This window comes from Bacillus rossius, chromosome 3 (assembly GCF_032445375.1).
Source record: "Bacillus rossius redtenbacheri isolate Brsri chromosome 3, Brsri_v3, whole genome shotgun sequence".
Classification (NCBI taxonomy): Eukaryota; Metazoa; Arthropoda; class Insecta; order Phasmatodea; family Bacillidae; genus Bacillus; species Bacillus rossius.
Genome location: NC_086332.1, coordinates 73,962,650 through 74,024,822, shown reverse-complemented (window position 1 = coordinate 74,024,822; position 62,173 = coordinate 73,962,650). Strand labels below are relative to the sequence as shown.

General features: G+C 39.6%; 1 protein-coding gene across 5 annotated transcripts; it reads left to right on the top strand.

The window, feature by feature from the left end:
* The first annotated feature begins 2,820 nt into the window (after window positions 1-2,820).
* LOC134530895 (alpha-L-iduronidase) lies at window positions 2,821-60,001 on the top strand. Of its 5 annotated transcripts, none has more exons than XM_063366183.1 (13): window positions 2,821-2,844; window positions 4,629-5,016; window positions 8,215-8,355; window positions 11,379-11,575; window positions 11,843-11,938; window positions 22,170-22,455; window positions 26,055-26,258; window positions 30,890-31,033; window positions 41,488-41,624; window positions 42,890-43,008; window positions 48,127-48,246; window positions 57,348-57,481; window positions 59,313-60,001. In XM_063366183.1, the coding sequence occupies exons 2-13, from the start codon at window positions 4,652-4,654 to the stop codon at window positions 59,566-59,568; spliced, it is 2,199 nt and encodes a 732-aa protein (XP_063222253.1). In that variant the 5' UTR covers window positions 2,821-2,844; window positions 4,629-4,651; the 3' UTR covers window positions 59,569-60,001. The 5 variants fall into 5 exon arrangements, with proteins under 5 accessions (XP_063222253.1, XP_063222252.1, XP_063222251.1 ...); XM_063366182.1 differs by having other exon boundaries at window positions 4,533-5,016; XM_063366181.1 differs by lacking the exon at window positions 2,821-2,844 and adding an exon at window positions 56,104-56,180 and having other exon boundaries at window positions 4,097-5,016; window positions 59,313-59,529.
* Window positions 60,002-62,173: the final 2,172 nt, after the last annotated feature.

Genomic DNA, 62,173 nt, shown 5'->3' with positions numbered 1-62,173 from the left:
ACACTTAGGTACACACTGTGACATCTTCGTAGACACTGTGTTTCGCTTTTTCATATGACTGTACCTTCACCTTATCACAACATTTCTTACTGCACGACTGCGCTTCATGGCCATAGTTTCATCCAGGTAATCATGCTTACATGTTGCGTACACTTATGAACGCATGTGTATACTCCTTGCTTCCACAGCTAACGGTATTCACCTACTGCCAACCCCTCCTCATTCCCCACCCCTCTCTCACTGCGACATTAGCGCTCCCGTCACTCCCCTCCTCGGGACCACAGTTGGCTTGGGCGTGTGTACTCGCCTCCGCTAATAGTTACGTAGCATTATGTGTTTCACGTGAATAATTCACATTGGTTCTACCCATATCTCGTTTTTTGAACCGCAAACCGCAAAATATTCATATTTAAAAAAAATAATCCTCAAGCAATTGCCATACTAAAAAATAAGAAAAATGAAAATCAGGACAGAATCACGTAAAATTTTTCCAAGATAACGTCACATTAGTCACATTAGTTTATTCTTGACAACAATTAGTGTAAAACACATACAAGCGTGTCGTTTATATAACTTCTAAAACCGAGAATTTTCATTACGTCACGTGCTCCAATCTAAATACCAGAAGAACTTACAAAGCCAGGGGGGGGGGGGATAGTTAGGTATGTGGTGGGGGAACCGGTATTGGAGGGGAATATTTAGGTACATGTTGGGGGAACAGGGATAGGAGGGGAATAGTTATGTACGTGGTGGGTGAACCGATAGAGGAGGAGAGTGCGTCAACTTCAACACAGTGGGATAGGCACTTAGCGTAGCATGCTATATGCTAGTTGTAATTGCCGGATGGAGAGACGGCAGGGGAGAGGTAGGAATGACGCAGCAGTGATGCTACGGATTTCTCGTAACGCTGCTTGTGTTTGTCTACTTCTTAGTTTTCGTAAGGCTAACGAGTTACTGATTGGTGCAATTAACTTGATAAGTATGATACATTTTTATATGAATAGTGCCATTGAAAATGTAAATAATTAATCTGTATTTATACATAATAAGCAAGAACTGTCGCTTCTGTCGCACATGGACTCCACGCACACAATTTTTTTCTCTCTATTTCTGTCTACAAAAATTAGCAATCGGTGAGAAAAGGGAGAATTTAATTGGAATTAGCATATAACATGAACTCCACGCACACACGTTTTTCTCTATTTCTGTCTACAAAAAAAAAATGGAAATCGGTGAGGAAAGGGAGAATTTAATTAGAATCAGCATATAACGAAAAGGCTGATCAATCCCCTTACATATATATATATTTTTTGGTTTCATATAAGGAGATTTTTCACCAGATTTAGACCGTAAGAATTAATAAAAATCGAATATAATTATTAGGAATTATCAACTTTTCGTAAGGACACTATCGAAAACAAATTTAAGTTCCATATTGTTTTAAAAATGTTTTTTTTGGAAAGTTAATTTTTATATTTTTCCAGCGGGAAGTCTTCAACTATGCTTTCTTTGGGTGTTATTCGATTACCCTTCCTCCTTCATGGCCAAAGGCCACACGGTAGGCCCCTCTCCAAATTATTAGGTTATTGGCCTAGGGTCCCGCAAAGTCTAGTTCTGCCACTGAGAACTACAATGGTCGCCATGCCGTGGCAGCAAATACCTTAGAGACTTATACCGGACAGCTCCGAGATTTTTTTGTGAAAACCTGGCATTGTTTCCATGTCAGTCCGTTAGATGTCAGACGGTATGTCCAGTATGAACACTATAGCTGTTTAATACATATGGTACCAACATTATGACAACAAAAATAACTTTCTCGTCTCTTAAAAAAACTTATTTAAAAAGTATACAGATTAATGGGGGTGTGGCGGTACATCGTCGCCACATCTGCCATGCTGAGTCTACAGTGATGCGATCAGCAGGAGCTGCCTAGTCTGCGAAGAAGGCAGCACACCCTTCAGGAGTTCCGTTAGCCCCACTGCCGAGGGGATTATACCCCCTTTATCAAGCTGGTGGTGTTTTCCAGGCCTGCGAAGAGAAAAACGCCAGTTCCCATCTGCAGGTCGAGTCGCTCCTATCGTCATTGCCTGCGACAGCGTTATTATAAATGTTATGTTTGTTCACGCACTCTGCGATGTCAATAAATAGTTCTTACCAGCAGGGGCGTAGCCAGGGGTTTTTTTAGGGGTTCAAACCCCCCTTCCCCCTTAGCACCAAATATTTAATTAAATTTCTTATTCATCACTCAAACAAATTTCATATCGAAAATTAATAAAATTTATACCATTACAATATTTAAATTTAAGTACCGAAAAATGCTAAAATAGCACTATTTTACACCTTAAAATCCAAATTTTCCCGGGGGAGGACCCCCGGACCCCCCGCTTTAATACGGGTGGGGGGGTGGGGGGGGGGGGGGCGCATGCTTCTTAAAACCCCCCATACACAAATCCTAGTAGCCTAATGGCTACAGGGGCATCAATTTCCTTTCAAATAAGTTTATTGTTTTACACCGGATAATACAATACAGAATGTAACGATTTATCTACAAAATATTTTTGTATTCACACCTCTTGCCGCTAGGTTATTTTTTCACACTCTCGCCTGTATTGTTAGTATAGAGCTGTCTGGTGTTTGTCTCTATAGAGTGCTTGGTGGCAGGAAGTACTGGGTCGTTCCTTATCAGCGCCAGGCCTGCAGAGAAGTGGACTCCCCCCTCCCCCCCACTATTCAGCACTCGTCCAACCATCAAGAGCTAATGACGAGTGCGTCACCGCGCTGCTGCGCACAGCACACAGCTGGCAGTGTGCTGGCCGACGGACTGGGAGGCACAGCTGGAGCGAGGTAGGTAGGCGCACTCTCGTGTCGTGCGTTGGTGTGCACTCCCTGCCACCATAACCGATACCAGGCGATTTCGCAGATTCATTTAGCCACAGGGGGAGAATGCAAACATCTATACAATTGCATTTCTCTGATTTATTATCTTTCCAACACTCCCCTCTACGATCGCGGGCCAGTCACCTAGCAGTAGAGTGGCCGAATCACGCCGGCCCACTCAAAAGAAGGAAATGGCGCGATGCGGCATTGTTCCCCCTCCTCGTGACACCCCTTCTCCCGCAGGCTTCAACAGGCCGCGTCCGGAGCGGACGCCGGGTTCTGTGGGGAGTCATAATTTTTGTTGTCCTGGTACAAGTAATTCTGGTTACTATTATTTCTTCGACCTAAAACTTCTTTCTTAGCGCTCCTCGCGTGTTCCCGGACTGTTTACGGTGCAGGGCGTAACCCGGCCGTCACTAACTGCGCTGCTGCGGAACCCTCCCGCCGCGTGGTTCCTGCTTACGGCACTGGCAGACTCCAGACCCCAGAGTTTCTCCAGCCAGCTTAACGTAGACTCACTGTGTCGCAGAGCCAAGATCTACACGTGTGAGCTAAAAGGCATAACGGGTTAGCTGCACCCACTCCACATCACCCTTTCGTACAGAGACTGCCGCTGGAACTAATTTAGCGAGTTTTCACCACCAGTGTAGCATGCAACGTGTTCTATGCTTTCAAGGATTTTCATATTCTGTCCATGCACTATTCATACATGTCTGACCAGTGCCTCGTGTGAAGTAAAAGCGCCATTCTCCTCAAGACGTTCTAACATTATTTACTGTTTACTTGAAAGCATTCTAGCTAGGCTGCGGAGCACAATGCTGAGCAGGGCGTGCACACAGTGTATCAGCTAGTAAGGCAACAGTGCAGTCGCAGCCACCGAGCTCAGTGGGCCACACTGGGACCAACGATCCACCCCGCGACAGGCTGGCCTGGCGCCTCCCGGATAAAACACTACTCGGACTCTCCCCAGCAACCACTAAGCTCCTCGGCTTCGAACCCGAGACCGCAGGTGACGGCAAATATTAATATTAAAATGTGTACCTATAAAATTAATTAATTTAGTAAAATTATTGAGATAAATTTTTATTTATAATGAAAATAAATAAATAAATATTCTAAATGATTATTTTAATTATTTTATTTTTAAATAATGTAATTATTTATAATACATACACGAACATAAATTCACATATATGCACTTGAAAAGTTACAAAACATAATGGCTATCACTAACATTCACAATAAATAAATGTTTTTAATGTTATTGACCAGCATTCAATATCAATTACTTAAATGCACATATAATTATTATTTGCATATAGGCTTTTTTTCATCCTGTGAAAATTTCGTTGCATGGTGAGCGCGGATCGTAAAAATTCACTCTCACTATTTTTTTATAACGCGCCTAAAGAGGTAAAACCTCAAAATATTTACAATTTTTAGTTAACAACCTATATTTTCTATCACGATAACTTCGTGCGTGAATTTTGGGACACAACATAAATGGGCCCGTGACCACGCCAAATGTAAAACCACCGATAACTCAAAGTCGTGTTCCCGACAAGGCGTGCGGCAGGCCTTGATGCTGCGCGCTACGTGGTTCTCGCTACTGGCGCCAAGGGCGCTGGCGATGTGGTTCTCTCTGCTGGCGGCAGGGGCGCTGGCGGCGGGCGCCACGATGCTGCGCGTGACGTGGTTCTCGCTACTGGCGCCAAGGGCGCTGGCGATGTGGTTCTCTCTGCTGGCGGCAGGAGCGCTGGCGGCGGGCGCCACGATGCTGCGCGCGACGTGGTTCTCGCTGCTGGCACCAGGGTCGCTGGCGGCGGGCGCCACAATGCTGCGCGCGACGTGGTTCTCGCTGCTGGCACCAGGGTCGCTGGCGATGTGGTTCTCGCTGCTGGCGGCAGGGGCGCTGGCGATATGGTTCTCGCTGCTGGCACCAGGGTCGCTGGCGGCGGGCGCCACGATGCTGCGCGCGACGTGGTTCTCGCTGCTGGCACCAGGGTCGCTGGCGATGTGGTTCTCGCTGCTGGCGGCAGGGGCGCTGGCGGCGGGCGCCTCCCCGCTGTCCCTGGAGGTGGATGCAGGTGGTCCCCCGGCGGCCGAGCTGCGGCGGTTCTGGACCAGCACCGGTCTCAGGTCAGCTGCCAGTGGCGCACACTGCCTCGAAACACAGGGCAGGGCTTAGGACCTGAGAGTTTTGTGGCGTGTGGACTATGCAACTCCCAGGTAAAAGTTTGAGTCAGTTTTTTGGAAAATAGAAGCACCTCTAAATAAATAAAAAACTTAAAGAATTTCTAACTTCTTCAAATTTTATCATTAAAACTTTGGTGTTATTTATTACAAATTAATGCCCGGCATGCGTTGCAATGCCTCAATCAATTCTTTTTGTAATTTGTTTGAAGTAGGTACACACATACAAAGTTTATCTATATCTATCTCCTCTATATATAAATATATACATATCTCTATATATTTCACACTATAGAAATGAAAATATTAAAAATCTATGTTTTACCTATCTATTTTGTTACATATCTTTTTACCACAGGTGTGACATAAATATATACAAATAACGCGCGTATTCGAATGATACGTTGTGTCAAAGTTTCGAAGCAATCGTTTAAGAACTTTCTGAGAATTAAGATTTTTGAACGAGCGAAAATTAACATAAATTTAATGTATATAGATATTTTAACATTACTTATGTTTAACAAATTTACACACTTTAGAGTAGCACTAAAAATACATAATACTGCTCATACAAACAAAATTGACACTGTCGGAGTTTTTTTTTTGTTATACCTCCAGTTACTTTTGAAATTTATTTCTACACTGTCAGCTAGTCCCTGTCTTCGGTATGGGACCCCGGGTCAAACCCCTGAGTTATACGTGTTCGTGCATCTTCGGATTTTGTTTTTGTAGTAAGGTTATTATTTTTAGGGTTTTAACTTGAATAATACGTAAAATAGTTATTAAAGTATTCAAACAGTTGCATAAAAGATACAATTTTTTTTTCTCCGGTAGGATCTGTTTTATCACGTCTATATGGTTAGGTTATGACAATGATAACTTAAATACTCTAAAATAGTAAATTTTTATTAACTATAGCAATTTTTATTTTATATTTCTTTCCGACTGCGAGGTTGCACGAGCGAACGACGAACCTTGGATATGTTCTGGACTGATAGGAGTTTAGCGAAACGTGGGCTTCGTCTTCAGTCCGTCGCGTTCTGCGCGGAGTAATTCAAGATGTTTAAGATAAAATTCAGGTTTGACTATATTGTGAAAGTTAGGTATTTTACTGTCCATTCAGGCTTAAATTACCATTTTTTAAACCTTTCTTTGAAAAATAATTACTGTTTGTAACTGCTTATAATCCAGAACAAACATAAATTTACAGTGTGTAAATTTGGTTTAAAATCAAGTAAACTTGTCCACGAATATAAGCTTTACACGGATAAATGAGCTGTTTATTATCTGGTTACAGTTACGTGTGAAAGTTTTATCAGACAAAGAAAAAAGGCCTAGAAGTGCAGTCACTTGTAGTTTCTTATGAACTGTAAGTCTTCATAAAAATGTGTGCCAGACTTTACTATAACTTATTACTAGAGACCTACAAAATTCGCGGATTCATTGACCTCTAGGATAGACTCCACAGTCCTTTAAATAATCGCGGAAATGACACCTGTTCATTGGCTACTGACGCGTGAGACGTCTCAACTAGACTGTCCGTAATTCGGCACTTTCTTGGTTTAGTGTTTCCCATTGGCTCACAGTTCCCCGGATAAAATGTGGGCCAATAGTAGAAGCGGTACGAAGGTATAGTTGTTTTGATGTTAGCCTATCGCGAAATGAATCCGCGAATTTTGCATGTCTCTACTTATTACCATGTGATGGACATTTCTTCTAGTCCTGTATGCGTGATAGGCACCGCCTGTGAGTACTGCAGTATGCATTCCTCAACACTGTACTGTTATGCTTGTAGCTTTATGCCAAGAATCCGGGAGCTTTGCTAAACAAAACCAAACAAATTTGTTACGAGCAAACAAACAAACTGAAAAGAAAGAAATTTAATATTGTTATTGTCCTCTAGTTTCGAGCAGTGTTCAAAGTTTAAAGTCTTTAGCTCATCGGTAAGTTAAAATCGATTGCAAAATTTGTACCGTACAGACAAACAGACAAAGCGAGTCAATAAAAACGTTTTAATATAAACATTAAGGTTTCTTAGCTTCGAGACATACTCAAGCGTAATATTAAGACATCTGTCATGTACTTACAATACGTTTACGACTCAAAGTATGAAAACAAAATTTATTCTTCATACTACCTACCACATGTTTCTTCACAATATTGGTCTGATTAGTTAAAGCATAAGCGTAAGTTAAAAACTTTTCATTCACGTGATGCATTTTACCTCATTAAATTACTTTAAATTTCACAGTACTCTATATGAGTGAAATAAAAAATTGGCGAGGTTTGACTTATAACTAGTGAAGAAAAACAACATATATTTAACAATAACGACAGTGTTTGTGCTGTATGGTAGGACAAGTTTATTCCCTTTATTTGAATCACCTGTTACAAGCATCCTGTAAAACAGTATGTTAAAAGAACTGCTTCCTTAGCTAATTGGTTTCCATGATGTGATTTTTTTAAATTTAGGTTGATATCCTAAACATAAATATATTTACAAATGAGGCTACACACAAACGGTTAATACATTACTGTATACTACACGATTTAGTGCTCACAATTCGTTCTAAGATTGAAATATAAATTCTTGCGAATATTTATCAAAACCATTCAATGAACATTTATTAAATTGGTAAAAATATTTTTAATTAATTTACTTAAGTCCTGTTATGATTTATTTAAAATTTTAAGTGCATCCCGCATAGTTAGAAAAAAAAATTCATGAAACCTTAATTTTATATTTATATCATTTTACATATCTGTACCTTGGAGGCATAAGACCTTATGTCAACTTTAGGGGAAAATGCACTATTAACCATGAACTTGGCCACTGTTTAAGGTTATTTCTATTGGCACGTCACTAAGATCTACGATATGTCAAAAATTCATATATTTCGGGTATAAAATGGTTGAGCATACAAGTGAGCCACTATTTAAAATTCTCTGAATTGCTGTTTTTAAAAAATATATGGTTTTTGTGGCATAGTGTGTTATGGCTGCGAGGGACAGATATAATGAAATAAAAGTTCTGCTCCAAGGTGCAGCTTCGTTCCCGGGTCAGTTTGGTTGTAAGGAGCCGTCGGCCCTGGAGGATCGACGGCGAAGCGAAGCTGGCTGACGCGGCGGTCTGTGTCCGTGCAGTCCGACGAGCGGTCGCCGGGCAGCCGCGGAGTTCCTGCTCTCGCGCGACGAGCAGCTCAACCTGGCGCTGATTGGCTCGCTGCCCAACGCGGCCATCACGCACGTGCGCATACACTGGCTGCTGGACCTCGTGTCCGTCGCGTAAGCATCTCGCCGCGGGCGCTCCTCTGCTCGTGCTCCGGACTTCAGTGTGGAACTACATACTGCGAACGACATGTACATTTGATAGCGAGCTACCAAAATTTCCTCCGGTGCAGTAGCTCAAATGTGATGTTTATTTGTCAGAAAACTCACCTTATTCATCAACGGAACATATAAAATATAACTGTGTCTAGGATCCTGTGTTAAGCGTCCTTGGCACTTTTTTTAGTCGCCTCCAAACACCTTCATTTTAACCAATCTCATCCAGGAGCGTACAAAGAATTTCTTTTCGGTGTTTTTTAATTTTTTTTTTTGGGGGGGGGGGGGGGGGTGGGTGGGAGATAGAAACTTTTTGTCTGCTGTTTGCTTTCTAATTCTCTACTTTTGTTAGTGGGAATGATAGTTTTTTTTTTTTAATTATTTCCGTACGCCGCTGATCTCATCCATACGTCTGCCTCTCAATGGCACCTTTCCTCTCATCTTCCATCAAGTTGTTAAACAATTGTAAAGAAACTGTGTTATATTCATGTTCACTTTCAGTTACGAATGCAGCATCATCTGTGCTGTTACTAAAATCCAAAGCCTTCTTGAAACAAGAGTGAAGTCTCATATTCTAATCACTAAAGCTGAAAGAAAGAGGATTCAAAAAATTTTCGCTCACCATTTCGCATTCTTCACTACAAGCTTTTTTAGAATTATAAACACTTACTTTACATGTATGATTAAATTTAATGTTTACATAAATACCTTATTTTTACAACTGAAGTTTTCTTATTTTGAGGGAACGATTTAAATGGAATCTTTCTAAAATTATAATGGCATCGAATTCTTCGCGTTGGGTTTTTTTAAGCTTTAAATACTAAAGTAAAACAGACTTGAACCCACGAAATTTTTTTGTAACATCTTATAGGAGCTGATTTTAAATAATTTATGTTTCTTCCAGCTTCAGAAGTTTATTCAAACAAGATATCAAAGAAATTATTTGAACCCGAATTATGATTAAAATAATCTGACGATGGAACTTAGCGGAACCCCAATTTACGATTCATTGGGGAGACATATTTTTTTTTTATGCGGGACAAATGGACAGTCACGCGATTTGTTGCCTGTGACGTCAGAAACTTGTTTACAAGTAAGGTATAACCATTTAAGCTAGTTATTTACCCAGTAATCAGCAACTTTAAATTCACTAGAATTATAGTTGCAACCGGCTGACATTGTTACTAAGGGAAGTAACAACTTAGTGACGTGGAGTTGTGGTAACACACTGGACTCTCATATCCGAGGACCGAGGCACGAGTGCCGACCAAGTCGTGCTGATCTCGGTTCACGGAGGTTTCCCGATACAGACTTGACGGTTCTCCGCAAGAAGCCACGACCGACCCCTCCTTAAGACCGTCGTTACACCTGATTTGTCATGAGCTCGCTGTTGGCGAAGATATTGCGCAAAATCAAAACCCCGGCATTACGAAAATACTGTTTTTCGTATGGTTAGTGATAATTAAGCTCATTACAGTTAGATCGTGTGAGATTAGAACAAATTTTACTAATGTTTTTGCGTATCACAAAACCATACATTACTACTTATAACAACAGATATATTTAAAAGTTTTACATTTATTTTGAAGTATCACTCAGGACTTAAAACATTTGACATAATATTCTAAGGTGACTAAACTGCAATCGTTATTATTTTTATTTTCTTACATTGAAGTATCTGATAATTTGTGATAATCATGGTAGATTTCTTTCCGCTGGCATCTGAATAGAACCTGATTGAAACGTATCTAAAGAGAGACTAATTTTTTTTTTATGCGGGAAAAATGGACAGTCACGAGATTTGTTGCCTGTGACGTTAGAAACTTGTATATAAGTAGGTTCTAACCATTTAAGATAGTTATTTACCCAGTAATCATTTCGTTCTACAATATTGTAAATCCTTATACGATGTTTGCCATAACATGCGTAAGTGATAGGGTCACATTTTTTAAAACATATTTTTAAAGAGCCTAAATTCCAGAAACAGCTAAACGAAAAGTGAGCTCCTGGTAATCCTATACTTAGCAGTTGCACACTCGCTGCTGGTTTCTACATTTATAGCTATATATCATCACATGCTTTGCTAGTTTTAAGTAGTGTTATGAATATTTAAATTTATATTACGGACAAAATATATGTTCCTTGCATTTTTAACGTACTTAATCTAACTCAGTGTTTCACGAATATTTTACTATAACATGACTGAAACTCTTAAGTATAAAAAATATGTACTTACACATTATAAATAAAATAAATAACGGATGAATTTTAATAGCATTATATTGAGACTTACAAAAAGAACAAACAAGTTTATAGTAGCCTACAAAAATGTTTTGTTACGCAAAAAAATGTGTGCTTAAGAATCTAAATATGTAATGCTATTTAAAATATGACCCACTACCCGACATTTATTTACAATAAGTTTATTACGAAATTGGGCTTTCAAATTTACTATTCACAGACAATCAGTTTTTACTGCTTGTAAAAGATTGCTGTGAGTATATTTATCACGCTAATATAATACAAAAATTAAAGTTCTATTTAATCACTTACTCACAACCAGAATAGATAACAATGTTTTGTGGCAAAGTATGAAAGTTACAAATATTTTTAAAAGGCAATAAAAATTTAAGTGCATGTGGAACTTAAATTTTTATTTTCATGGTGGTATTACACAAATGAAGTTATTTAAGCGATTTTAGCTACAACCAAATATATTTTCTAGGAAGCACTCCTAATAATGTAGAAAAAAAATTGGCATTTTTTTTCGAATGAAGTAGATTTAAAATAATTGTTTAACGTGTTTAAGTAACTAATATAATTTAATGTATTTTTTTTGTTTTACTCTAAAAATAATTTCTAAAAAAATTCGAAGAACTGAAAATTAAACTGATTAAAAAATTCTTTCTGAAACTTTATACTGAACTCTGTGCTGGTGGTATAAGGTTAACGTGATGGTAAACTAATTGAGTTCATTTTTCCAGAGGAAACGCAGATAATGGCGACCTGCGGTTCGACTTCACCTTCCTAGACCGCCTGCTGGACTTTCTGCACTTATTTGGGCTTTCTCCAGGATTCGAGATCATGGGAAACCCTTCTGAACACTTCTCTAACTTCAACAACGAAACTACATCGCTTGAATGGCAGAAAATGGTCCAGACCTTAGCTGAGAGATACATAGGTATGGTGTTAAATGTAAGCGCGTCACCATTACAAAGACAGCTAGGACTAAAAGGATTTATAACCACAATTCATGCCAGAGACTCTATAGAATGAAACGTACTAAGATTTGATAATGATATTTAAGATGAAGGATACTTAAATCGTAACATTTTTACTAACTAAGATAGTATTTCAGAGCCATCATGTCGATTTAGGTATTTTCATTACAGTGAAGCTTAATTAATTTTTTTAAGGATTTTAATGACCTGACAATGTTTAATTTCAGATAGGTATGGAATTGAGAATGTGTCAAAATGGAGGTTTGAACTGTGGAACGAACCGGATCTTGCCATGTACAACATTTTAAATTTCACACTACAAGGTACGTTATGTTGATTGCAAAAAATTGTTTGTAATATTAAATTATATCTGTATAAATATCTATCAAATAATCTTAAATTTATATGGTATTCTTTATCATGTTAAAAAGAATCTACAGTTAAAATTTAAAAATATTTATATTCTAATTATTATTGATAAGATATTTCAATATCTTAATACTAAAATGATGTTTTAAATATAATAACAGTAATGATAAAGTATCAATAAATAATATGGTCAAAATTTGTGTGACTGTAAAAAAAAGTAATTATAACATTCCTTTAAATAGGTTTTGATTTGTATCATTATTTAAAAAATTATATAGTTCTGGTATGAAATACTATCGTCACCAATTTCTCTGGTTTAAGTAATTTATTGCTTACATTACGTTTTAAATATTTATTAGTTACTGAACATGAGATACAATTAAAATATAAAAAGATTAAAGTCTGTATTTTTTTACAAAGCTCTTTATTCATTTGTGTTTTGTATAAATTAATTCGCATTAATTACCTAAATAAATGGTGTATTGGTGCAACACATGAGACAGCACAGTTATTGAATAACCTCCAATACGTGAAAGATACATCGTGACACTTCATGTCAGTCATATCTATAATAATAATAAAAATAAAAAAATAAAAATTAAAATAATAACTACAAAACACAAACTGCAGGGCTTGTGTGGTAAAATTTCAGTATAAATATCCTGGGTAAAAACTAATAAAATTAAATTGCAATAAAACAAATTATATAGCTAATGGGTGATATCTTTACGCTATATTAGAATTTATAAATTAATCGCAGCTAGTGCTATTTTTTACTATTTAATTTTTTGCTTGAAAAAACATTGAAACTATATAGGAATATTATTTTTAACCCAACAGTAGTGAATAGTGTAAATATTATATCAGCTGCAAGTTCACATTTATGTATAACAAGTTAATTACTGTTGACGGTTTTAGTAAGGAGTCTGTTAATTAATATTGTGTTTGAACAACTTAAACAAGATAAGAAATAAATTATTAATGCTTCTTCGTGTCAATATTAATTATAAATAAAACATAAAATAAATTTAAAGCAAAACATTTTAAAATACAAGATGGTGGTGCGTTATTTCTGAGGGGACCTATTGTAATTGAAAAACACATAATACGGATATTTCTATGTTATGCCTGAACCAAACTGTGCTTGTGATATTTCTTAGTTACGTGGTTCGGCGTTATGTGTTTACTTTTACTGTTTCTAAGTTATTTCTGTTCTATTTTATATGATTACTAAGTGTGATAGATCTTAGTTTCAACTTTCTACGATATGATGTTTCTAAGTTTTGTGTTTAAACTCCATGTGTTTTAATTTGAGTTATGTGATTGTGAGTAATAAGAGTAATAAGTTTAATGTCACTAATTAACAACAGTTCTTAATTGTTTGTTTATTAATTGCAATATTCTATGTTCTATGGATCGACATTGTGTGTTTCAAAGTAACTTGTTTCTAAATTGAGTGTAGACCTGACCACTGTTGCAATCCTTGCAATCTGACGTTTTTGGCTCCAAACGTTGCCTGCATGCTACCTTAGCTATTGCTGGACATGTCTTGCCTTCAAGATACATAAATCGCAGTTAAACCTTTCTTGCTTGCAGTTTAATTGAATTACTGCTGCACCTCAGTCTTGCCTACAGAATAACAAAACTGTCATTTAGACCGTGTTGCTTGCAGGCTACCTGAGCTACTGCTAGACCTCTGTCTGTCTTGGAGGCTTCCCTAAAGCTACTGCTGGAACTCTTGTCATTCCTGGAAGCATCCCAAAAGCTACAGCTGAACCTCTGTCTCACCGGCAGGCTACCTGAGCTACTGCTAGACCTCTGTCTTTCCTGGAAGCATCCCTAAAGCTACTGATGGACCTCTGTCTCACCGGCAGGCTACCTGAGCTACTGCTAGACCTCTGTCTTTCCTGGAAGCATCCCTAAAGCTACTGATGGACCTCTGTCTCACCGGAAGGCTACCTGAGCTACTGATGGACCTCTGTCTTTCCTGGAAGCATCCCTAAAGCTACTGATGGACCTCTGTCTCACCGGCAGGCTACCTGAGCTACTGCTAGACCTCTGTCTTTCCTGGAAGCATCCCTAAAGCTACTGATGGACCTCTGTCTCACCGGCAGGCTACCTGAGCTACTGCTAGACCTCTGTCTTTCCTGGAAGCATCCCTAAAGCTACTGATGGACCTCTGTCTCACCGGCAGGCTACCTGAGCTACTGCTAGACCTCTGTCTTTCCTGGAAGCATCCCTAAAGCTACAGCTGAACCTCTGTCTCACCGGCAGGCTACCTGAGCTACTGCTAGACCTCTGTCTTTCCTGGAAGCATCCCTAAAGCTACTGATGGACCTCTGTCTCACCGGCAGGCTACCTGAGCTACTGCTAGACCTCTGTCTTTCCTGGAAGCATCCCTAAAGCTACTGATGGACCTCTGTCTCACCGGCAGGCTACCTGAGCTACTGATGGACCTCTGTCTTTCCTGGAAGCATCCCTAAAGCTACTGATGGACCTCTGTCTCACCGGCAGGCTACCTGAGCTACTGCTAGACCTCTGTCTTTCCTGGAAGCATCCCTAAAGCTACTGATGGACCTCTGTCTCACCGGCAGGCTACCTGAGCTACTGCTAGACCTCTGTCTTTCCTGGAAGCATCCCTAAAGCTACAGCTGAACCTCTGTCTCACCGGCAGGCTACCTGAGCTACTGCTAGACCTCTGTCTTTCCTGGAAGCATCCCTAAAGCTACTGCTGGACCTCTGTCTCACCGGCAGGCTACCTGAGCTACTGCTAGACCTCTGTCTTTCCTGGAAGCATCCCTAAAGCTACTGATGGACCTCTGTCTCACCGGCAGGCTACCTGAGCTACTGCTAGACCTCTGTCTTTCCTGGAAGCATCCCTAAAGCTACTGATGGACCTCTGTCTCACCGGCAGGCTACCTGAGCTACTGCTAGACCTCTGTCTTTCCTGGAAGCATCCCTAAAGCTACTGATGGACCTCTGTCTCACCGGCAGGCTACCTGAGCTACTGATGGACCTCTGTCTTTCCTGGGAGCATCCCTAAAGCTACTGCTGGACCTCTGTCTCACCGGCAGGCTACCTAAGCTACTGCTAGACCTCTGTCTTTCCTGGAAGCATCCCTAAAGCTACTGATGGACCTCTGTCTCACCGGCAGGCTACCTGAGCTACTGCTAGACCTCTGTCTTTCCTGGAAGCATCCCTAAAGCTACTGATGGACCTCTGTCTCACCGGCAGGCTACCTGAGCTACTGCTAGACCTCTGTCTTTCCTGGAAGCATCCCTAAAGCTACAGCTGGACCTCTGTCTCACCGGCAGGCTACCTGAGCTACTGCTAGACCTCTGTCTTTCCTGGAAGCATCCCTAAAGCTACTGATGGACCTCTGTCTCACCGGCAGGCTACCTGAGCTACTGCTAGACCTCTGTCTTTCCTGGAAGCATCCCTAAAGCTACAGCTGGACCTCTGTCTCACCGGCAGGCTACCTGAGCTACTGCTAGACCTCTGTCTTTCCTGGAAGCATCCCTAAAGCTACAGCTGGACCTCTGTCTCACCGGCAGGCTACCTGAGCTACTGCTAGACCTCTGTCTTTCCTGGAAGCATCCCTAAAGCTACTGATGGACCTCTGTCTCACCGGCAGGCTACCTGAGCTACTGCTAGACCTCTGTCTTTCCTGGAAGCATCCCTAAAGCTACTGATGGACCTCTGTCTCACCGGCAGGCTACCTGAGTTACTGCTAGACCTCTGTCTTTCCTGGAAGCATCCCTAAAGCTACTGATGGACCTCTGTCTCACCGGCAGGCTACCTGAGCTACTGCTAGACCTCTGTCTTTCCTGGAAGCATCCCTAAAGCTACTGATGGACCTCTGTCTCACCGGCAGGCTACCTGAGCTACTGCTAGACCTCTGTCTTTCCTGGAAGCATCCCTAAAGCTACAGCTGGACCACTGTCTCACCGGCAGGCTACCTGAGCTACTGCTAGACCTCTGACTTTCCTGGAAGCATCCCTAAAGCTACTGATGGACCTCTGTCTCACCGGCAGGCTACCTGAGCTACTGATGGACCTCTGTCTTTCCTGGAAGCATCCCTAAAGCTACTGCTGGACCTCTGTCTCACCGGCAGGCTACCTGAGCTACTGCTAGACCTCTGTCTTTCCTGGAAGCATCCCTAAAGCTACAGCTGGACCTCTGTCTCACCGGCAGGCTACCTGAGCTACTGCTAGACCTCTGTCTTTCCTGGAAGCATCCCTAAAGCTACTGATGGACCTCTGTCTCACCGGCAGGCTACCTGAGCTACTGCTAGACCTCTGTCTTTCCTGGAAGCATCCCTAAAGCTACTGATGGACCTCTGTCTCACCGGCAGGCTACCTGAGCTACTGCTAGACCTCTGTCTTTCCTGGAAGCATCCCTAAAGCTACAGCTGGACCTCTGTCTCACCGGCAGGCTACCTGAGCTACTGCTAGACCTCTGTCTTTCCTGGAAGCATCCCTAAAGCTACTGATGGACCTCTGTCTCACCGGCAGGCTACCTGAGCTACTGCTAGACCTCTGTCTTTCCTGGAAGCATCCCTAAAGCTACAGCTGGACCTCTGTCTCACCGGAAGGCTACCTGAGCTACTGCTAGACCTCTGTCTTTCCTGGAAGCATCCCTAAAGCTACAGATGGACCTCTGTCTCACCGGTAGGCTACCTGAGCTACTGCTAGACCTCTGTCTTTCCTGGAAGCATTCCTAAAGCTACTGATGGACCTCTGTCTCACCGGCAGGCTACCTGAGCTACTGCTAGACCTCTGTCTTTCCTGGAAGCATCCCTAAAGCTACTGATGGACCTCTGTCTCACCGGCAGGCTACCTGAGCTACTGCTAGACCTCTGTCTTTCCTGGAAGCATCCCTAAAGCTACTGATGGACCTCTGTCTCACCGGCAGGCTACCTGAGCTACTGCTAGACCTCTGTCTTTCCTGGAAGCATCCCTAAAGCTACTGATGGACCTCTGTCTCACCGGCAGGCTACCTGAGCTACTGCTAGACCTCTGTCTTTCCTGGAAGCATCCCTAAAGCTACTGATGGCCCTCTGTCTCACCGGCAGGCTACCTGAGCTACTGCTAGACCTCTGTCTTTCCTGGAAGCATCCCTAAAGCTACTGATGGACCTCTGTCTCACCGGCAGGCTACCTGAGCTACTGCTAGACCTCTGTCTTTCCTGGAAGCATCCCTAAAGCTACTGATGGACCTCTGTCTCACCGGCAGGCTACCTGAGCTACTGATGGACCTCTGTCTCGCCGGCAGGCTACCTGAGCTACTGCTAGACCTCTGTCTTTCCTGGAAGCATTCCTAAAGCTACTGATGGACCTCTGTCTCACCGGCAGGCTACCTGAGCTACTGCTAGACCTCTGTCTTTCCTGGAAGCATCCCTAAAGCTACTGATGGACCTCTGTCTCACCGGCAGGCTACCTGAGCTACTGCTAGACCTTTGTCTTTCCTGGAAGCATCCCTAAAGCTACTGATGGACCTCTGTCTCACCGGCAGGCTACCTGAGCTACTGCTAGACCTCTGTCTTTCCTGTAAGCATCCCTAAAGCTACTGATGGACCTCTGTCTCACCGGCAGGCTACCTGAGCTACTGATGGACCTCTGTCTCGCCGGCAGGCTACCTGAGCTACTGCTAGACCTCTGTCTTTCCTGTAAGCATCCCTAAAGCTACTGATGGACCTCTGTCTCACCGGCAGGCTACCTGAGCTACTGATGGACCTCTGTCTCGCCGGCAGGCTACCTGAGCTACTGCTAGACCTCTGTCTTTCCTGGAAGCATCCCTAAAGCTTTTGATGGACCTCTGTCTCACCGGCAGGCTACCTGAGCTACTGCTAGACCTCTGTCTTTCCTGGAAGCATCCCTAAAGCTACTGCTGGAATTATTATTGATAAGATATTTCAATATCTTAATACTAAAATGATGTTTTAAATATAATAACAGTAATGATAAAGTATCAATAAATAATATGGTCAAAATTTGTGTGACTGTAAAAAAAAGTAATTATAACATTCCTTTAAATAGGTTTTGATTTGTATCATTATTTAAAAAATTATATAGTTCTGGGATGAAATACTATCGTCACCAATTTCTCTGGTTTAAGTAATTTATTGCTTACATTACGTTTTAAATATTTATTAGTTACTGAACATGAGATACAATTAAAATATAAAAAGATTAAAGTCTGTATTTTTTTACAAAGCTCTTTATTCATTTGTGTTTTGTATAAATTAATTCGCATTAATTACCTAAATAAATGGTGTATTGGTGCAACACATGAGACAGCACAGTTATTGAATAACCTCCAATACGTGAAAGATACATCGTGACACTTCATGTCAGTCATATCTATAATAATAATAAAAATAAAAAATAAAAATTAAAATAATAACTACAAAACACAAACTGCAGGGCTTGTGTGGTAAAATTTCAGTATAAATATCCTGGGTAAAAACTAATAAAATTAAATTGCAATAAAACAAATTATATAGCTAATGGGTGATATCTTTACGCTATATTAGAATTTATAAATTAATCGCAGCTAGTGCTATTTTTTACTATTTAATTTTTTGCTTGAAAAAACATTGAAACTATATAGGAATATTATTTTTAACCCAACAGTAGTGAATAGTGTAAATATTATATCAGCTGTAAGTTCACATTTATGTATAACAAGTTAATTACTGTTGACGGTTTTAGTAAGGAGTCTGTTAATTAATATTGTGTTTGAACAACTTAAACAAGATAAGAAATAAATTATTAATGCTTCTTCGTGTCAATATTAATTATAAATAAAACATAAAATAAATTTAAAGCAAAACATTTTATAATACAAGATGGTGGTGCGTTATTTCTGAGGGGACCTATTGTAATTGAAAAACACATAATACGGATATTTCTATGTTATGCCTGAACCAAACTGTGCTTGTGATATTTCTTAGTTACGTGGTTCGGCGTTATGTGTTTACTTTTACTGTTTCTAAGTTATTTCTGTTCTATTTTATATGATTCTTAAGTGTGATAGATCTTAGTTTCAACTTTCTACGATATGATGTTTCTAAGTTTTGTGTTTAAACTCCATGTGTTTTAATTTGAGTTATGTGATTGTGAGTAATAAGAGTATTAAGTTTTATGTCACTAATTAACAACAGTTCTTAATTGTTTGTTTATTAATTGCAATATTCTATGTTCTATGGATCGACATTGTGTGTTTCAAAGTAACTTGTTTCTAAATTGAGTGTAGACCTGACCACTGTTGCAATCCTTGCAATCTGACGTTTTTGGCTCCAAACGTTGCCTGCATGCTACCTTAGCTATTGCTGGACATGTCTTGCCTTCAAGATACATAAATCGCAGTTAAACCTTTCTTGCTTGCAGTTTAATTGAATTACTGCTGCACCTCAGTCTTGCCTACAGAATAACAAAACTGTCTTTTAGACCGTGTTGCTTGCAGGCTACCTGAGCTACTGCTAGACCTCTGTCTGTCTTGGAGGCTTCCCTAAAGCTACTGCTGGAACTCTTGTCATTCCTGGAAGCATCCCAAAAGCTACAGCTGAACCTCTGTCTCACCGGCAGGCTACCTGAGCTACTGCTAGACCTCTGTCTTTCCTGGAAGCATCCCTAAAGCTACTGATGGACCTCTGTCTCACCGGCAGGCTACCTGAGCTACTGCTAGACCTCTGTCTTTCCTGGAAGCATCCCTAAAGCTACTGATGGACCTCTGTCTCACCGGCAGGCTACCTGAGCTACTGATGGACCTCTGTCTTTCCTGGAAGCATCCCTAAAGCTACTGATGGACCTCTGTCTCACCGGCAGGCTACCTGAGCTACTGCTAGACCTCTGTCTTTCCTGGAAGCATCCCTAAAGCTACTGATGGACCTCTGTCTCACCGGCAGGCTACCTGAGCTACTGCTAGACCTCTGTCTTTCCTGGAAGCATCCCTAAAGCTACTGATGGACCTCTGTCTCACCGGCAGGCTACCTGAGCTACTGCTAGACCTCTGTCTTTCCTGGAAGCATCCCTAAAGCTACAGCTGAACCTCTGTCTCACCGGCAGGCTACCTGAGCTACTGCTAGACCTCTGTCTTTCCTGGAAGCATCCCTAAAGCTACTGATGGACCTCTGTCTCACCGGCAGGCTACCTGAGCTACTGCTAGACCTCTGTCTTTCCTGGAAGCATCCCTAAAGCTACTGATGGACCTCTGTCTCACCGGCAGGCTACCTGAGCTACTGATGGACCTCTGTCTTTCCTGGAAGCATCCCTAAAGCTACTGATGGACCTCTGTCTCACCGGCAGGCTACCTAAGCTACTGCTAGACCTCTGTCTTTCCTGGAAGCATCCCTAAAGCTACTGATGGACCTCTGTCTCACCGGCAGGCTACCTGAGCTACTGCTAGACCTCTGTCTTTCCTGGAAGCATCCCTAAAGCTACAGCTGAACCTCTGTCTCACCGGCAGGCTACCTGAGCTACTGCTAGACCTCTGTCTTTCCTGGAAGCATCCCTAAAGCTACTGCTGGACCTCTGTCTCACCGGCAGGCTACCTGAGCTACTGCTAGACCTCTGTCTTTCCTGGAAGCATCCCTAAAGCTACTGATGGACCTCTGTCTCACCGGCAGGCTACCTGAGCTACTGCTAGACCTCTGTCTTTCCTGGAAGCATCCCTAAAGCTACTGATGGACCTCTGTCTCACCGGCAGGCTACCTGAGCTACTGCTAGACCTCTGTCTTTCCTGGAAGCATCCCTAAAGCTACTGATGGCCCTCTGTCTCACCGGCAGGCTACCTGAGCTACTGCTAGACCTCTGTCTTTCCTGGAAGCATCCCTAAAGCTACTGATGGACCTCTGTCTCACCGGCAGGCTACCTGAGCTACTGCTAGACCTCTGTCTTTCCTGGAAGCATCCCTAAAGCTACTGATGGACCTCTGTCTCACCGGCAGGCTACCTGAGCTACTGATGGACCTCTGTCTCGCCGGCAGGCTACCTGAGCTACTGCTAGACCTCTGTCTTTCCTGGAAGCATTCCTAAAGCTACTGATGGACCTCTGTCTCACCGGCAGGCTACCTGAGCTACTGCTAGACCTCTGTCTTTCCTGGAAGCATCCCTAAAGCTACTGATGGACCTCTGTCTCACCGGCAGGCTACCTGAGCTACTGCTAGACCTTTGTCTTTCCTGGAAGCATCCCTAAAGCTACTGATGGACCTCTGTCTCACCGGCAGGCTACCTGAGCTACTGCTAGACCTCTGTCTTTCCTGGAAGCATCCCTAAAGCTACTGATGGACCTCTGTCTCACCGGCAGGCTACCTGAGCTACTGCTAGACCTCTGTCTTTCCTGGAAGCATCCCTAAAGCTACTGATGGACCTCTGTCTCACCGGCAGGCTACCTGAGCTACTGCTAGACCTCTGTCTTTCCTGTAAGCATCCCTAAAGCTACTGATGGACCTCTGTCTCACCGGCAGGCTACCTGAGCTACTGATGGACCTCTGTCTCGCCGGCAGGCTACCTGAGCTACTGCTAGACCTCTGTCTTTCCTGGAAGCATCCCTAAAGCTACTGATGGACCTCTGTTTCACCGGCAGGCTACCTGAGCTACTGCTAGACCTCTGTCTTTCCTGGAAGCATCCCTAAAGCTACAGCTGAACCTCTGTCTCACCGGCAGGCTACCTGAGCTACTGCTAGACCTCTGTCTTTCCTGGAAGCATCCCTAAAGCTACTGCTGGACCTCTGTCTCACCGGCAGGCTACCTGAGCTACTGCTAGACCTCAGTCTTTCCTGGAAGCATCCCTAAAGCTACAGATGGACCTCTGTCTCACCGGTAGGCTACCTGAGCTACTGCTAGACCTCTGTCTTTCCTGGAAGCATTCCTAAAGCTACTGATGGACCTCTGTCTCACCGGCAGGCTACCTGAGCTACTGCTAGACCTCTGTCTTTCCTGGAAGCATCCCTAAAGCTACTGATGGACCTCTGTCTCACCGGCAGGCTACCTGAGCTACTGCTAGACCTCTGTCTTTCCTGGAAGCATCCCTAAAGCTACTGATGGACCTCTGTCTCACCGGCAGGCTACCTGAGCTACTGATGGACCTCTGTCTCGCCGGCAGGCTACCTGAGCTACTGCTAGACCTCTGTCTTTCCTGGAAGCATCCCTAAAGCTACTGCTGGAGCTCTGTCTCGCCGGCAGGCTACCTGAGCTACGCCGGGGCCACGTGGCGCGGATTGCGCGCGGCCTCCCCGCGGCTGGGGCTCGCCGGGCCGGCCGGACTGTTCAAGGCGCGCGCGAGACACCCGCTGTGCTGGGGGCTGCTGGATCTCTGCGCCGCGCAGCCTCGCCGCTGCCCGCTGGACCTGCTCTCCTTCCACCGCAAGGGCGGCGGCTCGGAGGACTCCGTGCTGCGCGGGGGCGTGCGGCTCGCGCTGCGTCTGCGCTCAGCCTACCCGGCCCTCGCGCTTCTGCCCCTGGCCAACGAGTGAGGCCCTGTTGTCCAGGCTGCATGCCTCGTGCGTGCTAGTGATACTCCGAGATCTGGTACCGCGTTACTACTCCCACTACGACCGTGATAACATACCATTTAGCTTCACAATATCTTTTATTTACACCACTTCCAGGTAGCTGGAATATCAAATTTGTGCCGCTACATTCGTTAGCTATTCAATTTTTTCTTAGATAGCGAGATTTTACCTCTATTTTTTTTTTTTTCATAAATATGCACTATCAACGATACATCGCATCCGTCCGTCATCCGTCCGTCCGCCATACGTCCGTCAACAAACCGAGCGATTCACAATGATTCTCACGTCCGTCTTATAATTTTAATCTCTGATGCTTCCAATTGACTAGAAGGCATACATTTTTGAGAAAAGATATATTTTAAAGGTTTATTAGTTTGACGTTTATGTACCTTATAAATCAATAAACTGTTTGGTTTTTTAATATTAAATTTCTTTAATATTTTTTAGAGTTACCATATGTTATTAATTACACTTTTGTTTCTCGCAAACATTTTTGTTTTAAATATAAAACTTTAAAACGTGTTTGAACGCAATTAAAATAATGATAAGGAAACACCTAAATATAAAAAATACACAAAAAATACTTTTAAAATAATTTAAATATCGTTCAGACATTATTCATTTTATATTTTCATCCGTTCGTCCGTCGAAAGTGTTGGTACAATTTTTTTTCGGACGAACGGATGGGATTTTTTGGGTCATCTGATTGGCTGTAGGTCACGTGAATGACGAAGGGACGGGTGACGTATGGATGCGACGGATAATTTTGAGTCCAGCCTAAGTCTCAATAAAGATTTAGTACTGTAGTGTTATTTTCCTTCCACGATATGGTTTAAGAATTAGGGTCCAGTGACCACGAAACGGAAAACTAGGTAAAATCTTTCTGGAAGTCGCTCCATGGTAACGAATGCAATAGGTAGTCTTTCCTCGGGATCCAAATAAATATTTATAGCTACAAAACCACGTCACTTGAAACCGCAATGACACTTGTTATTTTTAACCGACTGCAGAAAAAGTATCTTCTCAATTGACCCGTATGTATGTATGCATGCATTCATGCATGTATTTTTGGTCTTTCACGCATTACTTTTTATGGAGTCTCCCAATTTTAACAAATATATATATATTTTTTTAATTTTATAGCTGATACTTCAGGGTGGTACCATATAAATTTGATCAAAATCATGTGGAAATATTCCGAGGTAGAGAACAGGATCCCTCGACGGATGACAGTAAATCGCTCACGACTAATGCAATCGTATTAAAGTGGATACGTTTCAGCAGGGAGCGTCAACTATACGGTTCGTTAGGTGAAGATGCTACTAGCGGTCACCCATCTAACTAAAAGCAGAGCTCTTAATATTTGCATCGCAGCTAATGACTGGAATTGTGGTTTGGTTAACAAATTTTCAGGTTATAAATGATACAAAGACAGTCCATTTAGGCTTGGTACACGACTAAAGAGGCGCGTATTCTTGACCTTTGGCAAAAGGTGTTCTTCCAAGATCTATGACAGTCTTAGTGTATTACCCTGCAACTAATGTACTATTACGGCCCAACTCAGAATAAATGGAACAATTTGACGTTCAATATCTGCATATCCTTTAACACTTTGAAACATAGCCGGCTTCATCTTTCACCCTATTACCAAAGTATCGTCATCAAATTGAATCAAAACTGCATCCGGCAGTTGACCATTTTCGAACTGTTCCCTTCTTAGCGCTGGCCATTCAGTTTTCTTTGCCATACCCATAGCTCCATTAACAAGACCATCACTGACATATACTTCGACGCGGAATTACTCTAGATTCTTCAGTTAACTAAATCACGCGTGAGAGACCACCACAATTCTTAAAACCAATTAGAATTACAATTATTGGTGGTGTTTTTCCATAAGTAGCGTCTTCGCGAGATTCATCAGTTGCAATAATGGTGTACGTACGCCGTGAAGTATTCAAAACCTCAGTAATATTTGCTATATGAATCTAATTTGTTTGACTATCAGATTTTAATAAAAGCATTTTCCTCATTCGAGCGGCGTGCTTCGATGATCTACCTACTGCTAAGAACTGAAAAATTTGAAATAAATTAATAATAAAAAAAAACCGACTTCAAACACAGAAATGCATTAAAAACGGATAATATTTTTATTTACTGTTATCTACTATAGAAGTAATTAATCCAAATAGTCCTTGTCATAAAATATGAAAATAATTTTGCGATTATGTACAGTTCCTACCTAATTCACGAGTCGAAGAATGCAAATGATAATATTAATTTACACATATACATTAGATGAAACCCCTATTTTATACAAACCAAATAAATTTTTTTTTGAAGTCAGGCCGAAGGCCACTGTAAAAAATCTGATATAAAATCAATTACACATAGTAAAATAAATGACTACAATCATATCATATAGTCACCTATTTTATGTCTTTTAATCGATGAAAACTACCCATACTTAATAAAACTTATTGAAAAAATTTATGGGCTATATGGTTTAAATACTTACCTATTATACATTAACTACATAGACAAAAAACAAAATTAAAATGTTAATTCTAAAAATAATTGTTAGCGGATATTTCGGTCGAATCAGGTGATTTTTTGGTAAACGTTGACAACGATAAGTCCTTATAATAATACTATAATATCCTACATATAATATACTATACAATATCCTATATACTATAATACTATAATATCATTATAATACTACCCAAAATTCCCCGGTCATCCGCGCCTCCCGATATTCGAGCTGGGTACGCCACTGTCATAGCTTAAAAGGAAGAAGGGTTGATATATGCCTTTTGCACCACCCTTGCGTGCGCTACAAACCTTAGGTTATTCTTTGGGGCGGGTACAAATAATTTGGGGGGGGGGGGGGGGGGGGGGAGATTTTGGAAAAAAAATAGAAATAATAAAATTTGAGCATGTGTATTCAAAAAATACTTACTTGTCTATTGACACTGACATTTGGGCCTACAGTAGTAGCCGTAGGTGACGTGGCTTCTCACACAGTAACACAATGTCTTAACAGATTTTGCAAATTTTTTAATAACTTCGGGGAAGGGGAGTGATATGACCTCCCCTCCCTATCACCCACCCTTGCGTACGCCATATACATTTAGCAAATACACTAGAGACTTATACCGGACAGCTCTATACTAACAACACAGGCGATATTGTGAAAAATAACCTAGCAGCAAGATGTGTGACTAAGAAATATTTAATACATAAATCGTTAAATTATATATTATATTTAATGGTGTCAAACGATTCACTTCTTTTTAATAAATTTAAGACACTGGAGGTTTATTTCCCCCCATAAATCTGTGTAGTTTTTACAAAGAAATAAGAAAGTTTTTTTTTCGATGCCATAATGTTGGTACCACGTGTATTAAACAGCTATATTGTTCATACTGGTCATACCGTCCGTCATCTACCGGACTGAACGTGAAAAACAACTGTCCGGTATCAGTATCTAGCGTATCTGATGTTAGGGAAGGGACACAGCGCAGCGGGCAAGCGCGGCGGCGCGTGTGTGCGGCAGCGAGGCGGACCCGCTGACGGGCTGGTGGCGCGGCGCGCGGTGGCGCGGGGACTCGCGCTACGCGGCGATGGTGGCGCGCGGGGTGGCGCGGCACCAGGACTACGCCGTCCGGCGGCTGGGGCTGCCCTTCCAGCTCGTCAGCAACGACAACGGCTTCCTCAGCTCCTACCCGCTGGTCTTCAGCCAGCGCACCCTCGCCGCCAGGTCAGAGGACAGAGAAACCAACCCTCTAAATTGGGGGGGGGGGGGGGGGGGGGGGTTTGGAACAAGTTTTCGTTTGTCTACGCCCCCCCCCCCCTCCTCCCTTGTTATTTAATGTAAAATTTTTCAAACCCCGCAATTTAAAATAAAATATGTGGCCATAACTGTAAATGTGATCTGCATGTGTTACATACATAACCTCTAACTTTTCCTATGAATTACATCAACAAAATCTCTAAACTCAATTACTAACACAACAACCCCCTCCCCCCACAATTCGATTTACCTTCTTCTGAATGGCCCTGGGGCTACCATGGGGACGGATAACATCTGCAAGAAGAGAATATACCTTGATGGGGAGGGGGAGGAAAGGCGCAGAACTATCGTGGAAAAATCCACATGACATTCAGTTACATTGTAGCCCCTCTCTTTGCAAGAAAGGCACGGCAAACTTACTACCACATTGCTGGGAGTTGGGTGGACCTTAAAAACTCACAATACCTCACAAAGGTATCTGTCCTAAACAGACCCCTCAGTAATCCCAGCCTATTGCGGTCGGTAAGTTTGCAGTTACCTCCTTAAATAAATGAAATGCAAAATAAAAATTTATAGCAATAGATAAGGTACAAACTAGCAGAGTATAGTAGACGAAAATGAAACTGGTAAACAAACAAAATTGTATTGATCTTATGGCCTGAATCAGAAGTATAAGTCGCCTGACGCACACTTTTCACAAAGTGCAGTTTAACAACATTATTAAAATCGCCATGGAAATAAAATCATGACTATCCTTAATAATACCAAGTTTAGTCATCTCAACAGCTAACAGGCTAAACCTCATACATAGTACCGTAAAAACTGCCATAAAACTTGTTGTGTGCAGTTGTCCCTCTGGCTGGAGGTTAACTCACAACATTGACTAAGAAAAATGACAGAGTGGTGAAGCGAAAAAAAAAAAAAAAAAATATTCATCATTTATTCAGACAAAACCTAACAAAGTTAACAAGGTAAACAACTTAGTTCACGCCCCGCATGAACGGGGCATTTGAGGCCTGACCGTGAATTTCACTTCTCAATAGCATAGCACGGCGTTCTGGCGTACACGGGCCTGCAAAAACTAAAAACGCGATTATTCCTTTTGATAATGAAAATATAACATTTGTGTGGGCTCGCCAACAGCCGCTAGCTCCTGGAACCAGGAGTCACAATCGAATTTTCGGTAGTGAACATAGTCAATACTCGCTGAGAACATTTCTACTTAGTAAACAAAGTTAATACACCTACATATTGGTGACCCAGTGTATTTACGGCTAACTCTTTGCGGAAACGCTACTTAAATCGACAGGTGGTCGACAAGTTTCTCGTTCGAATATTTGAACGAGTTCCCGAGTTTACTCCTTCCTACCCAGGAGACCAAAATCTACGCCAGTTGCGAGTTCGTGGATTGAGGGGCGGTTATGCCTGGTGACCTTGCCGTTTATCGCCTGGTTCAATGTCGCCAATTAAGTCATCTGCTTGCTTCGCCGGCTCCGAACCTCCGAGTGTACCACCACTCAGGAAAACAACCTGGGACCGGGCCACGACGCGGGACCCACTCGTTCCGCCTCTGTAGCCGGAGCCGCGTTGCTCCTGAGCTCGCCCAGGGATGTGGTCGAGTCACCAACTCGTTGTGCAGCCGTCCCCGCTAGCAGGTTCCCGATAACTTCCTCGGGGCCCAGCTCCCGGTCCGCTTCCACAGAGAATCCTCGGACCTCCCGCTTCTCGTATACCCCGGGGAGGGCGAACTCACCCCGGTCAGCTCCAGGTTGGACAGCGAGTTGGTAAACTCGCTCGTAGTCACAAAAACGCGGTGATGTCTTCTGCAGTCATCGTTGGATGTAAAACATCTGATAAAAAGTACCTTAGTTAGTTTGTGCGCAACCTTTTAGCGCGCATAGCCCTAATTAAGTTACCAAAACTAAAGTACTCCCGGCTTTGCAAGTTCAACTTCATGAAAAGGTTATTTTCTCAAACATAACTAAAGTCATGCCACACAAATTTACTAAAGGGCCTCTTCGCGTGCCGGAGTTCCTGCCAGTGTAATTAGTCCTCTCTTCCCTCGCGTCGCTACAACTGACGCACCGCGACCTTACGACAAAGTCAGCAGCACTGCGAAACAAAAGTTTCTTCTCCTACTGACACCAACAAACTACGGTGGTGCACTCCATCAAATGCTAACTCGTATCGTGTGCCACTCTACGTGGAAACTGAAGTCAAATTTGAACGAGCTCACCAAATACCTCCGGTCGTTGTAGGGCAGGGCACGGGCAGTGCGATTTAGTGCGAATCTTTTCTCGCCTCATTTCGGCCTGGCCCGCGCACCTCGAGTGTACACACTTCCCGCCTCGTCGAGCGCCGGGGCCCGAGTTCCGGTGCGCCACCAACACACGCCACGATCTGGAGTTTACTTTGTCTCTAGCAGAACGTCAATCAAATGTCGAGGGAGAGAGGATGATGTGTTAATATCATCGGGGTACTATGTTACAGAATTATTTTCTGGCTTGAGACAAGTCAATCTGGGTCACGGTACATAAAAAAGTGAAAGGACAGCTCCAGAAGCCATGGAATTAGTACTTGATAAAGTATAGAAATATTTTATAATGATCGAGAAAGTTGGTAAACAGTAAAAGGTTCATCTATTAATGTTTCCGGGAATGTCGTCGGGAATGGTAGCTGTAATTCCTTTAGCCCCTTTAAAACATTTTCCAGCTGGGGACACTAATAAAATATGGTTAATGTTGGTAGATTGCGAGTCACATTCACATGAAGGATTGGTTATTATGTGTAGTCTAGAAAGATGAACAGGTGAGTTATTGTAGTTTGAACGTATGCGAAAAGATATAACATAAGCGTGTTGACCAAAAGAGTTGGCCCTCCTGGGGTGTCGAGAGTCTAAGAGTGGGCTGTAATGTTTTATCGCATTTATTATTCAATGGCTACTATAGAGTCACGCGTAAATTACTATAACCACGTACAAATTATTTCTGTGAATTGAATTTGAAACATTTGCTAACGTATTTATTTAAGGGAAAAAAAAGTTTTAAAAATCAAATATACATGGAAAATAATTGATGACACCAACCCATATATTACCATTTGCCATTTTCGGGTCTACTCCCATTATAAATCTACTGCAAGCGTCACATTCTGGAGAAAAATTATAAACATGCAGTTCGTAACAGTGTGCAGTTATCACATTAAATTAAACAAAAACAAAGTTGTATGATTTAATTTTTAGTAAGCCAACACATTTATTAAATATTTTCTTTTTGTTATGTTTGATACGTTTGATTCTAAATGAAATAATTTTTCAATATGAGGAAAAGTATTTAATAAACATTGACCCCCTAATGAAGAACATGTTCCGCCTCCTTTATACGTGGTGCATTCTTCGATCATTGCAAAGGCGTAGTCATCACATCGGCCGGCGGGCAGCAGCTTAGTCCCAAAGGAATGTGATTTCTGTATAATCTTTAAGAACATCTTTTAATCAATCTCGGACTCTCTTACATACAAAAGTTATAGTGTAAGGACATTTAGTAAGGAAGTCAAATCCATTTTAAAATTTAATCTTTACTGTATATGGCCAGATTTGATAGTTAATAAGTACCAAATTACATTAATTTTTTTAAGGGTATTTACTTGAAATTTTTTACCTATCTACTATGTGATTTTTATCCCTCAAAGTAACTCGCAAAAAACATTTTTTTAAGATCTAACATATTAAAACGTTACAGACATACCATGAGATACCTAGTTCTTATTTACTATTAGATCATTTCTTCTCCCACTATAACGATTCACAAGTTGCTGACTTTATCAAAAGTTGGTAGCTGAAAAATTACTTTGTTTCATTACTTCCGTCCCTGAGGTGTTCTAGATAATTTATAGTTTTATTTGTGGATTATAAATAGCATGAATTTACTGGAATGTATAAAAATGGTGTGTGTGTATATATATATATGTATATGTGTGTGTGTGTGTAAGTAATGGGACAACTCACACACGCACGCACACACATACACATATATAAACATACAAAAGGGTAGTCCCAAAAATAACTGGAATCGTAATGTTGCGCGTCATGTACTTGTAGCACCAGTTTTTTTTTTTTACCGCTAGGAAGCTGATGTATAAACTCTCCTTAAGTCACTCTGCCAAGTGGGGTCCCCAAAAACGACTATTGTAGTTTCTATAGTAACTCTGGTTCTTAGTGTGTGTGTTTTAGTGCACTAGTAACACGAAAAAAAAAAGCTGATTCTCATGAACAACGTACAGTTGTGAAGTTTCCGGTGCATTCTTGCCGAGTAAATAAAAAGAGTCCTTTTTTTTTCGTCACATGAGTGCACTAAAGACACACACATATTTGCCAGGGCAACCACACTCGTCATTTTTGGGTGACACCACTCGGCAGACTGAATCAGGAGAGGTCCTGTAACAGCTACTTAGCGGCGTCAACTGGTACAAGTTCATTATGCGCAACATTACGATTCCGGTTATTTTTTGGTCCCCCTCGAATATACATACACATACACCACGAAAGGTTGTAATCTCTACGCCATGACTAATAACCGAGGCGGTTTAACGTGGCGAAGACTTGAACGTTGCAGGTTCCAGATGAACAACACCAGCCCACCGCACTCGCAGTTCTTCCTGAAGCCCGTGTACGTGGTCATGGCGCTGCTGTCGCTGCTGGGAGACGCCCAGCTGTCCGTGGATGTCAGTCCGCCCGACGACAGGCAAGGCCGCCCACTCTTCGTGCTTGCAGCTCGAGCACCTCGTGTGCATTCGGGCATCAGCGTTCGTCCTGCCGTCTACTGGTGTGCTTCACCACCTGGCTCGCCACGCAAACATCTCTATGGGTAGAGATGTGTAGATTGCGCTTTATTTTCTGGTACACGCTAGGCTAGACTTCACACACTTGTTTGTTAGCTGCTGACACATTTTTATCTTCTGTCTGGATCCCGTTTGGTTGAATCATATGCAGAAATCGGTGAAACGTAATTTCATTGCGTGAAAAGCTATAATCCAAACACTTGTATAAATGGGCTGCTTCCGCGATCGGCCTGCAGGGTTATGTGACGGAACTTGGGCCAATGAGAAACCCTTAAGTTAATAAGTAATGAATAATTGGTAGATACCTGCAAAATCCGCAGATTCATTTCGTGATATGCTACAACTCAAATAATTATACCTTAGCGCTGCTTCTGCAATTGGTTCACTGTTAATCTGCAGCAATGAGGGCCAATTAGAGACCCTCGCTCAAATAAGTGTCGAATCACAGACACTCAGTCGAGACGACTCACAAGTCAGCAACCAATGAACAAGTGGCATTTGCCCAAGTGTGTAGAGTGTAGTAGAGTCTATCCTTGAGGTCATTGAATCCGCGAATTTTGCAGGTCTCTAATAATTGGCAATCCGGTTAAGATCTTTCGATTGAAGCAGGGCCCTATTGCCTTAGTCATATATCCAATCGGCCGTCATACTATCGTTCATCAGCGCCATGCTGATAGCCAAGCGCTTTCCAAACACGACTTTATCTGTCCGTGAAAACGTTTTCCCAAATCAGAGCTTCCGATAACCCATTTTTTTTTTGCTTTTTATGTTGTATTCTCTAACCTAAGGTAGTAGCAGATCCTCAGAAAAATTTAGCGTCATGATTGAATTGTTTGGACGTGTGTTCAAACAGCCGCGATGTTACTGAACAGCTGAACAGCTGAATGATCAAAACATTCTTCACTGGCTTGGATTCTGTTAACAATTGACTGGCGTGATGAACCAATGATACAGGGCATACTGGCGGGACGGAGGCGATTGTAATTCCGGCTTGAGCAGCCAATGAGCAGGCGACATGTTGTGACGAGGAGCACGCCCCGTGGAGTCGTGTTGGTGCAAGTTGATGGCCTCCTGTTGCGCGAACTGCTGCAACTCAGAAGAGGCCACCGCGCCTTAAACGGATACAAAAAATGAACAAACCAAACAAAAAAAAAATACACTGTCTCCGTTGGATGCCAACCTGGTAATATTTGCTGTGACACGGAGGCTTCAAAAGTCAGTGATGCGAAGAGCCAGATTAATTATATATATTTGTAATTTTGTACATTTACGTGACAACTCTATATCGACAAAATAGTGTTCGCAGTAATATTGGGTTCGGATTCTTACCCAGGAACTTATGCTTTGTGTTAAGTTATTTGTAAACCGTTACCTAAATAGCTTAGCAGTATTAACTGCGCAAATTAATTAGCATAATAAAATCAAAATAAAGTCTTATGATTGAATAATAGATTAAAACATTCATGGTTTAAAAAAAAATTATGCATGAATGAAACATGATTTAAAATATAAAAATACGCCCAATTTTCTTAAGAAATTCTCAGTATAATCTCGCTAAACATTTTTCGTGCATGCAAAAATAACTACAGCCATGTGTTGTACAAAGTTATAATCTATTTCGTATAATGTTACAAACTATTTCTTGACAAATGGTTTCCAAAGGAATATTTTGTTAAAGTACAGCAAATTTTTGTCTGTTTAGATAGCAAAGCCATATTATTCGTGTGTAACAACTTAACTCTCGGTATACGGCGTTTATTAATTTCGTGTACGGAAATGTGTATCCACGATGATGCCCTCTGTGGATGTCCGGACTCACGTGAATTATCTGTGTATTTTATTTAAACCCTTTCAGTAATAGATCGCCTCATCAAAAATTATCCCAGCCAAAAGGTTTAGAGAATGCTTAAGAATTTTATTGTAAATCGGAACAGATTTTATAGTTTACCTACTAAAGGAGTAATGGCGTTGTTGTCCATTCAATACTGGTTATTTACACCACTTGTAGTAATGGTTTGTCGTATCACAATTTATTTTTGATAAAAGTTTTGGATGATATTTCGTAGGTTAAAAAAAACATATAAATTCTTTAATAGTGTTTTTATGGTCCGAAAGTAAAGAAATATATATATATATTGTTTTGTTTTTCAATCACCCCTTCTTTTTTTAACCCCTTGCAGTATAGGTTGGTTTTATCAAAAGAGGTTTCGAAGAAACCATTTTTCAAAATATTTATAACATATAATTAATTATAATATATGTCATAATGCATATAATAAAGAAATTAAGATTTTTTTTAGATTTTTTACTACCAAATAACCAAATAGAAAAAAAAAAGAATTCCATTTTGTGATGTAACACAAAACAGGTGAAATTGTAACAATTTTCGCGAGTGTGTAGAGACCTACGAGGTCACTGAAACCGCGAATTGTTCCAGTCTCTAAAGTCGCATTTACTTGATTATATTCTTTTAGGTTTATTATCCTTAGTAAAACTACCAACAATCTAACGAAATTTGTAATGTTTTTCTTCTAGCCTGCTATCAAATGTTTCGTCATACATTTTAATGAAATTATAATAGTGTAAAAGTTAGTTTGACACGCTCTGAACAACAAAAAATAAACAGCAAAATTTCAAAATCCATTTGAGCCAATAAAATTAAATTCGGGAAGAAAATCAAAAGTGGTAGAAGCATATGAGCTAAACACACTGAAACGTTTATGCACAAGTGGGTGGAGGCTAGCCTGGTACACTGTAAAAAAATTTCACCTTCAAATAACGAAGAATGGTGTTTATAAATTATCAAGGGATCTTCTTACGGCAATCTTTGTAAATTTAGGTACACAAATTTCACTGGCTTTGGACATGAATTAAAAAAAATATCTTGATATATCAACAAAACATTCAAATACTGGTTAAGTCTAGCGTAAAAAAAAAAAAATTTTTTTTTGTCCACGCGTGTGTTTACCTTTCTGAAGTCGAAATACAGCGTAGTTTCTTTGAAGATTCTGTTACTTGAAATTACAAAGAATTCTACGTTTATTTAAATGTAATTCTTCGTAAATAAAAGTCCGTAAATTTACTGTAATTTATAACAGTCTATGAGAAAATAACGCGAAATTAGCATGTATCTAATAATAAATCTTTATGAACGCTAGCCAAAAGCCTGACATTAGATAATCTACACATCAAATGCTAAAGCTGTGTAACTAATGGGCCTAAAACACGCAATGACTGTGCTACAACTCACAACCCCTAAAGTTTTACTAGGCAGGCTCATTTTCACAGTAAAGTACGTCATTAAGCTACGAGTGGCACTGGTAAGGAGTTTTCGGAGCATGATTGCCAACCTCCGAGTTATTTCCAGAAAATTTCTTCTGACTACGGAATCGTCATTCCTTTACGTTTTCCGACCACGGGCGTACTCGCCTTAGTACTTCCTATCCCTCCCTTCCACACATAGACGTTCGGAACGAATTTTGTGATGACTTGTGTGCTGTTTACTAGTTCCTTTGCTCATATAATGTTTGATGTCATATTAATTTATCTTCTTTGACTTCAGTGTTATTTAAATACAATATTATTATCATATCTGAAATATATTTCAGCATTTTGTTTTCAAAACTATTCAGCACACGCGTGGTAATAGTTTCAGAATAAAATTGAGCCACATCAAACCCAAAATTTTGAAAGTTAATTGTATTCATAATGTAATGTACAGAGGACACATTATAGATAAAAAAAAAAAAATTCAGGTCCGCCGCTGTAACACTTTATTTTCTCGCCAACTGCGAGTAATCCCGTTACTTCCGGGTAACACAGCACGGGGAGTGTCAGGTTCTGCCGGCCCTCTCGGTTATAAATTCCACGTAAACGAGGTCTCGTAAGAGCAGCTAGTGGTAGGGCCGGCGCACCGTCTTCACTGCCAAGTTCCCTCGGTCGGTGTTGCGAGTACACAAGACCGCTGCCAGCTATAGCTGCGAGGCCCGCTCGCCTCGCCGTGTCCGCAGAGTGGATACTGAGTGGATGCTGAGTGGATGCAGAGTGGATGCAGAGTGGATGCTGAGTGGATGTGGAGTGGATGCGGAGTGGATGCTGAGTGGATGCAGAGTGGATGCTGAGTGGATGTGGAGTGGATGCGGAGTGGATGCTGAGTGGATGCAGAGTGGATGCAGAGTGGATGCTGAGTGGATGTGGAGTGGATGCTGAGTGGATGCAGAGTGGATGCAGAGTGGATGCTGAGTGGATGTGGAGTGGATGCGGAGTGGATGCTGAGTGGATGCAGAGTAGATGCAGAGTGGATGCTGAGTGGATGTGGAGTGGATGCGGAATGGATGCTGAGTGGATGCAGAGTGGATGCTGAGTGGATGCTGAGTGGATGTGGAGTGGATTCTGAGTGGATGCTGAGTGGATGCATAGGTGGAGCGAGGTGACGTTCCTGCGCATAGTGCCAACACATGCCGCCGGTCAAGGGCGGCAGGCACAACGCTTTTTTTTGTACTTGCAATGGTAACTTTTAGCCAAGTATTATGATTTAAAGTATTTTATAGGATGCTACACGTTTGGCCCGTTGGCAGAACTCCAGAACACTCCTCCTACCAACCCACTCTCTCCTCATAGGACTCTAGGCCTGCTTTCTAAACGGAGGGAGGCATGGGACGTCAGCAGGAGGGATCCTAGCTTCCCCTCGCCACGTGTTTCTTCCCCCTCTGTAGCTGGCCAGATGTCAGGTTTTGTCGTGATGTCGTACTTAATGGCAATTCAACATGTCGTATCGCTGTTTTGTTACAGGGTGTAACGGAAACTATGATTATAGGCCTCGTGTTCAGGCAGTATTTGGTGCAAAACCCCTCTTACTAATTTCGAACCATCAGATTCTTCCAGAATGTTTTGATCTTTTATGAAAAATACCAAGAGTACATTCTTAGTAGAAACATAATCCAAACCAGAGTTTCTCCTGTTATCGTTTCATACAGTAAATAAATATTGTCTTTTTTTAAATATAAACGTTTTTCATTTCCCAGCTATTTAAAAAGATTTTAAGTTTTACACAATAAACAGATTTTATACCAATGCGTTGGTTATTCCACTAGTTATGTCATATATAACACATACACTGGAATGCTTCTCGATTAATCTTTTACCGTATCAGAACTACACGTAGTCTGCACTTCAATAAATACAAATAATAAGTCGTTTATATTCAATTTGTATATTTAAGTCCAGAATTCTAATACTAATGCTAATGTCATTTTACTGGACCATATATATTTGAATAGATGTTTATTACACTACCTATTTATGTTTTTTTCTTAAGTTTGTCGCCTTACGCTCGATTAGCTACAGAGATGTGATTTTTTTTATAGAACAGGCGTATTTAATTTTCATCCCCTTGGGGGGCAATTTCAGGAAATGGCATAGAGCATTGCAATTCTTGCATGGTTTTTATAGAATCAAGATTTCTTAACATCAGCTACGTTATTTTCAGAAATATAAAATTTTTATTATTAAGTTACACTTTTTAACTCCTTAATTTTCAATGTTGATGAATAAAAAATTTTCTGTGAGTCTTTCAGTGCTCGCCAATGAAATTTTAAGTCTTAAAATATAATTAAGATATTAAAACAAAAATAACATCACTAAACAAAATCTTAGTATGCTAATAAAGCTAGAAAAACAGGATAAAACTATTCTACGTACTTAATTTTTTTTAAATCTTTAGCTGTTTGAACAAAAATGAAGTCGACTTAGTTTCGAAACAAAAAGAAAGTTTAATGAGAGATTTTAACTCACAGAAAGTTTTGATTGGTTACAAATCCATGACCTAACCACTCTGCCACTTATACCTTCGACGAGGAGAATGCAAAAACTTTATGTACCAAGTAAGTCGTATTGACTGGAATAATAGGCACTCAAACAGAAGTTTTCAAATATGTTTAAATTTACTTTAAGAATAACGTAAGTAGTGCACATACAGTAAATGAGTGGTTATCTAGCATATACGTTAACTGTTGCGAACACGCTTCCAAGCCGCCATGTTTGAAAGCGAGTTGCCGATCGTGAAGTTAGGTTCCAACCGCCCAGTAGCAGTCTGGCTCTCCCGATCGGCGGTCAGTGATAATCGAGACGCCACGCGCAACTTAAAATACCAAATACGTGAAATCTTCAATATCAGTAACTCCTTTCCGAGTAACTTAGAATAAACACCCCCGTCGCATATTTTCCGAAATTGAAAGTGAATATAAGATTAAGTTCTGAATTAATAGTACAGTTTACTTCCGATAGACATTCAACGGTCTGGAATGCCCGATGGTCCAGCACGGACTTCGGCAAACCAAACAAGCTTATCTATATAAAAAAAAAACTGTCGTTTTAGTGCAAAGGTCGAAAACACTAAGCGGTAGTCGAAAGCGCTCTGCGCGGCTTTGGGACTAGCCAGTAGCGTTCGTTTTGGTTCGAGATCGCTCGGAAGTGATCGGTGGGGCATCGTGTTTTCTTCGGCAGAACATGTTAGTCGTTGACGGAAAATTTTGTTTTGGATTTTATGTACTTGTGTTGAAATGTTTATCCTTATGTTCCTGCTAAACAATATATTCTGCCAAACAACCATATTACAGATGTATTTGTTCTTTAACTTAGCGTTCAGTGATAGCGGAAGATGCCTCCCGATAATACAGAAATTTCAGTAATACGGCAACTGCGAAGTCCCAAACGTGTCGGATTATCAGAAGTTTCAATATTGGTTGAGTTGGGTTGCGGAGGTAGAGAGTTTCGTACTCAAAACACCATTAATATGAAACTTATGGACACACTCCATCGCAACAAAATTCACAGTACGAATAGCTTCAAATCTGTTTCATTTATCAGTTTTTTTGACGCATGAATGTTTGAGTTGTATAATACACAGTGTTTTGAACAGTGAGCGAGTTTTTCAGTACTCGCCAGATTTGAATAACATCGAACCTCGGTGACGAACAAATTCACGTATTCTCATGTTGAAAATTCACTTACAATACTGAAGCATACAGTGACCATAAAGTATTTTAATAATCTCTCTTTCAGAGGAGGCTTGAACCCCCTGAGGATATAAACAGTAATAAGAATAATCATATGAGATAAATTATTCAAGAGCGGTCATTTCACTCCTTATCAGCACCTGTAAGATATTAGTTCCTGTTTAAAGAACATGCAATTTCAAAACGTTTACGTTTATTCATACGTTAATAACATAGAAGTATATTCAAAATGGTACAACAGCCAGAAAATAATGTAAACATGTAAAGATATAGAAGAAGTAAAAATGTATATAAGCGTCTTCGAAAGGAAAAATGACTAGATACATTTTAGTTAAATAATGGTAAGCGCAAACGTATATGTACGCTTCAATGGCTAGATCATAACCCAATGCCAAACATCCATAAAAATTACAAAATAATAATCTAACATTAAATTATTTACAATCGTGTAAAAACACGTAATATCAAATTGAATACAAAAATACGTGCTCTTTACTAAGTATTTTACGTAAGGTGCGCACACACGTGATTACGTACATACTTGATTACGAAAGAAATATCATAGTAACAAGAATAAATACGTTCTATACGAACCAGGGTGATTAAAAAATTACAATGTGTTATATCGCGTGAATTAAAATAGATAATGAGTAACGCAATTTAAGCGTCCGGTATGATCAAATGCAAACATTATACGTTGAAACAGAAATATACTTTAATAAGAGCACTTAAGAACGTACCGCAACTGGTTCCGATCATGGGCGGTATTTAACAAACGCAGAAATACGTGAACAATAATTGTTGACAACACATAAAAATTAGAACGTGGCAAGCTGAAAAATAATTTAAGCAAAGAGAGTTGCGTATTAAGTTATTATAAGAGCCATTACAACAATCCAACAGACGCAATCCCAAAGCATAATACGTACACGCCCATGACCGTATCCGTGGAACCTCTACACGAACACAAGGTGTGTCTGCTCGACACGAAATTTAAGGTATAATTCTTTCAAATCATACCGAGCGTGATAAATATACGCAAATTGTGTTTCAACTAAAATTCTGGACGCGAATCACACATAGTTTCCGCGCCAACCACTAGATTACGCTGCTGGAGCAGCTAGTCAACTATCAAAAAATTCGTTTTGCAGAGGGTTAAACTATATAATGAAACGGCTTCGATAAAAACAACAACAAAAAAAAAGACTTGAAAAAATTCCCAAACCGAGGCCTTGGACCTGATTTTCGACAAGGAATTTTATTAAATCACTGCCCATCTGGTTAAAAATCACTAAACTGTAAATTCTATTAAGTTACCGTTCAGCTTTTTGATTTTTGGTTCGTGCCATCTGCCACAGATGGCAGCACAACGGTTACACATTTTCGTTCCATACGACTTTCGTTCCATTCACAAAATTACTACCGCTGCTGAGATATAATCATAAAAAAACTTCTATCGAAATGAATACTTGCATGTAATAAGACATGCGGACGTGTCTCATGCTTGTAGGTACCGTAGATCTTGGCCACAAAAAAAAAGTGCTATTGCGCAACCCAGATTGCATTCTACCTTATGTTAATTCTGCAGTTTTTTTCCTCAGCGCTTGCATCGCCATGATTCGGGCGTAGTTATGGATCGTTAGCGTTACTCTGCACATTGTTGCGAACAGAATAAAGTTTGTTTACGATGGATGTAGTTTAGTTTAAGGAAAACATACATCGAGAAGAACGATGTTTTAACAGCCACAGGGTTATTAGTATAGCACAGCCCTTCAGGGAAAAATTGGCCAAAGGTACTTGAAATGATTGAACCAACGGTGCCGCAAGACTCAAAGACAAGCATGAAGGTTCGCAGTACGCAACCAAGTAGTGCAAGGCCAATCTGGACAACGTCGTCGCGATTAGGCACAGTTCATACTTTAAACTTAGTTCTGAGTAGCCGTGGGCGCTAAATACGAGTATGAGTTATCAGGCCCAAAATAGGGTTAGTTTACGAAAATGGCAGAGAGGTACAATATTAAACAGGTATAAGTAATAGAAAAAATAGGATAATATTATGAGTCTCCCCAAAGTTTAAAAATATTTTATTATATTCGTGTTTGATTTACCCACACAAAGGCTTTACGCATTGGATTCCTTTACGTAGTTCAAATCCAAGCTATACTATTTTGTAGAATATTTATAGATATTACATAACTCCCAAAATTTCTGCAAAATTTCTGCTCCATCATATAACCACACGAATTTTCGCCATACTTCAATCCGTATAACATTAAAAAAAATTGGATGATTAAAATAAAAAGGTATTAATAAACCTTTGTAGATTGGTGTATAAAAATATTAAAGGCTGTAACGTTGGGCGAAAATCTGCAGGACTCCCAGGGGGCTTTTTGATTCCAAGGGGGCCCGGAGCCCCTACCCCTCCCCCCTTCACGCGGGGATCTACGCCGCTGGCTGTAACAGGGAAAAGTAGTCAATTGAGGTCTCAATTTAGAGCCTTTATGGTGAGTTAAAATAAGCCTTAGTAAGAGCGTGGAGACCCTGCAACGGGTGACTGACTGCCAGCCCCGATGTTTCATGTTCTTGTGACGAGAGAGGGAGAGATATACAGTCTCATCCGTACCTCATAGTCAAGCCGATAACAGGAAAAAAAAAAAAAACAATTCCTAAATAACCTTCCCTACTCTAAATTTTTAGACAAATTAATGAAATATTTTTTCTACGCCATCATAAATAAGCCTATTAATGTTAACAATTCAAAATAAAATAAAATATTCTGTACTATTGAGAACAAATTTGGAAGACTGTACGCCGCCAAAAAATGTGTAATTGGGCAAACTTGACTAATGATACTGTAAAAGAAAAATTACTTTGCCAACCTAGCGAGCTGTTTGAAAAAAAAATCGCAAACTAAAACAAATAATGTGCTAAGATATCAAACATATTTTTTTACAGCGTGAATAATCAAAAGTTGCCCGATTTAACAATGTTGCCGTATGAGTCGAGGACAGCATTTTTTTCCCCAAAAAAATATAGCATGTTTACATTCGTTTAAAATTGTCATCAATAGTAGGGTTATTTATGATAGAGTTAAAAAAAATTTTAATCACAGTATCTAATAATATGGGTGCAGTAGATTTGTTAAAACTTCGAAAAAAAAAATACTATAAGACTAAAATAACGACACGTTTTGAATTTCCGTATTTTTGAATTGAAAACCGTAATTTACTGGCCTATGAACGGTTCTCGGCTTGACGATGAGTTGTAGGACATCCTGTGTACATAGAGAGAGAGAGAGAGAGAGAGAGAGAGAGAGAGAGAGAGAGAGAGAGAGGCTGTAGGCTGGCGGTGCTGGCCACGAGGGGCGGCGCCGGTGGCGACTGGAGCGTCGCGACGCTGCTGGTGTTCAGCAACAACACCCAGGCCGGCGGCGCGGGAACCAACGTCACAGTTTCACTGCGGCACCTGCCATCGGCCGGTGAGTGCGCCAACTATACTCGCCTGCCCTCGTAAATATTAGCAGAGGATAACGGAACAGTTCCGGGATTTGTTTTCACAATAGCAATTACGATAGTCTGATTTGATTCGGACACCATAAACACTACCACCAACAACACTGACACCAACAACCCTGACACTACCAACCCTGACACCAACAACCCTGACACCAACAACCTTGGCACTAACAACCCTGAAACCAAAAACCCTGGCACCAATATACCCGGTCTGACACATCAACCAGTAGCAGCTAAGGCAGGCTCAATGTGCCCTTCTACAGTCCTCCAGCTGAAGCTGGGGACTAGGCGACATTTTGGCCAGGACCCTCCGTCACTGCCATTATCAAGTTAACTGCGCAGCCAGTAACATCACTTAACTCTCGATCCAGTGGAGGGGCCTGAATATCACAACTAGGACTTCCAGAGCCCAAGCAGCCTGGCCTGTAGGCATCAGGCTCCTGATTCTTTGGGGCGTACATTACAACCCCAAGAAAATAATCATCCAGTCGACGTACATGTGCCCACATTGCAGCCTCATTATCAAGTCTATAGTTTGTTTCACGCTTAAATTTCGGGAGGCTACAGAGTAAATGGCGAACACTGTTGCCAGATTGATACAACCTATATTGTTAAAATTAAAATTAATACTTATTTTGTATACCATCGTTTATCATTATAACTTTTATCAGTTTATTTTTTAATCATACCATTTCTTAATTTTTATAATACCATAAAATATTGTCTACTGACCATATTATTACAGTTGTAGTCATTCTGATCGAATAAATAATTAAATGCTTAACGCCAATTATTATTTCACAGGAGAAACTATTTGTAACAGTCGGTCACTATTAAATACAAGGAATATAATGAAATAAAGTGCAATGCTGAAAATAAAACTTCTTAAATATTAATTATATGAATAAAATGTTTATTTAAACGGTTGAAACAAATATGACGTCTTTCAATTACATCTCCTTATAAAAAAAATGTCAGATTATGCTCTTGATGAAATAAACAACGAAAATGTATTTCAAAAATTTTCGTCCCAAATAACAAATTTTCCGGAATCTAAAACAAATTTTCATGACACAGCAAAGTTGTGTCTGAGACTTGTGCGCTGCGTGGCAGCAGAGCACACGGGAACGAGGACAATGCGCTGGCCAGAGCAAGCAGATGCACGCTGCGCTGCACCAGGGAGCACCCGACTGCGCAGACGACAGGCGCGGCTGCGTGTTGTGCGCAGGCGCGAGGTACGTGCTGCTGCAGCTGGGGTCGAGGCCGGGGCCCGCCGAGGCGTGGAGACGCGCTGGGGCACCGCGCTACCCCGACCCGGCGCTCAGGCGACGCATGCGCTCCGCTCAGGTGAGCGCGCCCATCGAACCAGAGGAACCGTTTCGATACCGCGGTCTCCATGCGGAGCGGTAGAGGCAGCCGAAATACGCCGTAAGTAGTATGTAAATGGTGGTCCGGGGACTGGTTCTCGATTGTGGATGGTGGATGGGGTCCGCCATCATGGATTATGATGTCACAGCGGCCATTTTGGATGAACTTGATCTTGACCTCGACCTTTAAATTTTGTACAAATTTGCCAAAGAAATGACTTAAAAATTTCCAGGTTGTAGAAAAAAAATTCCGCTAAAAAATTGCAAAAACAGAAAATTCAATTTTCGAATGAAAAAATTCCTGTTTTATCCCCCCAAAACATCAATGGCTTGAAATGTCCTAAAAGTGGCTTAAATTTCCCATAGAAAAGCTGCTCTAAGCCACTTACCTAGACCATTAAGATTTCATGGCCACCATTTTGAATAGTTCGTTACTGCCGCCATCTTGAAAATCTGTAATATCAGAAAAATACGGAAATTTTTTAAAATTAATAAAAAAATATTAAAATTCTAATAAAATTTTGAATTAAAAACGCACACACGTCAAAGGTCAAGGTTATCCAAGACGGCCGCCATGACGTCAGAATCCAAAATGGCGGACCCCATCCACCAGTCCTCGAACCGCCATTTATATACTACTGCATTCTTTGATGCAACAGTTTGCTATGTGAAAACAAAATGGCCTTTGCGGCCATTGTCAGGAGCTGTTTAGCTTGTGGGCTCTAGCCACGTCAAAGGCGAAGACGTCGGAAACGTCTCGGTTGACCTTGCAACAGAGCAGAGAGGCGGATCCATCGCAGAGCAAGCCGGACAATCGCACTCTTGTTACTTGTTTGTCTTGTTTTCTATTATAAATATGGACATTGATGGGACCAACATTAAAATTTCATTAGCATGTAAATTAAAGAGCTGGTCAATACCATCTCCAATTCATGATATCGTATTAGAAAAACTTTAAAATATTTTATTTCCACGTACAACTACTGATTCCACAATAATTTTATCATAAGCATTTATAAAACTGACCCGAGCATAATTTATTAGGAAAGAATATAAAAAATCTATAGCCATATTAGCAGAACCATCATCGAAATTTATGTTCCAGGTTTGCTTAAAATTTGGTTTGCAAGAGTTAATTTTTACAAAATTTTCCAGGGGAGCACCTCCATAAAAGTAAATAGCTGCCACTGAGCACACATCGGAACATTTCGCTGATTAATGTCGCGATAGGCTAAAATTCAAATAAGCTACTTTCATCTTAGTGCTTCTTCTCCTGTTTGCACGCAACTTATTAGGAGGACTGTAGACCAATGAGAGAAACACTCAACCAAGGCTGTAACGAATCACGGGCTACTTCGTTGGGACGTCTCACAAGACATAATGCAGCCAATGAGGGGGTAACATTGTAGTGAGGATGAGCAGAACTGGGGAGTCCTTCCTAGAGGTCATTGAACTCGTGAATTTTTCCAGTTCCTATCTTGCAGTTTTCATCTGCAGGGCAGTAGTTACCATTTGCGAAGAGATTTTTCGTACCAGCAGTGTGTTACAACTTTGTAGCTTTCTCTGTGTTTTGTGGTTGACTGGGTTTATCTAAGGTGCATGTCTACTGCACCAAACATAGCCATTCAGTGCGGAATTAAACACGTCCTAAATAGCTTGGCCCGATAGAGGAACGGTTTCTCTTGCAGACGGCTGCCAATTACAAAAGAACAACCACGAAAAATAAATGTCCTTACCTATATGCAAGTAAAAATTATACTATTAGATATGAAATATGAATAAATCTGAAATAATTTTTTTTTGTAAATTAAACAGGGTAAATGCATTAATTCCATAGCTAAAATAGCACCAAACTAATTTATTCTGTAGCAGTTCCAGTAACGTTATCTTACCCCGAATACGTGCTCTGGGTAAGTTTAGTCCCCACTTGCAGTGGTTTTATGCAAGTGACAACAGTTATGAAATTAGATCGCACAGGAATTTGGACAGCGCTTCAGAAACGGCAACCTTTCAGCTTGCAGGTGGTTCGAACGTGTAAAAATTTGCGTTGCTTTTAAATTACGGGCTCTATATTAATACATTTTTTCCTTGGCATCTCGTCGTTTACGGATATATTCTTTTTGTCATGTCCTTAAGAAAATCACCAAAAATTCTTATTTTAGATGTTAAAATATCAAATAAGTTTAAATGTATATAATAACGCCATACCATATGAATCGAATACCGTTACTTTTCATTGATATGTAATTCTGAATACATATTGTGATTTTATTTAAATACTTGCATTGTATAATTGTTTCACTTATTACTTTGCTAATCATTGAACTGAAAAACTCATTACTTAATTTGATATATTTGATATACTTAATTTTATATAGAAACATTGTGTCTTATTTAAGAAAATAATTAATGGGTAGGAAAATTAAATTTTAAAATTTTATTCCAAAAAATTATTTTACAGCTTGAGTTTATGATTTTTTTTTATAATCTCACGCATGAATACAGTGATTTTGAATTATAACTAGGTGATAGGTTAATTAATGCATTTAATTGTTAGTAAAGAATTTTTAATCGAAAATTAGGTCACGATTCTACTAAACCCTTGTTTGCTCTCTGGAATGCAAGTAATCAAATTATAAACCTTATACTTTAAAAATACATTTCAAATGCAGCCTAGTTAAAAAAATTATGGTTTCGTAATATTTTAAGGAGGAGTGTTCAATTTAAACGCACTGGCCTGCTTGTGCTAGCACTACTGAGTCTAAAAATGACGATGTAAAAATAACTCAAGCCAAGATAAATAATTGACACCAATTCCTTTAACTGTACTCCAACCCAGAGATTCTACACTAAATTAAAACACAATTACACAATTATTTATTAAATAATAATTTCTTTCTAGCGGGAAATGGGGCGAAACAAACCACAAGTGATTCGCGGCAAATGTACGCAGGAACAGCTCATCACGGCGGTATACTTGTTCAGCAGCGGTCGTAATGTTCCGTGTATAACATCACTTGACCACTTGTTACATAACACCTGGTTTTAGAAACTAGGTAGGGACAGATCTTTGACAAATAAAAAGAAAATTAATCTTGTTTGTAAAATCAAGATGATGCAAGTAATTGGTTTTGGTTTGACAAGAAAGCTGGTTTGTGAGGTAGTTTATAATCCCTGTACTTCAAATAAAATAATAAAATAAGTTTCCAAGTTAAAAGCTGGGAGAAAATAGTTTAAAGCTTTCATGCTTCGTCACTCTGAGCTGCGTATGAGAACTCCTAAACCTCTGAGCTATGGTAGGTTGATTGTTTCAACAAAGAAACATTGAGACAATATTTCACATTTTTACAAAAGACCATTTCGGAAATGAACTTGTCAAACACGCCGCAACTTATTTATAATGTTAATCAGACTGGGCTTCAGTTGTGCTACAGATCTCCTGAGAAAGGAAACAAAGAGTCTATGCGACAACAAATTCTAAGAAAGGAGAAACAGTTTCTGTTGTAAGCTGTGTAAGTGCTACAGGAACAAACTGGATTCCCCCTTTAGTAATCTTTAAAGGTAAAAATAAAAATAAAACTGGAGTTTGTGGATGGACTTCCACCTGGGTCAATTTATGCAATGATAAAAAAGGGAAATGTTCTTATTTTAGATGGGCATGCAAGTCACCAAGACCTCGGTGTTTTCAATACAGCCGAATCACTTGTAATCCAACTTTTTATTTGGCCTGTTCATTGCAGTCATGAACTTCAACTGCTGGACAAAGGAATTTTTAAATCTTTAAAATTTGCTGGACAGAAGCAGGTGACACATTTTGAAGAGCGAATTTTGGTTGCCCTGTGGGAACGCTCCCGGTTGGTGAAATATTTTGTGTGCATAGTTGAGATCAGCCACTAATAATGCTTGTTTCCTCATTTCGTGCAAACGGAATACACCCATTTAATCCTAACATTATTTCACCCACTGCATTAGCTCATACATCAAACATTCAGAAAAATCACAACATTCGAGTGACCTCAACTCCATCGTAGGTGCCGCTAATGGAACTTCCCAATAATTTCCAGTGTCGAAAAAAAAATTAGGCCAGGTTTCTTATCCATTATTTAAAACATTATTAGAGACACCATAAATCAAAAGAATGCAACCCAGTACAAGAAATCTAAGAATTAATTCCATGCATCACTGCCACGAAAACTTTCATTTCCTGGTACGCCTAAGCCAATTACATTACTATCAAACTCTGGAAGTCCACAGGAACTAAGATAACTAGTTACTAGTACAGATTCTAGCAATTATTGTGTAGATTGTGAATATGTGAGATTGATGATACAGGAAAAAAGTAAGCTGTGTTCAATGCCACAAAATGCAGTCGTTTGTCGCACGAAAAGTTTTGTGTAGGGTTGGTATCCGAAACTGGTCTTTGTGATTTCTGCACTGACTCTGACAGTGAATAAAGGCTGCCTCTCCGACTTTGTTGCCTTATATGTACATTATAATAACTGACGAATAATTTGTTTATTTCTAATACTGAAATTGTTTTGTATTGTGGAGTTAGTGTAGCTTATAGGGATGTAATAATACCACTCTGCATTGAATAATATTGTTAGTAAAGATAAAGAAACATTAAATATTAAAATATTTTACCATATTTATCATTTTTTAGCGTTGGTGAGTACCTGGATATTTTATTAATTAAAAAACTCTAAATTTTAAGTAATATAGAATTTTGATAATTAGTGGCGTTTGTGCGTACCATTACCATGTTTACAGTTAGAATTTTATAAAATCAAAATGTTTGTTTTGACAATTTTTACTGTTTTGCTATTTTCATTAACTTAATACTCGTAATATAAATGCATGTGAGAATATATTGAGTGTTGATATTATCTTTATGTGATGTATTATTAAAGAGAACTCAGTGTTAGAGTTACGGCTTATTGTAGTGTTTATTATTTTCTCTCCTCGCAAGGAAAAATATTCTTTCTTTCGTCTGAGCTTTTACAATAATTAAAATTTATCTCACAATACCCTTTGTATGAACACGGAGCCGGTGTTCTGCCAAGTGGTTCGGAGTTGTTGTTTTTGTTGTTGTGCGCAGGGCCCAACAGAGATCGCTGCCGGCGAGGCGGGCAGTTCCCTGCACCTGGGAGTGCAGTTGTCGCTGCCGGGAGTTGCCCTGCTGCAACTGTGCTCCATTCCGACCCTACCGCCAGCCCAAGTGAGCACACTGGCCTAGAGCCTGCCTCGCGCGGTTCAACCCGCCTATCTTAGGCCGCGTCCAATTGGACTGATTTTGTCACGTGTTCCGATTTTGTACGAAAGAAGGTTGACTTATTTCATAACGTATTTTTTTATTTATATGTAACTCCTTAGTTCTTGGTAGGAGTAATTTCGTGAATGGAATGGAAGTCGCATGGAACGGAAGTGTGTAACCACTGTGTTGCCATCTGTGGCGCATGGCGCGAACCAAAGTTCACAAATACAAAGGAAAACTTTTCTGTATTAAATGTTTGATGGATCTTAAAAAGATGGACGGTATTTTATTTTAGTAAAATGTTTAATGTAATTTCATCTACGAGACGAAACAACGCGGCGCTGGCGTCGAATTCCCTCCTCCCCCTTCAAAACTCTCTCCCTTTTTCATTCCCTGAGCCAGCCGCCACCCTTCTCCTCTTGACCCGTTAGGTTCTTGCTATATAAGCCCTTGGGGCCTTTTCCCACTTTCAGACTCACTTGATATAAAGAGCTTAGCGGATCATGTAATTTACTATAAATGTAGAGACGTAATTTTAAATGTGCGACGTGAGATTACGACGGAACATGGTACGTGTTTATCATTTTTTATTGTGCTGTTGTCTGTTTACTCGAAGTTGCTGTTTCTGGTCAGCCGTTATTTAGCTTCTTTTGGCATCAAAGTTAATTGGTTTAGTTTCGCCCCTCGAACCATGTTGAGTCGTGAAACATCACGGACGCTAGTATTTGCAGAGTTCCGTTTTGATTTAAGGAAATTCGTTAAGAATTTCAAAATTAATGAGTCCCTTTGACTGTTTCTTTCTTTGTAAATTTATTGATAAGACGTTAAGTTCTACAGTTTGTTCACCTGAGAATTATCGCATTCATATTAGTTTATGCTGCGTAAATTTACGCGTTGCCATTTTACTGTGAACTAGAGATACAGTAGCGTAGCCAGGATTTGTGTATGGGGGGTGTTAAGAAGCATGCCGCCCCCCCCCCCCCCCCCGTATTAGAGCGTTGGGTCCGGGTGTCCTCCCCCGGGAAAATTTGGATTTTAAGGTGTAAAATAATGCTATTTTAGCAGTTTTCGGTACTTAAATTTAAATATTGTAATGGTAAAAATTGTATTAATTTTAATATGAAAATTGTTTGAGTGATGAATAAGAAAAATAATTAAAGATTTGGTGCTAAGGGGGGGGGGGGGTTTGAACCCCTAAACCCCCCCCCCCTGGCTACGCCCCTGGAGATAGACAAGTATTTGTATTGGCCTTGAATTGTACTAATGTGGGATTTTCATACGCTCAAATTTGATTTATTTCAGTTGCTGTTGGAGCGCACATTCATTATTCTTTATGTACTTAAAGTTTTTCTTGTTAAGATAAATGTTTTACGTGCATGAATTTGATAGGAAATACGTATAGCGCACGTTTTCTCTTAAAGAAACGTTTGATAAGTCCTACGGGTTATGATACTATTAGATTGTATAGTGTTTAGCGTGTCTTTAAATGCATGTCTTTTGTCGCGTAAATAATTACGAGTATTTAACGCTCTCCGCGTTGAATATTTATTTATATATATGTACGTAAGACAGTGATGTTAAAACGTATGAGTGTGAGCTGTAATGTATTTAATAAATGAGATTATTCAATATGAGAATTATGTTTGATACACATGTATTGTACTTGAGGGTTCTACAGTTATTATTGTTATTGTCATATGTTTGCTCATCGCGTGTTATCTAAGAAAATAATACTTATGAATAATATAGACAAGATTGATATTACGGATCTGAAACGGAGAGTTACTAATTATTTTCACGTTGATTATGCTAACGTGATTAAGCATGAGTTATTGGTAGGGTTAATCATCCAAAACATCCTCTACTTCTGTTTCCTGTTCTACTACAGGACTTTGTTTATGATTCTATCTTGTTCCATTGTCGTTGAGCGCACCTTGGAGGTGGTTGTGTTTTGGTTTCTGCGACGGATACGAAACCAGCACCCTTCAAATTCATTTTCGAAAATCAGGTCCGAACTCGGGGTACAGTATTTTTTTTTATCCTTTTCGCCTTCACCGTAGTCGTGTCATTATGCATCTGGAAATTTCGGTTTGCTAATCAAATGATTCGATAGTCGACGTGACTGCTCCGGCAGCGAATTCTAGTGGCGGGTGCGGAAACAACGTGTGATTCGCGTCAAGGAATGTAGTTTAAAACACAGTTTGCGTATATTTATCACAATCGGCATTATTTAAAAATAATTCTACGTTAATTTTTGTGTTCGGGTTCCGTATTATAATTGCATTTGGAACATGGCAATACATGAATTTGCTCGTTACCCAGGTTAGATGTTGCACATCTCTGGCGAGTACTGAAATACTAGCTCACTATTTTTTTCCCAACCAACGTAACTCATGATGCTACAAAATACAAACCTATAAATTAGCCAGACTGGTTTCAACATCTATTGCCATTTTTTGAATTATTTTTAACTTAAAATTTGGTATGGTGATTGATATAAATTATTTAAATTATAATTCTTCGCAGTTATTATTTGAAGTCACGGTTACACACGCTGCGCTCGTTATCTATTGTTCTTATGTACTATTATTTAAGGTAATTCTCTGTTAATTGATTACAAATGTTGTTTTGCCGTTTATGTTTCTTCTCATTTTCTTCTATTTTTAACCCAAATATTCTAAACATTTTCTATTTAATAGAGGTAGAAAGTAACTCAATTGTTCATAATTAATATGACCAATTGCGTGACCTTATAAAATTTTAAAATAAAAAAAAATAATTTTTGGTTCCGAAATTTGTGACCCAACAACTAATGTTAGAAAGATTTGACAATAAATGTACCTGTAATTACTAGAAAATTAAATATGCTTCTCCGTGTGAGATCGACCCTTTTTAATATCGTTTATTTAAATGAATAAAATGTATTTTACAATAAAAAATATTTATTAAAATTTTATTATAAATTTATCTGAGGAAGTTAAGTTTTTTTTTTTAAAAAAATGAAATGTACATTGGCTTGACACTCAATCACGCTAAAAAAATTTCTTTAAAATTTTAGAATATTAACCCCCACCGGGCTGCTGTTATGATGAAACAGTTGAATAATGAATGCATCCGAATTGAAACATAACAAAAAAAACATTACGGAATTATAAGTTGGCTTTTGCGAACACGGTCCGAATCCTACACACGAATCCTGTTCGCGAAAAAGGCCTTGGCTTGTAAAAGTGATCAAGAATTTTGACTCGCGTGGCGAAGAGGCCGGAAAGCTGGTCTGAGGTGAAACTAAGAATTTGAGCATCGATTCAGTGAGCAATCCTTTCTTCATCAATAGCTATAACACGCTGTGTCAAATACATATCAATCCAGTTGCATGATCTTATACACAGTTTTGTTAAACATGATCAGTGATGTGCATCTAATCAAAAATACAAATAAGAGGCTGATAGTAACAGAACAATTTTAATTTTGTAATCCTAACTAATATTATAAATGCAAAAGTGAGTTGGTTTATTTGTTTTTTACGCTTTCACACGTAAACTATTCGACCGATCATAATGAAATTTTGTACACGTGTTCTCTAGGGTATAGTAAAGAACATAGGATACTTTTATATGTATATATATATATATATATATATATATATATATATATATATATATAAAACAATATTTTTTCCGAAGGGCCAAAAAATTGATATTGGTATGTATGATCGTTCCACAAAGATTTTGAGTCAGTTGAATAAAATTTAACCCCATCCGGCGTTTCAATAAGTAAATTAAATAATTCACCAATACAATACCCTACTGTAATAGTAGCGGTCAATTCACTATTAAATTGTATTTTTCTGTCACCGAGAAGCAATACTTAAACTTTTTTTAATTTTTGAGGTCAGGTGTCTGTTTATTTTCTTCGGTGATGGTTGTTTGGACGTTGATGCTGAGGGTTAAATTTTACTTTTAAGAGAATTTTGTAATTTACTAGAAAATGATGTAGATCTTATTACCAAAGTTTTCCTGGACTTGCAACAAAATTTGAATAGTGATCAGTGGTTGTGCGCAAGAGCAATATTGGCGTCAAAAAATTATATCATTAATGAAATCGACACTTATATTTTAAAAGAGGTGCAAGGGGAAATGAAGTAGTATTAGTCAATAAATACAATCATCACTTGAACTTTCGGGTGTACCCTCACATATACTTCAAATGAAACTAAATGTACAAGTCATGCTTATGCGAAATCTAGATGTTCCTCGACTATGTAATGGAACGAGGCTTTGGATCATACATTATGGCAGAATATACTTGGTGCCACCATTTTAAAAGGTGTCGGTAAAAGGGAAAGTGTTATCATACCTCGAATTCCAATTATCCTCACTGATCTACAGTTCCAATTCAAAAGAGTTCAGTTTCCCGCCAGGCTTAGTTTTGCTGTTACCATCAACAAAGCGCATGGGCAAACATTGCAGGTAGCAGGGGTGCATTTGGGAAAACCGAGCTTTTCCCATGGCCAACTATATGTAGCCTGTTCGCGTATGTCCAATGCCCGAAATCTACACATGTTTGCACCGGACAGAAAAACTTATAACATACCTAGTATACAGGAGCATTCTAAATAATACTTTGATTTAAGCTCTTTTTTTAAAAAAAAAAAAATTATTATACATTAATACTTTAAATTTTTTAAAATGTTATTATTTAAAATTATTTATTTTTTGTAATAGTGAAACATATTTCAATAAAGCATGTTTTCAGATTTTTAAACTAAATTGTATGTTAGAATTTTTAAATACTGATGATCCCAGTCACGCAATAAAAAAACAATTGCCATATTATTTTCTTTTCTTTGAAATGATCTTTGATACTTATTTAGGATATCAACGTGAGCGAAGCCACGGGTAAAAGCTAGTATTTACATAAAAATACATTTCTATGCAGCTTCTGCTTATTAAACTTCTTTGCTTAGCCCGAAGGTCACTACTCCATGTTAAGTATGTCACTTCCATAGCTATAACAATATTATTAAGTTGAAAAGTATTATAAAAAAACTTTTTTGACGCAGAAAATTTTATTATAAATCATTTCCCCTGATCATATTTTATCCTTCGCTCCTCATGACAGACTGAAGATTCCATTATTGTATCTCATATAAAGTTCGGTTCCACGAGCAGAGCTTAGGGATTTTTTTTATCCATTTAAAGTACCAAAAACATAGTTTCGCTTATATGCCATATATATTTTACGGGAGTTTTTATCTAAACTTTACGATTTAATCGAGATATTTCGATTAGTCCTATAATAATCGTAATGGAGATAAGATTAAAAACTTATACATTAGGCGTGGCAATAAGCAACTTGATATTAGGATTAGGAGAGTGTTACCTGAGTTTATTCTATCGTTCATTTCCACAATAATTTCACGTGGACTGAATAAAAAGGGGTTTTTAAAACTTATCAGGAATACATTTCTAGTCTTCAGGGGAAAAAAAAAAACAACTGTTTTTAAATGGGGGAAATTCAAAGTTTAAATAGAAACCCTCTAAAAATCATCTCGATATTTTAATTTTTCTTCGTCTCATTTGGTGAAACCGGCCTTAGGAGAACAGTCGGCTGCAGCTGAAGAGTCCAGCCAGTACCTAACTAACGGGCGCCGTCTGGTCGGGGTCATGTGTGCTAGTGAGGCGGGTGATTCTAGCGCGGTGTCGCCTCTATGCGCAAGGCTCTGAACTAGCGCGCAGTCTTCTCGTCGTCATAGGAATAGGTACTGTGAAATTTGAGTTGTGACCGTAACATAATATGGCCATCGTATATATATATATATATGTGTGGCGGAGAAATGAAGATAAAGATGTAATGCAAGTCACTTAAGTGCTTTCAAGAGTCCGTACCGGTTGTATTACGCCTAAAAATCACTCAGAAAACACGCCTTTTTAGCCATTTTTACTCTTCTAGAAACACAGTTTAAATTCTTAAACCGAAATCAAAAGTAATTTTCATCCGTCAACAAATTCTTAAATGCTGTTCATGAACAAACCCCACTCGGATATCTTGAGTAGTTTGAAATCGCGTTTATCCTGAAGCTAAACGCACCGTGTGTGTGCCCGGGCAGGCGGCACCCTAACACGGCGCACGGAGCCAGATGAAATCAGTGAAGACATTCCCTCTTTTCGGATGTGACACATGTTTGTAATTCCTGTCAAGCAGCTCCGGTTTCGGTTTGCCTTGGCTTCCTGGAGGTCGTCCCAGCATGTGTTGTGAAGGCTCGCTGTCATTTGCCCAGGCGGACTCCTCCCCCCATGTCACGGGTCTGGGTTTTGTTTTTTTTCAGTTGCTGGCAAGTCGCAAAGACCACATGGGAACACATACAGTTTCCTGAGCTTCAGGAAAAAAAAAACACGCATTTTGAAAACTGCTTAACATATCCAACTCAGGTCTGTTTACAAAAAAAAATACTTCAGATTACGTTGCGGGTGGATGAGTAAGACTGTGTTTCTATTTCGTTTTAAACTGCGTTTGTAGGAGAGTGAAAAGGGCTAAATTGCGTGTTTTCCGAATAATAACTTTTAGACATGAAACATCTAGTGAAGATTCTTGAAAGCACTCAAGGGACTTGCATTACACCTGTATCTTCATTTATCCGCCATGTAATGTTATGATTGCCGCTCAGATCTCTTGGTTGTCCCAAGCACGACGAGAAGACTCCACGCCAGTTCACAGCCTTGCACTTAGAGGCGACACCGCGCTAGAAGCACCAGCGAGCGTGGCACTTATCGTCCCGCCTCACTAAAATAACACACCCCTGACTAAGATGGCCTCTAAATGCGGTATTCCAAGACGTCCGGGTAAGGTAGCGAATAAGCACTGCCTTATTGGTATACAGCCGTAACCTAACTCGTTGGCTATATTCAGAACGTGTCCACACGGAATCCCAGCAGGGGCGTAGGAACCGGGGGGGACAGGGGGGACGTGTCCCCCTGAACTTTTTGGGTGGAGGGGACTGTCTCTCCCCCCCCCCCCAACTTTCTAGACCGTGATATTTTTATTTTATAATATTTTTCTGCCCAACTTTATTTGTAATTTCTTCACTCATCAAATTTTATCTTAAGGAAACAATAATAATTTTAACATCGATGTATCCAATGGTTGGATACAAAAACTGCTTAAAAAGTGCTATTTTGCACTTTTAAAATCAAAATTTTCCGGTGGAGGACCCCCGGACCCCCCGTCTTAGTAAGAGGGAAATGGGTTTACATGACATCAAAATCATTATTTATCCCTCTCCAACTTTATGAACACAGCTACGCCAATGAATCCCAGTAGGGAAACAAAGAAACAGTTTTAATGAACGGTGCCCTGCGCGAGACTAGAAACTGGATTCATCGCATTCTAGCGGAAGTTTTTGCAAACACTAGAGGTAGGAAGCAGCACCATCTCAAAAAAAAAAAAAAAAAATCCGTAATTCTCATTTTCTCGAGTACTTTTTTAATTTGCGATCATTTCTTGTTACGGCCACGGAAGTGTACAAAATATGTTCCAGGATAGTTACGCTGTCGTAAATATTGATTTGCCCAACCAATACGCTTAGTACGTCCCAGTCGAAATCACGCCTGCGTGGAATTTGGGCAACAGATCGGTAACGGATGGGACACCAAAAACAGTTACCCTAAAAATAAGGGACTGGCCGTGTCCTATCGTGCACTAGGGCGCAGGTGTAACACATCCAACACCAAACCCGTGTTGGAATGCCGGCCTAAACAACAGGGAGGGAGCAGGTGGTGTGTGTGCTCGAGGCTGCAGCTGGCCGCGGGCTGCTGTGCGCAGGCGCAGAGACTGCGGGCCTTCAACGTCACCCGAGGCGAGGCGCTGCTCGTCTGGGGCGATGAGCTCGTGCCCACCAGGTGCCGTCCCTCCACACACACCGCACACACCCGCTGGGGCCGCGGCAGTGGGACGAAGATCGTTTCACCGACAGTCATTCGAAATAACGCGAAATTTTGTCTCCCTGTAGGCAGTTCACCAAGTTATAGATCATAGGGCAGATGGTTTCCGCTGAAACTGCTTCTACTGGGATTAGAACCCACGAACCCGGATCCCAATTCATCTATTTTCTCCCAACTATGCTTTTTGGAATTGCCCTCAGCGCAGCGCGAATTTGAGTCCTGACTGCAAACCCGCCTGATCATACAACTCAGAAACACTTCATGGTCACCAAACATCATTTATTTGCATCACCATTCAAACCTAATGGGTATTTTCACAACTAGAGGTAGTAGTGGGCGAAAATCCGCGACCCGGAAATCTTCGTGGGCTCATGGTTCGATGTCCCGATGGCCTTCTAAGGCTTATGGTGAGCCAATATTGGCGATATACGAATGGATTTCTGGTAATTATAAAGACGGCATGGGTCGATGAAATGAAAAAAAAAAAAAAAAAAGAGCATTGACGAAATGCAGTTGTGGGAGGGATAGGAATACCCAGAGGAAATCCGTGGAAACACACCCACTCACGGTAACGTCCGCCATGTTTCCCGCTTGCAAGAAATCATGGTTTTACCTCCTACCGGGAATTGAAACCAGATAGACTTGAAAGTATGCGCGTGATCTAAAAACGCGACCGCTCAGACGAATGGAGTGATTTAATTCAGCTTATGTTATTATTTACATTTGCATTTGTTTACAAATGGTATAGGCTACTCAGCTGAGTCTTGCTTCCGTTCAATGATCTTATTTTGACACAGTACATATTTTAATGAACTGTTATGAAATATAAGTCACTTACTGCATTGCAAATCTAAAATACAAAGTGCCCAAACGGCTCTATTTTTGTTATTTTCTCCCCCTTCCCCCCCCCCCCCCCAAATAAGTGGCTATACACTTACCAGCCCAGATCTACATGAGATTGTTAATAAAACTCATTTCCAAAAAGCTTTTTATTAATACACTCGGTGTCTGACCATTATTCTAAGCTGTCACTGTCTGCAAATGAAATTATAAATTCCAGATGTTTGATCAGTGTCGTCAATTATTAGTTTTCAGTGAACAAGTGTTTATTTTCATCCCTCGCAGATGTGCACGGAGATACGAGGTGGAATTCTCGCAGCAGGTGGCGCTACCTCGCTACAGTCGACTGAACCACGGCCATCTATACTTACTGTCCTTCCACCACGCGGCGCCACTGTCGCAATCTCCGAGCGGGGAAGGTGAGAAATTTCTCCTGCATTTCTAATGTTTGATTTTTTTAGACGATGCGTAAAAGTACAAACGGAATGGAACACGGGAGCGCAAGATATTAACGTTTCACTGTGTCTGCCGTTTCAACAGTTTACGAAAACGTATCAAATGTGAAACATTGATGGAATTTCACTGTTAAAAATATGAAATTTACCTAACTGAAAAAAAAAATTGAGACACTAGAATATAAAACAGTTGTAATTTAGTATTCACATATTTTAATACGAAGGTAATGATATACTAACACTATATCTATATTCGTTTAAAAATATATTTAACACATTTAAAACATAAACAAACGTGTAAAACGGGCCTTATCGTCACGAATGGTATAGCTGTGCATAGCTTAAATTAATTTTAAATTATAAGTGCTAAGAAGAGTGTTGAAATTTAATGTGAAAATGGTGAATTTCAAAAAGAGCGAGAAAAAAAAGGTTAAAACCGTAAATCAAAGAATATATTTACTTTATTACTAAAATGTTGTATATATGTGTATATACATATATATATACATATAAATATACATATGTACATATATATATATATGTATATACATATATATACATATACATATATATATATATATGTACATACATATATATATGTATATCAAGGACCGGAAAGTTACTTTTAAAAAGTAACTCAGTTACAGTTACAAATACTCCATTGGAAATGTAACCCTGTTACAACTACAAGTTACACTACTGAAAATAAACCAGTTACAGTTACAGTTCTGAGAAAAATAACTTTATGTTACTTTAACAGTTACTTTGTGAAAAACTAAAAATGTGATATGTAATATTGTTATAATTAAAAGCTAATAAAACATATTGTGTTTAGTAAAGATATAGGTATGTTTATTTAAACTGAAAAATTTTAAATTAGGTCTTAAATTACATTGAGTCTTTAGTTTACACTAAAAAATAATGAAATGTTCGTTCGTTCGGATCATCTTATTGTTCGCAGCACCACACAACATGCACTTCACAATAAGGTTATTTTGATCACTCGACCGAACTTCGAAACAATTAGAATATGAAGGCCACGGCAACGAAAGTTCTGGACTGCTTTCTCGGCTTCTCGCTTCATTAGATTCTGTCATTGCTTTCGCGCATGTGCACAGGTAGGTTAATTAATTAAACAGAACAGCAGTAAACCCGCATGTCGCAAATATTAAATAAATGACAGTCAAAATACGAGCGCAGGCTAGCCAACAGCAGTTTTACAATTACAAGAAATACCATCGCAAATAATATGCTTGTCGGGATTTTCGTTCTGGGATTGAAAAAATCAACAAATCGTTGTTCGTTCAATAAGAAATACATTAAAAAAATGTAACGCAAGAATTAACGACAATTATCGTTACTTTAAGGCGGAAAAATGTAATTCAGTTACAGTTACAGTTACTGAAAACTTTATATATTGCGTTACCACGATCGTTACCATAAAAAGTAACTGTTACAAATTACGTTGTTACTAGTAGGTAGCGCGTTACTTACAGTCCCTGATATATATATATATATATATATATATATATATATATATATATACACATACATACACATACACATGCATACACAAATGGCCAGACGAGACAATGACTGAATATTCTGAAAGATTTCGGAGGTAATTAATTTGAAGAGCTGTTTCAGAGTTCCGAACTACCGTACCAAAGTTAATGCTGCGGCAAGAATTTAAGTTCCAAAACACGGTACCTGTGAAATTTGAAATTCCCTTGTAGCTCCGTGTTGCTGCAGGCGAGTATACTATAACCATATATTGCACTGTAATGGGTTACAGATCCTGCGGCAGGGGTGTACAGAGTGCGGGCAGTGGACATGTGGAACAGGCCTGGCGAGTACTCCAGGCTCCTCCTGTACCCTGGTACGAACAACCAGGCCCCGATTCCAGGCAGCTAGCGCTATGGCAGATAATCTTTAGACAACCCTGTTTTCCTTTTACTTTTCCAGTTATCCCCAAACATCATAAAATTTTTACAAATTCAAGCGTCTTTATATTTAGTTTTAATACAGAACATAATGCAAATAAATACTAAGGTTTTCGAAACACATCATAGGCTGTTTTTATTTTTCTAATGTAAATTTAATAAATGGTTGTTGCAATTTTATACGAATGTTGCAGATACTGTAATAAATCATGAGAAATTGTTTACTGTGTACTTGAAGTATTTGATTTGAGTACTAATAAACTAAAATTGTCTTTTGACATATTATTTGAAAAAGAAATCATTACCGGGCGTTAAAAACTTATTTTTCCTCAAAAATATTTTTCTATTATTTTTGCTAACCTTGAATTCTCCCGCCCCTCAAATGCCTGTTTTTCCCGTTTTGTTAAGTCGGGGCCTGCGAACAACCCTTAGCAGACCTGAACATCTGAGTCGGCCTCTGGCTCTCAAAGTTCATGACAGTGTGCACGGTTTATCAAATAACTAACAAACTAAATATTAAAAAAATAATAACACTGATAAATGTTTTTATTAACTGCCTACATTCATTCCCATTAACTATCACTCAGAATATATGTAAAGTGGTCATACTTGCAACCCAACGTAATTAACTTGCCCGAGGGAATTCAGATATAGGATATACTTTCTGGAGTTTGCATAAAACTCTTAAACTAGGTAGGTATATAATTTGTAAACATTATATTTTTATAGGGATGTGCGGGTACTCGATAATTTCAACTTCGATTCGATTCATCAACTATTTGATCCCGGAACCGAAACTAAAATTTGGAATCGAAAAATTCTGGCAATTTTTTCAAAAGTAAAAAAATCGAAGAAATTGACGGTTACCGTTCAACTGATTGCTAGAAATAAATTTATTCATCAATTATCATTAATGTAACTCGTAAAATTGCCGCGCACTTTCACTCAAGCAAATTTAATAACGTTATGAAATATATGTTAGGCCGAACATTAAATTCTTTTCAAAGATCGTGTATGATATAATTTACACGTTCAGAACCACTAACTGTTTAGGCTTGCAAAGATAAATACCTTACGAAAACTGCTTGTTTATGAAATAGTTTAACAATCTGCTCAAACATTTTTATTTCTGCCTACTTACGGCATATTACTCATGACCATTTCTCACGTTGCACGGGAAAAAAATATTGTTGGTTTATTTGTTTTGAAAAATAAATAACACATATTAAAAATGAATTTTACAACCATCAACGCACAATTTTCTGTTAACAGTTAAAATAGTTCCTTGTTCAACCATACATTTACAAAGATCGCCATTCTGTGACAGTCTTCTGTTAACAGAATAACCAACATTAAAACATTCACGACATAAAAATATTTTAGCGGTGCCGGACGTATAGACCAGTTGACACGCCGGGAAGCCTACAACTCACGTAGTTTCGGTTCCCTGCAAGAATTTCCGAAGATTTCCGAAGTTTTGCATTTTGGGTTTAACGCCACTTCAGCCGCTAAATCAGAAGTTTCCAATGAAAAAAAGCATGTTGTGACTGACCTGACCTAACCCAACCCTTCGATTTTTTTTAATTTCAATTTTTGAGAGAAATCCGAAGTTGCACGAACGTGGTAGGGAACCGAAACTATGTGAGTTGTAGGCTACCGTGACAGGCCACCATTTATCATAGATCGCGCGTGCCGAGACACAAAGGAATCGAATCACTGAATCGTAACATTCTGTCAGTATCGAAGTACTGTTTACTGTTTATGCTTTTGCGTTTTACAAAACTTAATTAAAGCTGATCATTGTTGTGTGGTTTAACTTCGTGAAGTTAATAAATTAATAATATTTACGTATTTTTTCCGTTTTTAGGGGAACAGATCTTGTTGAAAAAAACAAAGAAATATATGTTACTTATTGGTTTTAATTTAAATAAACCTACTGGCTAGGCCATGCTGCATACGTCATATGTGCAGATGTAGGTTAATTAATAAATTATACTTCTTAGCGCAGCACGCATCGCACTATCTCGGTGACTCCAGTGAGGCAGCTGACTTTACCGTTGGTAACATTTGACATCTTTAAACAGTGGTGAAGTGATTAAATAAGTAATGGATGAAAATTGTGGCAAGTTTAAGGGCCGCAGTCATCTTCCAGAATTGTATTTCTTATTCATTTAAGTTAAATACATATGGTTCAAAATAAATGCAATTTTTTTTTAGTTAGTCCTACCAGACTAATGACTATGTAGATAAAGTTACCCAAAGAATCGAAATCGGAATCGAATTTCAACTCTTGTGGTGAGAATCGAATCGGAATCGAATCGAACTGAAAATCATGGAATCGCACAACCCTATATTTTTATCAATAAAATAATAAAAGTTTGTTAAATTTACCTGAAATAAGTAATTTTTTTGCAATTAATCACCAAATCATAAACTTGTATTTTTGAATTTTTAACCATGGTTTCGTAAATTTATAACTGTGCATATGTATACATTTGTAAGATCATTCAAATGCATTACATTTAAGTAGACTTCAAGCAGGTTTACCTGCAAGAACATAAGAAGTAAACAAAGTTTTTTTACTTGCACACTTCTCTACCACAAATTGCAGTTCAAACTGTATACCTGTGTTGTTACTTCCGGAGAAAAGTGCCCTTAGTATAAGTATGTACTTCAAACTAATTCTAACACGGGGATTAGGTTACGCAAATCA

Coding starts and splice junctions, on each gene's coding strand:
- LOC134530895 (XM_063366179.1), top strand. CDS start 4,460: ATGCTGCGCGCTACGTGGTTCTCGCTACTGGCGCCAAGGGCGCTGGCG. Junction 5,017..8,214: donor TGGACCAGCACCGGTCTCAG/GTCAGCTGCCAG, acceptor GTGTCCGTGCAG/TCCGACGAGCGGTCGCCGGG. Junction 31,034..41,487: donor GTCAGTCCGCCCGACGACAG/GCAAGGCCGCCC, acceptor GAGAGGCTGTAG/GCTGGCGGTGCTGGCCACGA.